The 72089-nt window shown below is 42.7% G+C and overlaps 2 protein-coding genes across 11 annotated transcripts in view; both read left to right on the top strand.

The window, feature by feature from the left end:
- Positions 1-3665, top strand: part of rims1a (regulating synaptic membrane exocytosis 1a) — a 117756-nt gene extending 114091 nt beyond the window's left edge. For all 9 annotated transcript variants that reach the window (XM_080288029.1, XM_026190751.2, XM_080288028.1 and 6 more), the window contains one exon: positions 1271-3665. In XM_080288029.1, coding sequence (XP_080144155.1) covers positions 1271-1489 — 219 coding nt within the window. In that variant the 3' untranslated portion in view covers positions 1490-3665. The remainder of the gene's footprint in view (positions 1-1270) is intronic.
- A 9799-nt stretch (positions 3666-13464) lies between these two features.
- On the top strand, positions 13465-69988 carry bcl11aa (BCL11 transcription factor A a). Of its 2 annotated transcripts, none has more exons than XM_080288032.1 (3): positions 13465-14447; positions 18502-18948; positions 64139-69988. In XM_080288032.1, exons 1-3 carry the CDS (start codon positions 14393-14395, stop codon positions 66379-66381), a joined length of 2745 nt encoding a protein of 914 aa, XP_080144158.1. In that variant the 5' UTR covers positions 13465-14392; the 3' UTR covers positions 66382-69988. The 2 variants fall into 2 exon arrangements, with proteins under 2 accessions (XP_080144158.1, XP_026045230.1); XM_026189445.2 differs by having other exon boundaries at positions 18499-18948.
- Positions 69989-72089: the final 2101 nt, after the last annotated feature.

Raw genomic sequence — 72089 nt, 5'->3', positions numbered from 1 at the left:
AAAATGTATTAATAGTGAAAGGTCAGAGTGTTATTGGGGACATTACAGTGAAACTGCCATAGACTGTATATCTTGGAACAATAGACTTATGGTACTTTCCAATAGTCCATAGCCTTTACAGAGTATCCAGAGAGCATTCACAGTGCTTAACGTGTTCCACATTTATGTTCTTGTACACGTCACATATATAACATTATTCTAAAATGGATTAAATTCATTTTTCACCTCAGATTCATGCCCATAATTACAAAGTAAAATAAGGTTTATTCCAGCTTTACTGAAAACAAAAAACAAAATATAACATGTACATTCACAAGCTTTTCCGAGACGCTTTCCTGTTTCCAGTGATCACCTGTCAGCAGTTTGATTGATTGCAGTCCATTACCGACGATATGTGACAAATCGTCTGTATGTTACGCGTTCGGAAACATGAGAACCGTTTGCAATGAATCTACACTTGTACATTTATTTTATTTTGTCATGAATCGCTTTGGAAAACACTGTCTCATACGATTATTACGTCATTCCATTGGAGTCCATTCACAATCCGGTGCGTATCATAGGGACGTGGAAGGTTACCTTTCACGTGGGAAGGCTTGGGACGTGGTAAATCGGAAATGTGGTAAATTGGGGTGGTAAATTCAGCCTCAGTTGACAGTGCATGTGAGTACAAACCAAGCCATGAAGTCCAAGAGATTGTCTGTAGGCTTCAGAGACACTGAGATTGTATCAAGGCACAGATCAGGGTACAGGCACGAGAAGAACGTTTGCATCATTGAATGGCGCAGTGAGCACAGTGGACAACCTTTTTTTCTGTAATTACAAGTTTTTGTTTAACCCCAAAAACGAGTGTGTTGAGAAAGTGCGTTGTTTTTACTGTTTATTTTATTGTTTTGACTTAATTAGTAGGATTAGAACGGAACACGTTAACACTATGATACGGGCCACAACTAAGGGTATAAGTCCCCTGTAATTAAAGGAATTTCAGTGTATTTTATTAGAAATTAGAATGTGATTTGATTTGCTTACAAATACTTAGTTGCAATCAGGTTTTTACAGGAAACAAAGAAATAATTAACTGTAAGTAAAATGAAATGGTAAGTAAGTCATTTGAAGTGATGCATAAAGCATTTTAAAATCTTTTATTATGAGCATTTTGTTTTCCTTTGCGCGTTGAACCTGGAAATCTGTAAGGTTATGTGTTGTGGTGATTGTACCTTTGTCTTTTCAGTCAATCCTAAATCAATTCATCTGCCGTTCTTTCCTCCAGGTGATAGTGTGGGGTGACTATGGACGATTGGACCACAAATGTTTCATGGGTGTAGCACAGATACTGTTGGAGGAGCTGGACCTCTCTAGTACGGTGATCGGCTGGTACAAACTTTTTCCACCATCCTCCCTGGTGGACCCTACATTAGCTCCGCTCACACGGCTGGCGTCTCAGACGTCACTGGACAGCTCAGGACCGCCGCCGGGCGTTCGGTCCTAGTGACCGGACGGTGACCGCCTACCCCTCAACACCCCTTAAGTGACAAAATAGAATAATGGACCACAGCTACTGGACCACTACTGAGCAGAGGGGTGACAACACGCCCCGAGGATGTCGACGAGAAGCCCTCTTTCAAATGATGAAAAGCCAGACGGAGAGACAGGGAATGCGAGTGAGAAAGAGAGGGAGAGATAGAACTAGCCAATCAAAGCTTAGCTGGAGTCTGACAATCACGTCTCACACCTTCCCTCTCCCTCCTCCTTACACCTTTTTGTGTTCAAAGTTTTGCTTTCTTTGTTTTCTCCTCTGACCTGCAGCAGTGGAGGCTTCTGTCCAACATTGTTTTCTTTTTTCCGTATTTCCTTGTGCAGCCACTATCAGAGCACCCAAACAAAGTGGGGTTCTCCGCCTAGTAACCCTCCAGCCAATCAGAGTAGAGCTTACAGCCAGGCCACAGGGAAAAGTGTGGAAGTAGCAAATAGTTGCGGCTTCACAGGTTTGGCTGTTGTCTCTTCAGGTTTTACCGTGGCGATAGTGATGAGCTCAAGGGGACAGAGGGTTGGTCCCGTTTAACCGTGATGGAAAGGGAGCCTGCACATGCACTCGCACATTCTTAGCCTTGACAGGAAAAGCTGGACTCGTTCATTCAAATCGAGGCCAAACCTTTTCCGTGTGGAAAGAAAACATAGACCAAATTGCGGATTAGAATTTCACTTTTGATTTTGGATCTTTTGTTTTTTCCTGCCTTTGTTTTTGCCCACTGTCCAGAATGGTGCCACATGGTGCAGACTCCCTCTGTGTATGTCTATGTTTGGTTTATGAGCGATGGCATGCCAAAGGCCAATGACAAAGGCCAGGCCACATTTCTTTGAATACCCTCCGCCCGACCGCCACCGCCCGTCTCCTCCCCTCCCCAAACCCCTCGAACTCCCCCTGTGGGAGGGAGCAGCATGACTCGGGGACGCCCCCTCCCCGGCCCCCAAGCTGCATGCACGTTTCTTTCTTTCGTTCCGTTTCGTTTTTTCGGTTCGTTTCTCTACTTTTTTGTAAAATCGAAAGACGAGACAAATTAAGGAACAATTCTCAAAAAAACAAAAACAGAAAAAAAGACTAGACTATGTGTGTTAGTTCCACATACTTTTAGGCCAGCTTGTATGTTGCATGTTCTTGTACAGTTTGCTCGTACTGAATATGAATACAAACCGAGAAAAGCCAAGCCATCCCCGCCCCCTAACAAGAGCGGATCTAATGGGGGGGAGGGTGACAATCCCACCCAGGCCTCGCCTACCACTCTGGGTCTAAATATCCGTATTAGGAAGTCTCCAAAAGAAAAAAAGAAATTGTCTGAATTATTTTTTTCTTTGAACCCTTTGAACAACAGTGCTGTTCTGTAGTACTGAGCATACTCGAACCCCTGGCGTATCCGAGGATGTAGGTGTCTAAACTGTAGTTTATGACGGTCGGGGCTAGAGACAGAGATAGAGAATGTGTGTATAACAGCTAAATGTATATGAAGTATCATTATGAGTTTGATATAAATTATAAAGATATAGATATATGAATATAAAAAAAGAGTGTATCTGACTGTACACCCGTCACCAATACACGCAGACATGCACACTTTGTACATACAAATTAGGCTTGAACTTAAGTTATGAACGAACAAACGCATCGCTGACACACAAACATTCCTGGTCTTGTTGAGGGGAATACGCGCCCAGTGCTTGAGCTGCTGAGTGGCTACGAGACACAAGTGGGCGCCAATAGGCCTTTATTTTGATTTTGTCCCAGTTGCAGAAAAACAAGCAGAACCAATTGGAGCAAAGTTTACTTTCTCTTCCTGAAAACCATGTTTTTCTCCCCCCGTTTATTGGTTTGGACTGGACTTCTAAAGCCAACAAGAAACCTGGTTTTGCAGACATATTTTGCAGATGTTTTTTTGTTGAAGCACTTGGCGGTACGGCCGACTGCCCCTTTCCTTTGTCAGTATTACTCCAGGAATACTGATTGTTTACAGCCCATGGCTCCCCACTCCCAAACCACGATACTAGACGAAAGATGAAGTATTCACTGCAACAGTTCTTGTTTGTATAACAGATGTGGCTCTACTGATGTGTATGTTTTATATTCAAGAGTTCATTTTTATTATTTACAAATAAAAGACTGTGTGGAAGAAGAGCGTGGCCTTTTTGAACCCAGTGCTCCCAGGTTATTGTGTACCTGATGACTAAAGGCACATGTCATATGCTGAATGTGATTTTTTTTTTTTTATATAGGTTTCTTCACAATTTCAGAAGCACAAACTTGGTGAATGGTGGTAATGAGCAACATGATGGTACACTTGTGTCTTAACTGTCTCACTTTTAGATCCAGCCCCAAGTGGCTATAAATATGCTTCAATAAGGAGGTCATTTGGAATTATTGAGCATAATTTTTCGAGTTGCAGAAATGAATTAAGCTTTTGGGAGATTAGTCTCTGATGACCCATCACTGCAGAATGCAATGCCAGTGGTAACTGGAATCAGGACAGGACCCCCTGGAGTCCAGTTATTGGTGGTGATGAAGATGAAGATGGAGGGTTGGATGGAGCTCTGAGTGACCAGGGCAAGGCGAAAACTGAGAAGGAGGTGAGTTGCACAAAATGACAGAGGAGCACTGAGATAGAAAGTATGCAGAGTGCAGGTTGATTGGCATCTAAGGCAGGCAAGAAGATGGCTGGACCTGACCAATGATGTCAGCATTAAGTTGACAGTGCGACAAAGTGGAAGTGATGCAAAGAACAGCGGCCTGGCCCTAATTGCCACCCCCATTGTTAAATGATGAATTAATTGTCATTAACCACATTTTTTTGAAAGCTGAGTTCACTTTCACTAGCCACACGCCAGAAAGAAAGCTGCCTGATAAAGTGAAGCCGTCTAGAAGATCTCAAAAGCAATGCACCATGTCACAATCTAAAGAAAAGTCATTGACAGCTCTCAGTCCGGAAGGGGTTTCAAAGGCATTTCTAAGGTTTTGAGACTCTAGTGAAACAGTGTGAGCCATTACCCACAAATGGAGAAAACCTGGAAGAGTGGTGAGTCTTTGCTGGAGTGGCCAACCGAGGAGGTCACAAAGGAACCCAGAACAACATCCAAAGAACTTCAGGCCTCACTTTTCTCAGCTATGGTCAGTGTCAGCGCAAAAATGGGAGAGTTCATGGCTCGTCACATTTTACAAAAAAACTTTTTTTTTGCGCCTTTGCGCAATTTAGAATCAGCAGTTAACCTAACCCCACTAGGTGCATGTCTTTGGACTGTGGTAGGAAGCTGGAGTACCTGGAGAGAACCCACGGAAACACAAGGAGAACATGCACGATCCACACAGAAAGAACCCGGTGTGAACAGTAACAGTGCCAAAAGTCTAGTTTATTTAACAAAAATTTATTTTGACTTCTAGTTTTTAGTTTAGTGTTAGTTAAGTATAAAAACCTTGTTACACACTAAACTGTGAGCTGATATGAAGGAGGTGCATGTACGAGATCAGAGGATGGAAAGTTCTCTGACGCATTTATGATTGATTGATAGCTAACAATACATCCAGCCTCCTGAGCAAATACCGTCTTTACACTCAGCCTGTGTCATGATTTCATTTTCATTTCTCATGGGTTTTGTTTTCACTGGCCACAAAACAAATAGTCTGGCTTTTTTTTTAATTTCACAATTGAACTCATAAAGTTACTAAACTACTTGACACACATACAGTCCGGTGTACGTTAGTGAAAGAAGCGCTTGAGCCCTAGGTGCAACATTCGTAGCTCTTTAGTGCCATCTAGTGGTGACTTGAAACGAATCAATTTGCAAATCTGGCAGAAACATTGGATCTCATCATTTTCCCTCTGTCAGGCGTGGTTTACACTAAGACAGGTGATGCACTGTGCTGACAAATATTTCAGAGACGAATATAAATGAAAACAGTTTGAAAATTATGCCATGCCTGTAAAGTACACACAGTATGCGTTCAGCTTGTATACATATACTGTACATTTTGATAGTTTCTTTTGCAAAGTATTTTTTTCTGTTCTTTTACATAAAAATGCTACTTTGTGAATCCCGATCCCAAAGCTCCCATAAAATTCATTCAAAAATACTAAATGCCTCATATAGTGACATACTCACACGAACAAGTGACAAATTAAAGGAAAAAACGCCTCAAGCTCTCATTAAGGTTTTTTTGTTTTGTTTTGTTTTTTTTTTGATCACCAAAACGTGTAAGTGGAACAGCTACAATGTGAAAACGGACTCACCAAGTTTGTGGAAGTCCACCGGAGGGACGGAACACCATTCATCAGAAGACAGATTTTCATCCTGGATGAGAGCACTCCCATCAGGACAGAAATGATGAAAGTGATGGCTCCAAACAAATTTGTACACATTTGCAGTGATGATTCACCTCTGGGGGGCAGGTGGAGCCAAAAAGCATTAAAAAGCAAAACATTTTTGCTTGTGAGTTTTATTTTTGCGCCACTGTTCTGAGCCTTTGATCGGAGGAATACAGACTTACTGAGTTTCAATCCCTGTTGTGCTGTTATATGACATATATGCTTAGCATGTGTCAAACTCAGTGCAATAAACAAACAAAAAGAGGCAAAAATAAAAACGGCAAGAGAAACAAGATTTCATTACATTTTATTCTGTTAAAATGACCGAGTGTTGCATCTGTGGTGTTATGGCACAAACTGGTCTCATATACAGATTGCAGATGAGAAAAGTCCATTTAGCTTCCTAAAACACAAGTCTACAGTTTGCACTGCAGTGAGACAAAAAACTAAAATTCTTCCATTCCTGGTGGGCTCCTGGTTCCACAAATAAAAACAAAAAAGTTTGTGGCTCTCAGTAATAAAATAAATAACAATGTAGACAAGAAGCCAAAGATAAGGAGTGAAATTTCATGTCTTTATCACAAGTCCCAGTCAGATCACCTGTCCGGCAATCTTTTAAATGACGCCGCCAATCAGCAGCCACGTGTAAATTTAACATATTAAGATTTGGTCGGTCTGATCCAATAGTGCCCCCCCTGTTTTTTCTTTATTATTAATAATATAATTGTGGTTTCTCTATGCTTTTATTGAACACGTCGTGACTTTATTTTGGAAAGTGCTCGGCCTTGATAAGCACGAGCCACACACCGTAATAACCAGGACACTGGGTTGCTTCCATCTGCTGCTCTAACCTGAGTGAGTGTGGTCACCTCCTCTTCTGCTGGACGCAGTTCCGCTGTGAGGAGGAGGAGGAGGAGGAGGGCCTGTGGAATGTTACAATATAACGTATAATTGAGCACTTTTGATAATGATATGTTGTCAGCCGTGGCGCGTCGTCCTCTGAGACGCAGTCTGCGAACACACAAGTTATTTTCTTTTTTTTGTGTTCGCAGTCAGCTGATTGGAGAAGTGTGACGGCCGCTGGTTAACAGGCACACTGAAACAGAAGGGTGTCATGTCACATTAGATTTGTCATGCAGCCTCACTCCACCAGCCCCAGCCTCACACACACACACACACACACACACACACACACACACACACACACACACACACACACACACACACTGCTCCCCTCGGTGGTAATGGTTTGAAACCCACCCACCCCTCGTGGAGGACTGTGTGTCAGCGCTCCAGAGCTCATTAGAAAGTCGGTGCCGTGAGATCAGTCCTTACGCACTGCTCCCCGCTCCTTCAGCCGGGCCGCACCGCCGCTGTGGGTACAGCTCTGGCCTCCTCTGCCTCACACCCCTTCTTTCTGTGCGGCTTTTGCAAAATATTGATATTCATTTAAAAAAAATAAAGAGGAAAAAAGCAGGATTTATCGTTGCAAGCTCTCCGATGAGCGGCCCAATTTATGGCGTATGCTATCATTTAGCCTCTGATCACGATTTCTTAGTAATGATAATAATAATAATAATAATAATAATAATAATAATAATAATAATAATAATAATAATAATATACAAGACTTAAAATGTATATAAAAGATTTGAAAATATTTTATTATAATAATAAAATATTTTTACAGATTTTTCAGAGCACAATTTGACAGCTCACTGCACAGATACCTTTACTTGAAATATTCATTTATAAAACCTTCAAAACAATTAAAATTAGGCGCTTTAAAAAATCTAATAAGAATAATATGATCATAAACGGCTCATTTAACCGTTAAGCTGTGTTTTCAGTGAAGATGAGCAGATAGCAGAAAGGTGAGCTTGTTTGTGGTTTTGTTTCCAGATTTCTGAGCTCTGAGGTTTTATTTGTTATTATTATTATTATTTTATTGTTATTATTTTTTTTCTTTAAAAAAATTCCTGAAAAACAAACTAAACAAAAACGACATTTGAGATTCTTTGTTCTTGCTTGAACAGCAGCTCTCACGCTGCTGCTTCTCTTCTTAAGTTTCTAATCTTTGAATGATTTCATTGATTTGAGGCATCAGTGAATTTATATTTATATTACGTTAAAAAAAACAAACCCAAAAAACATGAATAAAACTGTTTTTATCAGAAAGTAAAATCACCTAATTATTTGTCCAAAACGTATTTTCCTACTATTAATATGATAAAAAACAAAAACAAATAAAGCAAATACTATTTGTATTTATTTATTTTCATTTGAAATAAATCTCCATTATATTTCTATCCTGAGTCTCCGGGCCCTCTGCGCTTTGTAAAGCGGGGGTCCCTTATATATTCTCACTCGCTCTCATACTGATCGCAATTGGACACAAGGGGGCGCTCGAGTCCTTGTTTGGACACAATAAAGAAGGCGAGCGACCGCAACTGGAAGCTTGTTGATTTAAATGGCGGTCTTTATGCTGTTATGTCACAGCGATCATGGAGTTTGTGGTTTTATTCACCCCGACATAAAACACATCAGCCAGGCTTCGTTCACTTCAAGCGCATGCGCTGCCGGGCTCATTCTGATCAGGAAAAGGTGAGTGTCAGAGACTGACGAAGCTAGTCGCTGTTTGAACCCTAATCAGCACCGTCCACTCATACACCATCCAAACACACACCATGCACCCATACAGCTCTTCATTTAAAGCAGCTTTGAAGTTTGTTGGAGTTTAGTTTTGCATGTTTCCTCCAGTGTGAGTCAGTCAGTGAGCTGTTTCCAATAATACTTGGTCCTAAATTACTTTCCAAATGATTTTGGATTATTTGTCAGCTTTCTGCAGTCGAGTCTTAAAATGGTGCTAGTCTGACATTACTGACATCCCTCCCTGCATCTGCAGGCCCGGAGACAGACGAATACTCGGCTGTCCCGAGTGCCCAGTTCCCCTCCTGTCGTTCATCCCCAAAGGAACCAATTTAGGGAAAAATTAACAACAATTTAGGCTTAGCCACCATCAACGCCCCTGTGTATGCTAAGGATGGGTGAATGGAGGTGGATGGATGGTTTGTGGTCCTTTGAGGCGTTCCCAGTTGACCTTATCGGTCGGCAAAACTCACACTAAATGTCTACTTCCGGTGTGAGCCACACATTAATAACAGACTCCTAAACATTGACCGGAAGTTTAAAATCTCTCATCTCTCCTTAATTTGACTGAGAACCTTCACCGTCTCATCACACACACGAAAAGGAGATTGGGAGGACGAAAGCATCTAAAGTTGTGTGTGTGTGTGTGTGTGTGTGTGTGTGTGTGTGTGTGTGTGTGTGTGTGTGTGTGTGTGTGTGTGTGTGTGTGTGGGGTGATAATTTGCTCTATAGCCGTGTAATCCCGCCCGATTTCATCTAATACCAGCGCTCCGACGCAACGGCGTGCGCGCACATCTCCAGATGTGATAATGGGCGCGTTGTGGAAAGAAAAAAATCCAACCCGCTCGCGTTATTGTAAAGCTTTGTGGGATCAAAAAATAAGGTGTGTGTGTGTGCATGCTCTCTATACGTGGGGATGTGCGGGGACTGGAGCCTGAAATTCCTCCGCAAAGAAAGAAAGAAGGACAGGAAGAAAAAAAGAATTACAGGATCTGGAGCTTTTTATCTGTGTTTTTTTCTTATGGTTTGTTGTCGTGTTTGGTGTGTGGTTTCAGGAACGAACAGAACGAATAAGAGAAGCAGGTTTGCAGGTACTAACCGAGTTAACAATTAATGGAAATTAATGGAAAGGTTTGACTTCTCTAAATAATTCCGCACTTGTGTGTAAATTCAGGAAACAGCCGAGCGCGAATTGTTCGGGTGTGTGTGCTCGTGTTACTGGCAGGATGGAGATCGGATCCTTTCATTTACACAAGCGGGAGCGTTTTAGGCCGCATACGCGTGTGGAACGTGTCCGGTGGAACCTTGTAAGTGTGTGTGAGGCCGGTTTACATCGCACGTTCTTACGCACAGGATTCTGGATAATTAAGATTGTTTTTAAAAAAAGCATCAAAGCAGGAGAGAGGAGGAGAGAAACGGATAAAAAGGAGCGTGGAAAAGGACGGAGGGGGTGTGTGTGGAGCTGATTTATCTCCGGAGCCCCCCCACATTCACACTCACGCACCCCACCCCACCCCCGGTCATTTCCATATATTGAAATGCGCCCCCAGTACCTCAATTTTCCCGGAGCTGTCGTGCGTGCAAAGGAAGGCGCGCATGTGACCACCGCCGATCTGACGCCCTGTAACCCCTCCCCCCGTCAAAGTGCTCCAGTGTCCGGTCACCCGGTGTGTGTGAGAGAGTGCGTACTGAGGTGTGCTCGGAGAATAAAAGTGCTGAGCGCGAAACTGTGAAGTTAAAAAAGGCGGCGTGTGGCCTACATACGGAGCAGCTAACATCCTGCTGTCTGCTCTTTATCTGCGCGCACGCACCTGACACCCCCCCCCCCACACACACACACATACACTTCCTTTAAACACAGAGATGTAATAAAAGATTAAATATGGACCTCAGTGAGACACACACACACACACACACACACACACACACACACACACACACACACACACACACACACACACACACTCTTGCTGCAGCATTAAACGTGCAGCCTGACTGATTTATGACGGAATCAGGCGACGCGCCGAACATTTACATATCCCCCCTCCCCGGCTCACTCCCCGAGTCCGAGCACCGCTGCGGGCTTTGATCAATGTCCCACCGTGACTTAGAGTGTATGTACGGGAGCAGAGGAGGAGGAAGAGGAAGAGACATTCTTTGTTGCCGACAGATGGAGATGGGTGTAGACAGAGGTCAAGGTTGGCGTTCTCGGATCTGCGCGCGGGGGTAATGAACAACACAAAAACAAAACCTTCTTAAATAAGTGCGGGTGACAGAGGACGCTGATGGTCCGGGCCTGTTTACAACCACGTTTAACGTCACATTCGTGCCCCACTGTGCGCGCAAACCTGAAGCGAAGAGTTTATCACACGGAGCCAATTTTCACCCCCCCCCCTCCCGCCCCAAAACAAAAAAACAAAACAAAAAGACGCTGATCAGGAAGTTAGAACAACCTGTCCACAGTGATCAGTTACGTGACAGATTCCCAGCTTGCTCCTGGATGTTTTCTCTCTCTCCGCTCCTCTCTCTCACTCAGGTGCACCTCCGCGTGTCACCTTCTACAGTTACAGGATCAGGTTTGGTGGAAGCGGTGGCCGCCTGTCGCCAGCACGAGCAACAGGCCACCCAGGATACCAGATGCCCCGGACCGAGAGCGAAACAACCCCACTTCACCCCAACTCCACCCAGCCCGGTTTATCCCAGTTTGAAACGGACCAAGTCATTTATCAAATGAGAGGCACCTTTAACCCGTGTTTAACGCTTTCAGAGAGGAAACATTCAGCACGGAGTTTGTTTGTTTTTTAACGCAGCTTTTGAATGATCAATGCACACCTCAGGGGGGAAAAGAGTACATTTCTAACAACAAATCGCTACAAACGTCTCCCTAACTGCACAAACTAAACCCGGGAATCCACAATGAACGTCCACGTAACGCCTAAGAAAACAAAACAAAACGCGCTCCGTGAAGACAGAAGAATGAAAGGTTTATGCCTCTCTCCGTCGTCACTGAATTCCTTTGCTTTTCACTGCCTGCCTACAATAGATAAATAACTAAATGTCACTTACTGTGATATTTTAATCCACGCAAACGTACATACACACACGGGTTACAGTTAAAATCTGACACGCTGGATTAAATAATCCACAAATCTCTTATTTACACTCACACAGAATAGCTCGTAACACGGATTATTATTATGATTATTTTATAATTATTATTATTGTACTTTTAAACAATAACGCAGATGTTGTAGTTTACTGCTGCTCTCCTGTTTCGTATCAAACTCTGAGCAGTAAATCAAACCCGTCTGCTCCGCTCAGCTTTAAATCTGCCTCAACTTCACCACACGCTCGCAAACGGGATAATCACCCTATGTGGGATAATCGTCGTGCACGCGCCCCCGGCACACACACACACACACACACACACACACACACACACACACACACACACACACACACACACACACACACACTCTCTCTCGCCTCGCTACCGGTCGGTCTAATAAGCCACGCAGCGAGTTGCAACCTGCAGAAATTTTTCACTCACTGGTCACGCTGAACCTCCGCCTCCTCTTCTTCTTTTTCTCCCCCCCCCCCCCCCACCCCCCTCTTCCTCCTCCTCCTCCTCCTTTCTGCCTTGCCTCCCTCCACCTCCACCACCCCCTCGGTATTAAGTGCGCGTCCTCTGCGGTCAGTGCGCGTATCTCCGGGTCTCCAGAAGCAGCCGCCGGATCCTCCTCTCTCCTCCCGCTCAGCAGCCGCTGGTGCTTCGCGAGCTTCTTTTCCCCGGGAGATCCTCTCCGTCTGCCTCTCTTCCCCCTCCCGGTATACCGCAGCGATCTCCTTCTCCGGTTCCTCCGCCCGGCCCCGGCGGTACTCTCTCCTCTGTGCGTCCTCCGAACAAACCGGCGGAGTCGCGTCTTTGCTGCCGTTCTATCACCAAACCCCCTTTATTACCAGAGTATTTACAAGCTCTCCCCCCCTCCTCCTCCTCTTCTTTTTCTTCCTCCTCTTCCTCCTCCTTCTCCTCTTCTCCACCCTCCACCACCACCAGCAGCAGCAAAACACCCTCCCCTGCGCACCGTAAGCAGCTCGAACCTAAGGCTCATCTCAAAGTTGTTACAGCGGGCACTAACTGTCCCGCCGGTGGCGAGAGGCTTCAGTTTGGATAGGGAGAAAGAAAGCAATGGGTTGACCCTGTAGTGCTCATCGTGTGTGGGCATATACTCCCCACACCCCCACTCAAAATACACGCTCATGTCTCTGTTAAAGTTCTGCACAGTGTGCGTGACGCTCGCGTGAATAACCCCGGCATGATCTTCAGGACACGAAGCAGTTTCTTAAAACCAATCAGTACTAAAAATCAAACCCTGTTTGTAAGTTGGAGTGAAGGCTTTGATTTCCTCTGACCTTGTTAAGTCAGGCTGGTGTAAATGATCGCGCATCAGTGTGCTGTACAGTCTGCCTCACTCACTTAAACAGTCATAAAACAACGTTCGTGTAAATAATTTGTTCAACTTTTTAGGTTTTTGGAGTCTGACACTTTAACACTGTTCCAAAACACGAGTGTGTGTTTTATGATTATTGTGATTATTATTACTGCGGGAGGTCAGCAGTGATACAGCCCACTTTGCGCATGTGAAGCCACCCAGGTTATAGACGGTGCCTGTGCTTCTTTGGCTGCCCGACCAGTTTGTCCTGTTCACTGCAACCGGATAGCTGCTGTCTGTCATTTTAACACACGCATCTCTCTGTCTGATACCCCCCCCCCCCCAAAAACAAACAAACAAACAAACAAACAAAACCTTCCGAGCTTTAAGGACACATGCTTGTCCGTGCGCATGCCGTCCACGGTCCAGATGAGCTTGTGTCCGTTCTTCTTCTTTTTCTTATTTTTGCGCGCTTTTCTCGAACAGAAGCCGCTACATGCGACAGACTTTTGCACACACACGCGCGCGCGCTCTCTCTTCCTGTATATATGCAGCAGTATCATATCCGCCCCCTCCAGTGAGCTCCTGTCCGCGGTTTCCCTTGCCCTGTTTTGCGTCCACCTCTCTCTCTCTTTCTGCATATTGCTTTCATTAGACATCTCTGCCTCTCTTTCTCTTTCTCGCTCACACACACACACACACACACACACACACACACACACACACACACACACACACACACACACACACACACACACACACACACTCCTCCCTCCCTCCAAGTGCCTCTTGTCCGGCCCCCCTGATCTCTGTGTCCATTGGCTTCCACCGGGTCTATTTCTCATGTCCAGCCCCCTCCCTCCGAGCTCTCTGTCTCTCCCTCCCTCTCTCTCTCTCTAATGACCGTCCATTGGTGTTGTTACTGCGCGTCCCGTCCGTCCCTCCTCCCACTCCCACTCCCACTCGGGTGCCTCGGCCCTGCCCATGTTTTTGTATGTCGGGTGTCTGTCCATCGCCTGACGTTCAAGTTCGCCGGGAACGTCACGTCCGTGCACTTGAACTTGCACGGCTCAGAGGGGGGTGGGGGGTGGAGGGGGGGTTGAGGGGAGGGGTGGCGTGTGTGTGTGGGGGGGAGGGGGGGCTTTTGCCATTTTTTCCATCTCTCTCCCCTTCTCTCTCTCTCCATCCACCTCTATCTCACTCTCTCTCTTTTTTCTCTCTGCTCTCCTTTCTCAAAAAAGCCATGACGGCGATCCCGCGATCCATCTTCGCCTCCGCGCCATCTTTATATTATTTCTAATTTATTTTTATTTTTTTTCCTCCCCTTGCCCCTCCGCCTCCTCTTCTCGTGGATGTCAGAGGCGTTGGATGAAGATATTTTTTTTCCTGCCCCACCGGAGTCTCCTCTCTAACCCTGGCTCTCCCCGATGTGATCCGCGCTGAACGCCGCCGCCGCCAGCCACCATGTCTCGCCGCAAGCAAGGCAAACCCCAGCACTTAAGCAAACGGGATTTTTCGCGTAAGTAAAAGATGAGAAAAACAAAATGTCATTTCTGGGTCCCTTTTCACTTCATTCAGCTACGATTTTTCGGGGGGGAGGGGGCGGGAGCGAAGCTGGAACTCCTGGACACCGGACGCACCGCTCGGACCCGCGGTCATCTGGACTTAAACAGCGTGGCGAGAAAGTGCGACACCTCCGTGCGTAAAAGCTGCTCGGAGATCTCTTCCCCCCTCCTCCTCAAAGCCTGTCACAGAGAAAAAGTTTTGCGTGTGTGGGTATAAACCCGCCGCAGCTTCTCGCTTCTGTGGGCTGTTAAATGTACTCGCTGTGGCTCCGGTGCCCCCGCGGTCGCTCCGGTCAGTGGAAGCGCGCAGGGCTGCCGGTAGCAGAGCGCGTCCTCTCCGCGGAGCTTCGTGGAGAACTCACCCCGGAATATCGCTGCCTGCTAGTTCTGCATGCTGCTTGTTCATCTGCTCGCTCTCACATCTCTTCTTTTTTTGGGATTATTTTCAGAAAACCCCCCAAAACAAAAACAAAAAAACTTGGAGGTGGATTTTTGGATCGAGTGGAGGGGGACAAAAATCTCGTGTCTGACAGTCTCTGTATCAGCAACACGGACGACACAGATCGATATTTTTCTTATACTTAAAAAAAAATCCTTGTGCCTCTCGTGTAAAAGCTGTTTATTGATGTTTAGTTTAGATGAGAGGCTTTCTTCCTGAAAGTGCAGATCCTCCTGCAGTTCAGAGTTAAAGACAAGAAACAGCAACAGGACGACAGCATAGCCAGCTCGGTCTTTTTGTTCGTCTTTTTTTCTCTCCTTCCACAGAGATAAATGTGGACCAACTTTAAAAAAATAGATTCCCAAGCTATACAGAGCTAAGGTAAGATATGAATGCCAGCCCGTTGGGTTTTTGGAGCTGCAGCGTGTGTGAGGGGGAAAAAACTGACAAAATTGTTTGAACTCCGTGGACACAATCTACTTTTACGCACGGCGTTCTTTTATCGCCGGATCTTTTAATTAATTTCACTTTATCAGAGTTATTTCAGCGTGATATTTTGAGAGAGAGCAGATGAGTGTGCTGAGAAACTGCAGGGCAATTGGCAAAGTGGCGTTTATCACCGCGCCATGTGCCGCACGGTGCGCCGCCTCGCAGCGTTTTCAGCGACGGAAAGTGCCCGCAAACACGAAAACGAGGGAATTTGGGCATCTTTACGCTTCGGTGTTTCGGTATGTTGACTGGCTGTAGCCCGTGTTAGGCTGTTGGAGTGAGACAGAGTGTGTGTTTCTGTATGAGTCTGTGTGTGTGTGTGTCCAGTTGGGTGACAGTCACAATGACCGCGTGCCGTCGCTAGGAGGCAGAGTGCGATCAGAAAATCCGGCTCTCGACTTGGACCTGATGAGTTTCACTGCCGCCCCTATCTGCACGGGCTACTATTTGGCGATCTCTTTAGAATAAAGGGAGAGTGTACAAGACATGGGGAAGGAAAGAGGGAGGGGGGGAGAAAACAAGAAAAGCAGGGAGACCCCCCCCCCCCCCCACACACACACACACCACCTCCACCATACATCCCCATCCTGAATTCCTCTTCATCACCTCAAACCTACTTTCTTTTTTATTGTTCTTGTGCATCATTTATTTACACTCAGAATATACATCACCTCTGCAGACTTTTGACCCCTCCCCCCTACCCTTTAGCTCTCACTTGACACACACACACGCTTATTTTATTTTTGCATAAATTTTGTTACTAAAGCAATTCAGATTTTTTGGCCTCAGAAAAAAAACCCCAATCAACATCGTGTGGTCAGTTTTCAGTTTTAGCACCTGTGTTTTTAATATCGATTTTTTTCCCTTCTTCTTCTTTAATTTTTATTACATTTCAGTTTTTTATAGAACATCATTTTCATCGCAGCCCCAGTGCTTGCTTTTACACATACAGACCAGCCTGGATTTAAAACGTTAACAGTGGGGTTTTATTGTTTTGTTTATTTTTTCAGTGATGTTTCCTCCTCTAGAATAAACTACATTATCAGTCATTTTCATGTTTTGCCAAGATGGTATTTAAAAAAAAAAATTATTCTGGGAGGCAGTCAGCCAGCAGTTTAAACATCTACTTTTACAGATCGATGAGAGAGGTGGAACTTTAACGGTGGACTTAGCTGAAATGATTTTCTAATTGATGAAACATTTATAACTTTATTTTTTACAGTTATTCCACCCCCTCCTTTAGGAAATGTGATAGCTTTGTTGTGCATGTTCCGACATGTGGATTTAGACACATAATCCTCCTCTCTGCTCCTCTCTGCCTGTTTATTTCATCTACCTGCACTGCTCTAAAAATAGACACACGGCTCTCATTTAAACACGTTTTGTTGAATTTAGCGTTCATATGCTTTTTGAATCAAATCTTATTTAAGGTCTTTCGCCCTCCTCTCCTCATTCTCTGCTAAACACCCCAGACATCCCCTCTCAAGTTCAACTTTAGAGGTGAGGGGCTTATGCAGCTTCCATTAGATTTTGTTGTTATTGTTGTTTTATCCGGAGAATTTAATGCCCCCTTCTTCTTCTTCTTCTTCCTCCCTCCTCCTCCTGGGAGCTGTTGTGTAACTTGTGTGGCATTGTGTTGACCCAAGTTAAATCAAAGAGAAGTGTGACTGTGTGAGTGTGTGTGTGTGGGTGGGGTGGGGGGGGGGGGTGTTGATGGGGCAGCAGCAGCGGCTGCGGTCTTGGTGGAATTTACCATGTTATCTTCATGTCCCAGTTTGCGCACAGATGTCGCGCAGGGTTGCGGCATTCTGATGATATTTCCTTGAGGGGATGTAGTCCACGTTTAGACCCCCCCCCCCCCCACACACACACACACACGCAGGAGCTCTAACCTATCCCTGTTATCAGACAAAATCTGTACCAATCAGCCAGACAGTGAAAATTAAAATCTATTTTTTGATTCTCTGTGGTCTTAAGTTCATTAAAATGTGAAATTGGCGGCTGAGTAAAGAAGGTCAACACGCATCAGGCGGCTAGTGCAGAGTCACACTCTTCACCTTGGACTGGAAGATTTTCTTTAAAAGAGGGACGGTGAATTATGTTCTCCCGTTTCGCCTCCCTAATTCGGCCGACTGCGCCGCTCCTCTCCCTCCTGCTGCAGGACGAGTCTGGCCTCCACAAAAGGCTTCTTAAAAAAAAAAAGCAGCGAGGAGTTAATCCGGCCTCGGAGGGGTGAGGAATCGGGTTGAACGGCTCATTTTGGGGCGATTTTCCCGCTGTACAAGAGCCTGGTATCTAAGAACTATAAGTCAGCCACATGTAATCGAGGCCGAGGATTGAGGGAAGAGTTTTATTTCGCCCACACGCATACATGCACACACACGGGCACGCGTGCACACACACACACACACACACACACACACAGACGCACTCTCTTCGTGCAGCCTGCCCTCTCTTCCCTTTCCCCGGCACATATGTTGGACATGTTTGTGACAGTTTTCCCTTCTGCTGATTACAGGATCAAACCCTCTACAAACAAGGTTAGGCAAGTCAAACTCGTCCACATCTTTAGTTTTTTTTATTTTATTTTTCTTTCGGTGAATACTGTGTTTAAGCATCATTTTCTAAGCTCTCATTGGCTACCAAATTGTTATCTTGGAGCAATCTGATTGGAGCTTTGCAGCTTTTCAGGATAGAATTTCCCACCATTTATTGTTGTGATCCACACCGGCTCGCGTTGTAATCATTTTCCCTGTATTACATGCTTTTCTATCATTACAAGGCACATTTTCTCACCCCCCTTATTGTGCGTGCCGCATGCCGACCTTTTATTTAGCTTTGTGTCTCTCTAACTGTGATCCACACTGAGAGAGGTTTTGTGGATTCTTCCTTGTCATCAATTCTCACAAAAACAAAAAAACAACTGTATTAATAGGTTCGAATTACAGGAGAGAGAGAAAAGGAAAATATAAACATGTGGTTTTTGCTTTTCTGTTCTGAGTAAGCATCGCCTTCTAATTTCCCTCTTTCCTCCCACCCCTGTCTTCTTCTCTCCCTCTTCCCCTCTGACTCGCCAGCAGCTGAGCCCCTCTCCACGGCTGTTGTCTCGTCGGAGGAGCTGTCGGAGCGCTGCTCGGAGAACTCGGAGGAGAGTGGCAGCCTCAACGGGCACCACCCGGGCTCGAACGTGGGCCGGCTGGCCCGGCTGGGTCATGACGCTCACCCGTCTCTGGAGCAGGACCTGCTGACCTGCGGCCAGTGCCAGGCCACTTTCCCCCTGGCGGACATCTTGCTCTTCATTGAGCACAAGAGGAAGCGATGCCACGGTCCGCCCTGCCTCACTGTGGGCAGGGGGCTGGACAAGCCCCCCTCACCCTCCCCTGGCTTGGCCCTCACTCCTTCGCCTGCAATGGGCTCCCTGCGCAGCCGGAGGCTGGAAGTGGGTGTCCAGGCCACACTGGCAGACGAAGATGATGACCGGTTCTCATCACCCCGGGGCATTTGCCCCAAACAGGAGCCCCTCCCAGGTAACCAGAACTGCTTTCACACCAACCAACACACATCACCTCTTTCTGGATACAAGCACAGCCACCATGTGGCAAGATCATATCCCCAGAGGACCCCTCAGTATCAGCTTAAGTGTGAACAAACCATTCAGATCAGACAGAAGCCAGAAAGTGACCAAGACACAGTCAGAAATGTCACCCGTAGGTGTTCTAACGCGCTCACTGTCGAGATTATTTCCTCAGTGTTTTGGATGCGCTCACTGCTGCAGATGAGCGGATGTGTGTGCTTTCTGCAGCCTGAGCTCTTGCTTTCATTATTTCACATTTTATGTCCAAGGAAGCTTTTTTGTTTGTTTGGGTTTTTTTTTGAGACACACACACACACGTGACAGAAATCTGATTGGCTGTTAGTGGTTAGAAGGGGGTGGAGCGTGTGAGGTGTTTGTGTGTGTGTGTGTGTGTGGGGGGGGCTTTGTGAGACAAACAACACAGGTGTGGCGAGGGTTCACCAGTGTTGACGCCCTGTGGTTTGATTTAGGGCGTCTTTCTCTTCTTTCTTTTCTTTTAAATTTTTTTTTACATGTGTGTGTTTTTATCAACAAAAAGCGTGTGTGCACCCCTTCTACAGTTCCCCTAAAATTCCAGTGTGTGTCTGTGTGTTATGGAATGTGAGTGTTTTCCCAGTTTGCCCAGCTTGGCCACAGTGACTGAATCCCACAGGCCAGTTGCAAAGAGCTAAGGGTGACCTTGACTTTGTGGTGCCACTGGTCAGCATTAGTTGTGTGTTTGTGTGTGACTTTGAGTCTGGGGAGTAGCTGCGGCCTCTTTTTGAGTTTGGGTGCAGAGAATCTGTGTGCATGAAATGTGTGTGTGCGTGTGTGTGTTTTTCCCTCTCATGTGGCCCTAGCAGATGTGTCCTGCTCTTGGTGTGGTTTTCACCCCCCTCTTTCCCACCGCCACATCTTACCCGACTAAATGCAGCCCAGCTCTCCATCAGCTTTCATTCTTCTTCTTCTCTGAGTTTACCTCCGTGCCAGACTTCATAGGTAAAACTGGCTATTTTTCCTCCACTTTAGCCGCTCCGCCTCTCTTCCTTTTCCCAGGAATCAATGAGAGGCGAGCAGAGCGAGGGAGGGGGGGAGAAAAAAAAGTTTTGCTCATGGAGGGAAAGTCGTTTATTTAAAGCGTCTTAACGCCACTAATTATTTGTTGCGGCGCCATTTCTTTCTTTCTTTCTTTTCTCGTGCATTTTAATTAGCAGTAGTTTTTAGTGGCGGGCTGCCTGTACTAAATTAGCTGTTACAGAGAGAGAGAGAGATGACATGGAGCAGCGGAAACGCATCCGCGTTGAAACGCAGCACACTTTGTCGCTTGAACGTAACTCGGGAATCCTAAATGTTGCAGTTAGTTTTTTCCGCTTCAGCGTTTGAGGAAGCAAACGTGATCGAAACCACCAGCTCAAAATTTACAGTGGAGGCGAGGAAACGGGATGGGTTTGACCTTTGACCTTTGTCTCTACGGCTCTAGAAAGACTTTTTTTTCACTTTCTGTAGCGTCTGCATGTTTGATTGCACACTCCCCCCATACACACACTCCCACTCCCACACACACTCAGACGCTCACCAGTTAAACTGGGTTATTAGAGCGATTTACATCATAATACCGGCGTCTGGTGGCTTCAATAGCGTTGTGTGTGGGAACGTCTTGGTAGGAACAGCTGTACGCTCAGAAGGCAGCGTTATATATCTTGTCTGATGTCGATGTCGAGGTGGACGGGAGACCGGCCGAGCATTATTATTAAATGTTGGGAATTTTCGTCTGGAAAAGGAAAACCCCAGCCTTTAAACTGTCCGTCTGCTTTATTTACACCCTGTCCGCTCTCCTTTTCCCCCCTTCCCTTCTCTTCTTTTCTTTTCTCCCAGCCGCTGGATCCACACCAGCACAAACCTCACATGCTGAATTTGCGCAACACATTCAGTCTGATAGCCGATAATCAAAGCCAGCGTTTCCCTCCTCCTCCTCCTCCTCCTCCTCTTTCTCTTTCTCTTATCCCTCCCATCCCGACCAAACCCATAGCTTTCATCGTAATTGACCTCAAACTGTCACGGTGGAGTAAATATGTGAAAGAAAAAGTAATAATCTGCTGGAATTTCAGCCGAGATTATTGCCATCCAAAAACAATGACGCACACACACACAAGCAAAGCAAGGTGAGGGCTTCTGCTTCCTCCTTGCTGTGTATGAGGCCTCTGCTCCCACAGATAGGCCTTAAAACAGAAATGCAATTAATGCCATTAAAAAAATCTACACACTTGTAGACACATGCTTTGTCATTAATCTCAGTATTTTCAGTCTAACAGAATTTCTACTGGGGTTTAGTTTTTGCCTCATTATTACTCTGTTCATTTAAATCAGATAAAATAGGACCATACCATCTTCATTTTTCCTTCCCTTCCCCCCTTTTTTGTTGTTGTTGCTCCGTCTCCATCTGCTTTCTTTTAGAAACAACCAAATATTTTTCATCTCACATTGGAGGAATTATTTTACAGCACCCCCTCCTCCCTTTTTTTAATCGCTGCATACTTTTTCCTGCATGTATCTTCTCATGTATATAATGATGCTCCGACTGCTTGTTGTAAAATATGTCTGTGGTCAGAGAAGCACAGAGTGGCTGTGAGGCTCAGAGGAACACAAAGCGTCCGACTTGTGCCGGAACGCTGCTATTTACATATCAAACAGCCCCAACCGAGTAGAGCTGACACACACCTGTGTGTGTGTGTGTGTGTGTGTGTGTGAGAGAGAGTGAGGACTGTACAGGCAAAATGCCGATCGGTGATGCAAAAAAGCCAGCGTAAACGCTCACCCACCCACCCACACACACACACACACACACACACACACACACACACACACACACACACACACACACACACACACACATTTAGTGCTCTCTCTCTCTCTTTCTCTTGCCCATTTATTCTATTAATCCCTGACTGAGATGAAAATTCTGATTATAATCCCTGAGGCATCCCTCATTCAGAAACAGCATCGCTAATGTCTCAAAAGAGTGGGGCTTCCGCGTGTGTGCGTGTGTGCGTGTGTGCGTGTGTGTATTTGCGTGTGTGTATTTGCGTGTGAATGGCTGCGTCTTCATCTTTGCTCCTTTTACTCAAATTGAAAAAAAAAAAGAGGCTTGAAAATTGAAATTTTAGCATCAATTCTTCGTGGATTACTTCGACGGCTAATGCATTTTTTCCCCGCGCTGTCCTGATTTGTCAGTTGATTTCTCGTAATTAGCACAAAGGGCTGAAAACCAGTCCTAATATTTGTGTTAATGAGCTCAAATTGATACACGGCCAGTGCGGAGAATTGCTCGTCTTTACTGACCAGTGATTTCACTGAGAATTATTGGCTGATAAGCTGAATTAGCTTATCAATATTAGCTCATTAACCCAGATATTATCGCCGCTTGGACATGATGATAAATCGCTACATTTCTTGAGACAAATTTATCATTCCCATTTTTTTCCCTTCCTTCCTTCCTTCCTTCCTTCCTTCCTTCCTTCCAAAAAAAAAAAAAAAGGCAAATGCAGCTCTTCATGCTAGTCAACCCACTGAGGAGCCATCCTGGCTCAAAGCCTCGTAACATGTTAGTCTATGATCTACTGATTAGCAATTAGCTTATCATCACCGGCTAATGCTGCCCACCTCAATACACATTAGTGCATTTTTAACACCCATTCATTGCCTGGCTTGGTGTCAGATCGCTCGCTCTCCATCTCACGTCTGTCCTCGTCCTCTCTTTTTTTTCTGTTTTGGCTCTGGTGTCTCTCTATCTTTTTCTTTCGTTCTCTCTTGATCTCGCTGCAACATTAGCAGTCAATGCAAATCCAAGACAGCCAATTGATACTGAATCAATTACAGTACGTTCGGTGTATGTGTGTGCGTGTGCGGCCATGTGTGTTGTGCTGTGGCGCATCCCAGCGAGCCTACAAAGAGATTTCACACGCTGGCTGCCATCACTAATCTATTGTTGCTGCCCCCTCCCTCTGTTTATGTCCATCTTTCTTTCATTCTTTCCCTTCACTGCGTTTTGTTTAGCGGCCTCGAGTGCAGCGTTTGAACAGTGGGAATGTGGCTTTTGTCTTGAAGGAAGCCTGCCGAACGCAAACGCTGCCGGTGTGTGCGAGGAAACATCAGCAGCAGGGTAGAGCATGCTGCACACTGAGGGAAAAGTTCATAATCCTTCAGAGAGGCCTTAATGTTTTCTATTTGATGCTCACAAAAAAAATTCATGATTAAGTAACTGAAGCTCTGCATATGGACAACAGCAAAGGAAAAAAAAGCCTTTTGGTGCTGAGTGTTAAAGAGTAGCAATAAAACAAAGACAAGCCTGTTGATTCGCCCTTTATCCTGTTTTATAATGCTCATAGTTTTTTTACATAAGTCACAGCGCTGAACAAAAACGTAGCCTGCATTTTCATTTAGAGAGCCACTCTAGTTATCTTGAACTTCTGCAAAGCTGGATGGTGACACAGCAAAAGCACGATGTGTCCTGACGTTTGTAACCCTCGCTGCCTCTACGTCATGCACATTATATGTAGTGGAGAGTTCCAAGATGGTAGGAGAAGTAGAACTTTTTTAAAGGTTTATTTTGGGCAAACCTTCCAAGCAGTCTTTATCAGATCTGACTGCTGATTGTACACGTGCAGTTTGTGAGTCCTTCAGACGACTGAAATGACAGTAAATCTACGTAATCCTAGAAAAGAGGGGGGGCCCTTGCAGCGAGAGTTGCTTCTAGAAGAATTTCCCCTCATCCTTCAAACCCGGTTGCTGCGGTTTGTGAGGCTGACTCGTGAGGTAACCCTGATGACATCACAGAAACATCAGCCGGGTTACTTGTGACTCCCCTAGGGGACATTAAACAGCTGATTTCTTGACTGAAGTAGGACTAACAAAGGAAAGTAAAGTGACATTCCAGCAAAGACTCTTTGAAACACTGGACGCATATTAGGCTGACCTCGGCTGCTGTGACCTTTGATCTGTTGAGCTTCTTTGTCACCGTCAGATTCACTTTGTTATAGTGCTTCTTAGAAGATGGCAGCGTTTCAATGAAATGCAAAGCAGATGTATTATTGTTGCAAAGGCGTGCTGGCTTCTACTATTTATGCAAAACATTTTGCAAAAGTAGCTGGAGCCTTTTCCTCCAAATCATCGCCCGGTTGGGCAGGAAGCGTCCGTTTCAATTTGCACATGTTACACTGTTTACATTTACGGTGGTTTTGGAGTAAGTAGACGAGTAGAGAGCGTGTGCACATGTGCTGAGTATGCCTCTGCACACGGATCATGGCATAATCAATGTAGAATAAAAAGTGCTCATTATATTAATAACAAATAGATTAAAATCACACAATAGAATCCTTAATGTGGCGTTCTTTCTTTCATACTTTTGTCAGGTGCTTGCTCACAGGGATCATTGGGAATCTCGCTCTGATGTCGCCTAGTTTTTACTTTAATTAACCTCTTCACATCCGCCAGGTGAACCACTTGTTTAGGGTCAGGGATAAAATGCATCTCAGCTTCATGCAAAACAGGTATTTCATGCTACTTCTCTTGTACGATTTCCTTTTGAGTATGTCTGATATTATACAAAAGGCTAGACATGAACCTGAACCTAGGCCTGAACAGGTTGCTGGTGACCTCGTGAATGTTAGGGGGGTAGAAAGTGCCTGCTGTTGTGAATTGAATTGACTTGAATTAATCAGAAGAAGAGCATGAACTGTCTATGAAGTGGGAAATTACATAAGGTGCAATGGGAAGATCAAAACATGGAAGCCTCTTTTTTTTTGTTTATTTTTTACAGTGCAAATCAGCTTTGTCAGCTCTGTGGGAAATGATTTAAAATGGATACAAGAGCCGTTTTTTATTTACAGCATTGTCTGCTGAGTCTTCCTGGGACAAAAAACCCTGCTTCCACAGGAAGTGATGAGTTTTATATGTGCAGTGGGTTTGGACTAAATATAAAAAGAACAGGGCATGGACAGCAATCACCACCGCCACCAAGAGACAACAACAACATCAAAGGGTGAAAAAAAGAAGAAAAATCAGAGGGAAAGACGTCACGCTGCCCACACACTTTGACTGACAGCTGATCCCTGGGAAGTGCGGCGCAGACACTCTGCCGCAGCGACGTCGGCCAAACACAGCGACAGATCAGTTGAAACAAAAAGACCCCGTCCCCCACCACCTCCAGATGATCATGGCCGGCAAAACCCCGTTCCAAAACAATGACAGCGGCAGGCGTGATGAGAAAAGAAAAAGCAGTTTGCTGTATTTACAGCGGTGACAGCGTGTCCGCGACGTCCGTGACGTCAAAGCCCACTACTGTACGCGCTCTGTGATGGAGGATTGTTTATTGATCTGGCTCTTTGTGTTTATGCGAATGATTCGACATCCATGCTGCATTTACTTCTTCGTGGTGAGAGGGAAAGCTGCTGTTTTTGGCTCACTCGCTGCTCGCTCTGTGTGTGTGTGTGTGTGTTTATTCCACATGCACTCGGCTCGGTCTGCTCGGGGGGTGCACATGTAACGCAGCTCTCTTATTATGTTGAAGCCAGTTGAAGGGCTGTTCATAAAACTGTTTATACACTACAAAGCTTATTTATATAGGCCACTGGATTACAGCCTGGCTCTAAACACCACACACACAGATACACGTACACACGCATGCATATATTCACATGTACATGCAGATGTACCTGTCATTACAACAGGCCTGCATGACTGTGGCACAAGTGTGTGTGTGAACTGGCAGTGTGGATGCAGGACATCCCTTTGTGAAGTGTGCCAGAGCTGACAATGCATGTGTGTGTGTGTGTGCATATGTGTGGAGGAGCCTGGCTCCTCGCTCTGGTTTTATGTTCCCCGCTTGGCTGAACTGCTACTACAACTGCAGCAGAGGGCCGTGCACACACACCACACACCCTATGACTGTGTGTGTGTTTACTGTACACGCACAGCTCTGTATGAGTGGGTCTAATCTTTTATTTTGGCATTACGTGCATCAGTCTGTTTCTTTCTGTCATTCCCGCCACCTTTTCCCCTCCACTTTCTGTCCTTCGTCAGCAAATTGAAAGCATTTCGTAGTGCCAAATAAAGTCCTCTTCAAAGTAGGATAACGCATGTCGTTCCATTTTTTGTTTAACACGTTTGACTCTCGGCAACAGAGTAGACAACCTTAAACTGCCTGACTCCTGCAGTCTAAAATCACCAGAAATACAAGAAGCCCGAAACGCTCCCTCATCCACTTCCAGCAGGTATGAGCCTCGCTCTTCTAGTTTGCAAAGCCAGTATCATAGTAACCAGACATGCTGATCAGCATTTTCAGCCGCAAATGTGAATTCTTGTAGGCAAAAATAATGTGAGAGATGTGGGTTTTTTTTGCTAATTTCTAACATTTTACAAACCAAACAGCTATTTTATTGATCGGTATTGATGAACAATTAATAAAAGATAATAAAAACTTACTCCTAAAATGCTTTGTCACAAATTCTGAAACAGATTTGACTCTTTATCCACGAATGGCAAAATTCTGGAAAAATTATATTGTTATCAGGTTTGATGATGCCCCCTACTCTTCTCATGAGCGACAGTGCTAACAAGTAGCAGAACTGTGTATCATCTTTTCTTCTTCTTCTTTTTCCAGAACCACTGAGTTGTTAAAAACCAAATGGCATATTGTTACGCTCAACAGTTCCAGTAGTTGCTGTCCTCAACTAAATGGTATCGTGGCATATAGTCGAATTTTGGCTACGTTTCTGAATCCTTTACATTACGTAATAGTTCTGTATAAGACAGCATTGTTGGATCATAATCCAGGAAAACACCTGATCCCACGGTTTCTGGCAGTATTTGCTCTTTTAATATTGATTATTTGAAAGAAGAAAAACATGACTGTTGGTGTGGAATTACAAAAAAAGAATTGTAATACATTTCAGATGCATTTGGTATCGTTTAAAAACCTGTAATTGAATATTTCCATTCATGAGTTAAAAAAACCATCACATTGCCACAGAAAATTATTTTCATGTGATATGTCAGGTAACAAACAAACCTGTAATTTTTCTTGTTCCATCTTGAGATGCTGAGGAACACGCCGCTTAATAATACTTTAAAAAAAATCACACACATAAACGCACAAACAGCACATATGGGGAACTCCCCCATCGCTGTCACCAACACACCCAGGACCAGCAGCAGCAGCGGCGGCGGCGGCGGCACTGACTTTTCCTGATAATTTGCGGAGGCTCATTTGAATTTTAAGCACTACTTTAATCTTCAAAGCTCAAATGGCTTTATGAATATGCATGCAGTGGGCAGACTTTAGTTCATTACCTAGTTGTAAATTCTAATGACCATTAGGTCCTCACAGTAATTGCCAATTGTTTTGCATTTTTGATTGGCCTATTACCATGCACATTCGTGGCGCACATCAGCCACGCTTGTCAGAGCTGGCATGTCAACGGGTGTTTGTGTGTGCGTGTGTATGTTCTCATTCGTGCCTTGCTTTCGAGATATGTGGGTGTGTGTTTGTGTGAGCTGGGTGTGTTTGTTAGGCTGATATAAATGAAAGTAACATTTTTTTTTATTGTGTGAAGATTGAGAGGCGAGCCAGAGATTGGACATATTTAATTTACATGATGTCTCGTCTGTTCCCTCATTACACTGCTCGTCTCACACACACACACACACACACACACACACACACACACACACACACACACACACACACACACACACACACACAAATTTACAAAGCACACCCAATGCAAACCATCTGGCTCGCTCCTGTACGTGTCGGTCCTGACATGGTAAAATGATTTCTCAATGCTCATCTCTCTTTCGCTCTCTCGTTCTGTCAGCCTATTCATTTTTAGCGCCCTCCCCTTCTTACTGCTTTCTGTTTCTCCTTGAACAAACAGATGTCAGATACCTCTCTTTTCTCTCTCTCTCTCTCCTCGTCCCTCCCCAGCTCCATCTAAGGCTGCCATTTTGGAGACAGCGATTCGTCTTGCTAAGTGAGTTTCTCTGTAAACATCGGTGAAAACTCTTTAAAAAAAAAGAGACGGAAAGAAAATGAATTCCATTGTTCTGCACTCAGCAGAAAAACGTGCACACACAAAATGCAAGCACCTGTACGCACGCCTTCAAAAAGAAACTCATTCTGAAAAAGGCTCCTGTGAGAGGAAGACAAAAGGGGGGGAAAGTCGATGAAATAAAGCCATTTTTTAAAAATCAAATAACGAGGCTGGACAATTAAGAAAGTGAGAACAGCAACCAAGAAGAACTAACGCGAGGGCGCTAAGCTTCATGTTTTCTTCTCCGCTTCCCTTTGTTGCTTTTCCTCCTCTCATCTTTTTAGCCTCTCTCTCAGCCTCACACACAAACACACCTCGTTTTCCTCATGTCTTCCCAGTTTGTGTACAAGTGCTGTGAGGGAGATATGTGAACCTACATAGCGATGAAAAGGAATTCTTAATTGCCCAGAAATGAGCAATGTTACAAACGGTGGTGTAATGGACGCAGTCGAGTGGAAGGTGTGTGTTTGTGTGTGTGTTTCGAGGGGTTGTCTCTGGTAGGACTCACGAGGCCTGTTTCCTGAGGTCTCTTTTAGCCCGTTGCAAATACACACACACACACACACACACACACACACACACACACTATATATATATACCTCTGGCTGCTGTTACTCACTTCAAAGTTGTTAATATTCAGCTGGGAAACTGTATCCAGAACACAGCTAAATTATTAAGCGTATGAACTTTTTAGGCAGTAAGATGAACTGATGGGCCACATCTATGAGATCCTCCTCTTCTTCATGTGTGTGTGTGTGTGTATACATGCCCTCTCCTTCTGCCCGATGCTTGGTCTTTGGCCAAGGGCATGCATAATTGATCCTGTGCCCGCTATCATTTTCTTGATGTAATTGCCCCAGCAAGATATGATGAAATCTAATGGATAATTTATCCCCCCCAAAAAACAGATAAAGAACCATTAAAATCTAGTTCTTAGACTTTTTTTTTTGTCTCGGTGTGCGCGGGTGTTTAGCAGTACACTTGTTTGCTGTGTGTGTGTGTGTGTGTGGTCAGTGTGGAAACAGTCGCTGCTTTCCAAACACTTTTCAGTGCAGTGGCAGTCATTATTGTCCAGATGTTTAATAAAACTGTTTAAGAACACAAAGTTTTAAGGTGGACGTAAAGAAGAACAAAAAGTAACTCATTTCTTTTTTTCTCCTGTGAAGGTGGGAACGTTTTTTAAATCATAAAAATCTTCGAGAGTCCTTAAGATTTCCCAGCCTGCAGCAGAATCACACAATCATTTAACTTCCGCTATGATGACAAAATTGCCCTCCAAATTACGTCGGGCGTCACATCAGCTGCACTTAACACTTGCTAATGCTCACCTCCGCCAAATAAAAATAAAGTGGGCTTAAAAATGAAGACGTCTTTCTAAATGTAAAAAAAAAAATGAAGAGGTGTGTGAGTAGTTCCTTGAGCTCCTGCCCCTGCAAAAAATTCATGTGTTTTAAACGTTTTCACCTGCTTTTGATGAACTACTCTCCCTGCTTTTCACTTTCTTTGTCAGTCTTCACCCTTTTTTCTTCACTTTTTCTTCTCCCGTGCTGCAGTTTTCCACAGGAATACAGATGTGTTTCAACACGCTCAGGACTGTAGCTGACACTGCTGATCTCTCTCTCTCACTCACACACACACACACACACACACACACACACACACACACACACACACACACACACACACTCAGACACACAGGTACAGTCTGTCTCCTTTAAATTAATGGAAGCTAACTCGTCTTTTGGCCTTTGTGTAATTTCCGTCCTTATTTTTTTGGTTTCTAGCTTGTTGAAAACCGTCTGTTCAAAGGTACTCTCCACTGCATAGGTGTGTGTGCGTGCGTGTGTGTCTGTGTGTACATGCAACACACCCCGAGCGTCGTCTGCCGACAGACAGACAAGACAAAGGGACACACAAACACACACACACACTGTTTATCTTTGCTGTTCGAGGGAAACGCAGGCCCCAATCTGCAATGCTGGGAGAGGTGTTGAGAGAAATGAGGGGAGGGAATGGGTGTGAGGGGGCAGAAAGACAGAAACATGGGGGCTATGAGGAGGAGAGGGCATAGGGGTAGAACGCCCTAGGGGGACAGGGGATGTGAGGGGGAGAAAAAGAGAGAGAAAGACGCAGGGGAGCTAGGTAGAGAAGACTGGGTCCTGGTGGCGACTGTCCATTAACAGATGAACTTGGCCGACGTCCAACTGTTTGATGAGACTGGTGTCATAAGGCTGTGTGTGTGTGTGTGTGTGTGTGCTGGGGGGGGCTTCACATGCACACGCACACGTGATTACACACACCGTCTTTCCTTGCTCCTGCTCTGCATATTAACCCTCTCCTGGTGTTCAATGTAAGCTCTCATTCTCATTTTTATCTACCTGCACACACAGCCTTTGGTATCTCTCTCTCTCTCTGTCACACACACACACACACACACACACACACACACACACACACACACACACACACACACATGCGTGTGCGCTCATAATTCAGCAGGACTAGTTCAGACCGGTTTGCTGGCATGGAAACCGTGCCATGCAGGGTTAAAGAAGGAAAGCAGAAAAGTGAAAAATAAAAAAAATAAAACAATTAAAACAACAACAACAAAAAAGTTCAAACAGGCAGAGAAATTTACAGCAGAATTTCCACTAATGCCCCTGACCTGCCGAGCCCTTCACTTCAAGAGACAGAAAGACTGAAAACAAGGAAAACCGCGCATAGAGTTAGACAGATGGGACAGATGCAGGCAAGGCAAAGGGAAAGCAGGAGGAAGTAAAATATACAGTTTTAACCTCCGTGGAACTGTTGCTTGTGTAACTGAGCGCGAGTTGACAGTGCAGGAGCACGCAGATATTTACAGCAACAGCCGGGGTCAGGAGGATCAGCAGGAAGGAGGGAGGGTTACGCACTGTGTGTGAATCCACACTGCTGCTGCTGCTGCCCAGCAGGTTCAGTGGGTTTGATGCCTTGCTTAAGGGCACGTTCACGTCAGTTGGCTGTCTGGTTGCAATATAGGAAGTAAGAGGAGAGCTTTTAGCTGTAACTGTCATGGGGGTTGTTGTTTGTTTTAAGATGCATTTACTTTATCCTGTGCTTCTTTACTTCTTCTTACTGTATTGCTCTGGGAATATTTGCAGCACTCTTGTTTTTTTGGGATCAGGTGACAGGTGTTTGATACTGTCGATTTTTCTTCTAAAAATGGCTGCGTTAGGAATGTTGACTCTTCTAGACTCTGCCCTCTACTTGGATGTGCTTTGCTGTGTTTTTCTGCCAGTATAATAAAGTACGGCATGTTCACCTCAACCCATCACTAACAAGGATCAGAGGTGACGGGAGTAGCTGAGTTGCGTTACTGTAAAATGGTTGTTGACATAAAGAAAAGAAGCTTTTTATAGTCAGCAGGTCAAGCACGTGTAGAAGTTCCTCATAAAGCGTTATTAAAAAGAGAACTTAATATCTTATATCATTTGCTCCTCTTTCACACATCCACAGAATTCTGCAAGGCTGTTTGTATGTTTAAAGGCAATTTTCCTTTGCTGCATGTTCAGCTGGAGAAACATGGTTGATACACGACAGGTATGATATGTAGGAGCGTGCAGGAGCTCAACCTCACATAGTTGTGTAGAAAGATGCCGTGCTCTGGTGAAATGCTTGCTGTAAATATGTACGTCTGGAGAGACACAAATCATTGGTCCTCATGAGAGTTTTAAAAGCCATGACCAAGAAATCTTTATGATTTTTATTTTGTATAGATATGGAGTCATGTTTCTGACAGGGCTGTCACATGATTGTGTCATTTATCATTGGTTGGTGGAGCTATACTGTGTGTATGATTTCATGTCCGACATATGATAGGCCAGGTGGTATGTGGAATCTATGTGTGCTCTTACCTTCAGTGCAGCTGTAAACTGGACCCCATGACTTTACACATATACTGAAATACATGCTGAGAATGCTGCAGCGTCTTTTACAGCAAGCTGTCCTGCAGGCACACTATACATTATTTCTTGAATGAACAGTAACCGTTTCAGATAAGAGATTAGTGTTGCAGAAAATTGTTAACCTGGTGAATTGCGATGCAAAGTTTCCACATTCTGCTCCTGACCATGTGTTCACCTTTGATTTTGTCAGGTAAAAAGAGCGCCACTTTCATGACACAGAAACTCTGACTTTAAGGTTGACATAGTTCGCTAAGCCATTAATCTCATTTTGTAGTACACCCCTCAGGTGTCTCCACATCTTAGCTTGTACACATTAAACGCATTAGCATCCTCTGTTGGCAAACACTGCCAAGAGAGGAAGTGCCCAGCTATGAAAAGCCGCTTTGTTTCTTTGGTTCTCAAGAGTTGTTGCAGAAGTCTGTTCTTGTGAGCATTTAATTTGTTGCCTTTTTGAATTGGTGGCTGAGCTGCAGTCACAGTACCCCCACCTCTATACACCTCCCTGCCAATGATGCACATTGGAATTTTCAGCTTTAATCCATCACAAGTAAATTCTTTCTCACAAAAAAAGTACACCTCTTAAATCCTTCCAATTATACCCTTAAATGCTATTTTGACAAAAACACCTGAGTGGGGCTTTTCTCATGGGTTTTTAATATCGCCGTGTTGGAAGTGTGGCTAAGATCAGTGACCACTGCTGCAAATCCAGAATAAGCAGGCCATCGTGCCCACACACACACACACACACACACACACACACACACACACACACACACACACACACACACACACACACACACCCTCGGGCTTGGAAGTGGTGTTACTCACTGGTCCTACCTTTGGCTATATCACTCCTCAGCCCCCCTCCCTCCTGCAGGCTGTTTATGGCAGCTTTTGCTGCATTAGAAATGAGAGCTGTTTGGCTTGGAGCTACCATATCGGCCACCTTCTTTTCTCCCTGTGCTCTAATCTTATGTAAACACAGAAATCAGCTCCAAGCTCACTCTGGCAGATGCAGGCCAGCAGTGATGTCCCACTGTGATATATCCCTCTAAAGCCTGGATTAAAAGTTTGGAGGCAGGGAGCATTTAAGGGAGGAAAGTTTATATAGGAGCTATTTTTTTTCTGGGTGGGATGCTATCATCTCTTTATTTATGCATGACTAAACAAAAGGAAAGACGGAACTAAGGTCAGAAGTCAGTTGGATTGTATTCTGACTTCCAAAGAGAAGGAAGCAGTAATTGTTCAAGAGAAATAAAATCTTGCTCTTTACACGTTACAAAGCAAATTAGAAAGCCAAAACTACTATTTTACTAATAGGAGGGTGGTGGGACTACGCTTTTAAGTGTCTGGCCTGCCAGAAATCAACAAGGAGATATAGAAGTGAAGGAGGGGGACGAGCGCTCCCAAAAGAGGGACAAAGATAAAGCGGAAGGAGATGGAAAGAAAAAGATATCAACACCACGCTGCAAGAAACATGTTGTAGTGTGACCCGTGTCCAGCTCTGTGAATGCATAAAAGCATCTGTCTTCAAAGATGCATTTTAGGTACGTGCATGCGCACGGATGTGTGTTTGTGTGCGTCGGCGCCTGTCTGTGTGTATCTGTGTCCGTGAATGATCTATGGTTTGTGTTTACCATGCCATATTTCGGCCCGGCCTGCCATCAGTGGCGTATGAATGATAAATTGCAGATGTCCATCGGATTCACCCGAGCACCTGTGGTCCTTCTCTCCCCCGGCCGCATGGCAGGAAAGCAGAAATAATAAATAAATAAGTAAAGTGAGAGATAAATAAAAAGGCCTTTCAGGGATGCAGAGTTCTTTTTTTTGTCTCCAGGGCTTGTTCAGGATACAACCTTATTTTTTTTATGTATAAACAGAAAATGAAATAAGTTTCTTTTCTTTAACCACCTTTCTGTTGTCCACTTTTGACCCAAGTTGAGTCTCTGCTTTTGTGAGTCTGCACAGATAAGACAAACCCAGCAGTCAGGGAAGATTTTTGTTGGCAGCCTTGTTTTGAGAGGCCTTTCACCATTGACATGAAAGTCCAGCTAATTTCACGATGCAGTGAAGGAGAATTTACAGCGCTGGTTCATCCGATTGTTTTCTGTATTTATAATGTTCTCTCTGTCTTCCTTCTCTCTCCCCAACCGGTTGCAGCAGATGGCCCCGCCCCTCCCTGAGCCTGGTTCTGCCAGTTTCTTCCTGTTAAAATGGAGTTTTTCCTTCCCACTGTCACCAAAGTGCTTGCTCATAGGGGGTCATATGATTGTTGGGTTTTTCTCTGTATGTACTATTGCAGGGTCTACCGTACAATATAAAGTGCCTCGAGGTGACTGTTGTTGTGGTTTTTGCGCTGTATAAATCAAATTGAATTGAATTGACATATGAAGTTAAAATGAAATACTTAATGTTTCATCTGACTTTATACCAACCTAGAACGGTTTGAGAAGCTAGGCCCAACATGCTTTTTGGACATTTTCATTTGTTGCACGTTGCTTTTGTGCTCAAACATCCATCTATTACTTGACTAATAATTTTAGCTCAATGCTATAAAAGCAGATTTATTTCCAGTGGCCCTGAGAGATCAAACGAATTGCAACTTAAGAAAATACCAGCAAAAAGAAAAACGCTGCAAAAGCACGCAAAGAGCAACAGAAGTAGAACAAAATGTTTATATGAAGGCTCAGCAAAGATTAGAGGAGTGAATTAAGTGTAGCGGTAAGCAGACAGAGTTGTTAATGGAGGTTAAGAGAGCGTGGTTTCTTGATATATAAGAGCTGATTTGGATGGGAAAGCGGTGCACATGGTAGAGCGGTGAGGAGTGTGTGCAGGGTTTTTTTGTGTGCTGTTTTTGGGTCGCACTCTAATTAATTTGTGATAGAGTCTGCTTCATCATCCAGGACGTCCAACCCGGCTTTCCTCCCTAAAACTGCAGTGTGTCAGATCTTTGCTCACACTTTTTCCCACCTGCTTCTCCTGCACCACCACTGTGAGACATCTGCTGCTTGAGTGTGTTTTTTGGCGTTAACATGTGTACTTATTAAAGTGCAGTGTAGAGTAGTCTGATGTGCTTTGTTTCCACCCGTTTAAGTCTCTGATGTTGCACACGACTGCGCTGTTGTTTGAAAGGCTCGAGAAGCATCGCGAGCCGTCCTCTTCCCTCTCCACTTTCTCCTTTGCTTCTTCCTCCAGTCTTCCTCTAAGTCGCTCGCCCCACTCGCCCTCACTCTCTCCCCCTGCTGTGTTTGTGTTTTCTCGGCCTGCTTGTCTCAGTAACAGTAAATACCCTTGCTACCTGACACAGATCCACCTTTCTACTTGACCGCGCACACAGAGAAGGGCAGCTGTGTGCGCGTGTGTCAGTGAAAAAGTGTATTCTCCAGTGACCCTCTGCCCTCTAGTGAACGGGGACTGAGTTAACACACATAAGCACACACACACCTACACACATGCACGCACCCCCCCCCCCCCCCCCCCCCAGGCAGCCCCCTTCTCTGAGATAAAACACAGGTTTAATCTTTGACACTGTGTCCAAACTGGCCTCTTTGCAGGTGAGGGGAACCTCCTGGGGAACGTGTGTGTGTGTGTGTGTGTGTGTGTGAGAAGCTGTTAGTTTCGGTGTGACCTAAATGTGGAGGACAATAGCCTGGAGGCTATGTGTGTGTTTGAGTGAACATACCGTGCAGTATGTGTTGTCTTTTTTGTTGCCTCTGTGTGTTTCTGTGTTCCTGTTTCTTTTTTCTTTTTTCTGCTTTCTTCTCCATCTGCCTTCTCACTTTCTGAAGTCGATGATGCAACTATGTCAGATATTGGTTTTAATAAAATAGACAGTGTTGGCGAGTCAGTCAGTCAAGCCCGCTGTGCTCGAATCAGTACACAGTGGGCCTGTGAAAATAAACATGGTTTGTGGGGCTTCCTGTTAATTCCAGAATTTCATCTAAAATCCTTCTCCTCACATACAAGGTCTTGAACGATCAGGCCCCATCTTATCTTAAAGACACGTCCCAGACTGCTGGCTCACTTACATAAGGTATTTAAAAGTACAGTGGGAGACTTTCAGGCCCCTTATCTATGGAACCAGCTCCCAGTTTGGATTCAGAGACAGAGGCTCTACTTTCAAGATGAGACTTAGAACTTTCCTTTTTTAAAAGCTTGTAATTAGTGTTGGATCAGGTGACCCTGGAGCTCTCCATGATGCACTGAGTGTTTCTTCTTCTCTGAGCCTGGTTCTGCTGGAGGTTTCTTCCTTTTAACGGGGAGTTTTTCCTTCCCACTATTGCCAAACACTTGCTCATGGGGAGGAGGGTCATCTGATTGTTGGGGCTTCTTTCTAATACTGTTGGATTTAATCTTACAATATAAAGTGCCTTTTCACAAAACTAAAAATACTTTCTCATTTGTCTCTCATGGCGTAGCACCTGCAAACACTCTAGTTTTATGTTTTCTGGTATGAAATGCCCTTCGAGCATGTGGAAATTACACCAAATAATAGTGTGGGTACAAATTTTTAGCCAGCAGCTGCTTTAATATAGCCGTTTCTTAGCAGGCATCTTCAGGAAGCCTTGTTCACGCATTATTTTTGTCCTCAAATATGAATTTGCAGTTTATTAGTACAAGCCTGTCACAGTGTGTAACAATGGTCCCCCTGCCATCCAAACATGAGCCTCTGCTTCATATAGTAGCACAGGGCAGCTCGCTGCTGTTGGTCAGGACAGAATACTATCAAGCTGAGGCTATGCATTCAATTCCTGCTTGAGCGAGTGATTACTCTGCAGGGTCTCCTCAACATCACTTCACTCATCCCCCGCTTTCACATACTCTTATGTCATAGGGTGTTATATCTGGAAATTAGAAAAGGGCTGTGACACTTGTAATTGTCTACTAGATATGGTTATTCATTGGTTCATTGTTATCATTAATCTCATTCATATGCATGTGGAAAATTATGTAGCTATACAGTGAGTTCCCGAGTAGTTAAAAAAAGGAAAAGATTTTGCATACAGCCCCCAAACAGCGTCTTAATCCCTCGTCGTCATTGAAAATAGATCTGTGATACGCTCCACATGCACAGACTTACTTTACATAAACACCAAATTAAGTTAGTTTCACTCTCAGCTCCTCACACACGCTTGCTGTCTCGCGCTCGCCCACACTCCCGTCGTTTCTCTGTCTCCTTCACTCTCTCTCTTTCCCGTGCTCATTTTCAGTCCAAGATCACTTCAATTAAATCCCCCGAGTAAAAAGCGACCGGGCGCCACTGGCGATATTGGTTATAAAATTTTGAATTTCGGAGTATTAAAATCAAATTCAGATCCTCAACATGTTAAACAATCATCAGCTGGACTGCCACAAGCTGACGCTCACTCATTTTGAGGTGGAAAATCGGCCCTGCCGGCCAAATCTTTTCCATAATAGATGCCTAGAAGTGTAATTTTGTGGCCCGAGCTTCTGTAAAATCCCAGAATTCCTGTTTCGTTTGCAGCCCTCTGTGATGATGGTGATGTTTCAAATGGAGATATTGACCTTTTAGGAATATTTACCATGTAATGCAATTATACTACTAATGGATTTGGCCCACTGATCTTTTTATGCACTGTGTCAGCGGGCCAGTAAAACATTGCTGGCTTTATTACAACACACACACGTACACACACACACACGCCATGCAGACCAGTCAGGCCCTGTGCTCATTTGCGTGTGTATGTTCAACATCTATAATCCTCTCTCCCTTGTGCAATCGCACACGGGCTCAAGCGCACATGCATGCGTGCGCACACAGTCACAGACACACACATGCACACCAGACCCCGCGCGAGTGTGTGTCTGCCAAGTCGAACGGCAGGCTGCCAGCAGAAAAGGGGGCTGTGATTGGGGTGAAGGCTCATCTGGTGGGGTTAGCCAGCTATAGCCACACACACACAGACACACACAAACACACACTGACAGACATACTGACCCAATGCCCAATTAAATTAACAGACTTTATTAGCTCAACACGGCCCCCCAACCGCTGGCCGTCGGTCTCCGGCCACGGTTACAGGAGCGCTTGCTGTTAGCATGTGGAATGCTAATGTTTTCAACCGCTGCTGTCAGACTGGTGCTGAGCTCCACTCTGCTGGTGCTAATGAGCCAAATCTACACCTTCAGGTTCCGTAAGTGGAGCATAATGTAAGTACAGTTTGAGTTAGAGCCCATCCCGATCACAGATACCACATTCAGACTGATAAGTAACAAAAAACTGCACTAAGCAAAGGTCGGACAAATACAGAAAACCATTCAGGCTAATGTTTATGATGTCTTCAGTGAAATCTGCACTTTCCATATGCTTGTGTTTTTGAGCCTCAAACACTAAATGGACTGCAGTTGGGTAGTACGTCAAAACGTAGTTAGCTCCTGAAAAATCATTTTTCTTAAAAAAAAAACCTTCATAAACGTCCACTTACTTGTTTTCAAAAAGCTTCCTAGATGGAGTTGAAAATCTAAACAAACTGCTTCTAGTTAGTGTGGATTAGTAATGAGAAGAGTGGTACTGGGACCAGAACTGTATTTTAGTTCGGACCACTTTAGTTGGGTTGCAAAGCAGCTTGCAGATGTGCAGTTTTAATAGAAGCCGAATCTGAGCCAGTTGTGTCAGTGGTGAGCTGATGTGGGCTAACGCTGAGGTCAGTTGATCGGCTGTAACTAAAGCTGAATTTGACTTTGTGCCGTCCCTAAGAACACTAAGATCAATTATTTTACATTTTATAATAAATTGATTTTTACGTCTGCGTGTCTGGAGGAGCTTCATCAAATTGGAGAAAATAACTTTGTGATGATGTCATCAGTAATATTTTCTCTGATGCTAAATTTGAGCATTTAACAGCATAAATTTATAACACGGGGTGCTTTAGAGGGGAAATTATGATTTAAAATATGTAAAATGGTAACTGCGTCCATATATTGATCTGTAGCTCCAATTATGGTAAGCCAGTCTGAACTGTATCCCTGCACCATGCCTGAAAGGAAATAATGTAAAGTCCAAGCTGCTTTAGGAACCCGAATGTACCAGTGAGCTTCTAAACTTCAGCCGCACTTCACCTTCAGACCACTGCTGACACCTGCCCCACCAAGTATTATCACTCATACTGGTCATTTCCTCTTTTTCACCTGTGCGTGAACATCTGGCTGCAGGCCTGACGAAAACGGGTAGTGAGAAATGCGAAAGGCCGTTGAGGCGAAACGTGGCTGTCTGCGACGGGATTGATTTGAGCATGATTTGTGTATGAATGAGTGTATTTGTGTCTGTGCACATGTGTGTGTCTGTAATCTCTCCGCTGTGTGTGTGAGTCACGGTGGTTTGTGTTCCGTGCTCTGGTTGTCTAGTCTAAATATACCAGCAGACCATGAGAACAATTCTCCCAGTGTCTTTCTTTCTTCTTTTTGCAGCCACCAGCCCTCTGACACATATTGGCACTTAGTCGATGCCTTTCACTCCTGATATAACACCATTTCTGTCGGGAAAAGATTCAAATAGGAACCATTTTAAGGCCAGAGAGTGCATTAACAGAGCTATGATGGCCGTCAGTTTTTTTTTTTAATAGATATATTTGCTGCCTTGTTGAGACCTTGAGGCTCTTTTAATGGACAGAAGAGAAAGAAAGGAGGTGGTGGGAGGTTATAGCCAAGACTTGATCAGCCAGACAGAGAGCGTCAGTTTAGGAAGGAGCGACAGAGGAAAGGAGAACGACATACAGACGCTCAGTGAGACAAAGAGGGAGGGCAGATGGTAGAAAGAGTCGGCACGATGTGTGAAAAGCAACAGTTAGTCGGTGTCTTCGCTCTGTGCCAGTCTGGCCTAAATATGGCATGCTTTTGACACTTTCTCCCCTCGCTCACACACACACACACTCTATCTCTCGCACAGTTTCGGCAACGTATAAAGAATATAGCTACATTCACACTGTTTCTGCATAAAAATTGCTCAGCTCTGTCGTGCCAGAGTCGGGTTAAAACTGGTCTCTTTTTACCATATTTTAACACGAGAGCTGTAATCACAAGTTGACACCACATTAGTCTTTCTCAGAACACTACATTTACATTGTATTACAGTAACAGAAACACTGTGGCTCACGTCTTTGACACTGTTGACTGTATGACATTTAAAAAAAAAAGAAAAAAATGAAAAACTGACCAGTGGCAGTGTTATTGCGAGCTGTGAGGGATGCCACAGCAGCAATCGAAGCAGAACTCAGTCTCAGAAGTTCTCAAACATTTATACGTACACGGCACACTAGTCAGTCAGGCAGTGCAAGCTCAGTAAACACAAGCTGTGATATTTACAGTCTTCTAACAAAGGGAAAGACTGATTACTGAAAAGGACTACCAGGCACAAGGTGAAGAGCCAAATGCATTAAAGGGGCCTCCAAAACCGCACTGTAAACCCAAAGAATTTGGCAGAACTCAACTTGTCTGAGGCTATTGATGTCCTTGTTTTTTTCTTTTTAAGCTGATGATTTAAAATTCAAATGTCTTTTAGAATTCAAAGGTTTCTGATTACACTATTTTATTACAGTTCAGTTTCACTGATTATCAAGTCTGCTCCAATTTTGTTTTAGTCACGACTTTGTTCATAGTGGGGTTTATGCACCGTGTGTCCGTTGTTTTAGGCACTCAGAAGTAGCGTTTACCTCACAGTAAATGCTGCAGTAACTGTTCGTTGTGCTTATTGTTTATAAAACAAATACATTAATACCCGGCAAGAAAATTACGATCTGTTTATTTTTTTCTTTCTTACTCTGCTCACTCCTATCTATGCTACTTCAGTGATAATCAATAACTCAACCACCCACTTCACTCAAGGTGTTACTGCGTTGCTGTTCTATCATAAATGTAAAAACTATAACACAGTGGGGGGAAAAATGACAAAACAACTCAACAGAGTAGTATATATCCAACATTTACAAGTAGTCTGAAATTATACTTTTACATAGGTCATGAAATTTTTAAAAAATCTGTCTCAGCATTTAAACATTTTGGTTTACATACAGTGTTTTTTTAAGGGGGTGAAAAGTGAACTCAAAAGATAGCATATTTATTCATTTATTTGCTTGCTTGATACTTTTAAAAGCCCCCTTTTTGGTTATTATTTTGGTTTCCTGTGCGTTGCTCTGATGAGCCAACATTCAAAGAAGAAAAACTACACCATGGATGGGCGAGCCTATTGTCGCATAACAGGATGTGATTCTGAGAATTTTAATGTTTACTAAAAGAACCTGAACCAGCCTCCTCTTCCTTTACCTGAGCACTCTGACAAAGACAGAGTAGTCCTGAAATGTGTATTATCCATGTTTCAGGACTGTGGCACTTTCAAGCTAATGGCATATCTGTTTTCAAGAGCTGCTGCTACAGCACACTTCTCACTGGGTTATGTGGTATGACGGCAGAAAATGTGTCACGTGTCGTTGTTTTTATAAATTCTGGTGTGCAATTTACACCATCAGCAGTCTGTCTTTAAAAACTTAATTCCACTTATTTTGTGTTAGTCACTTTTACTGCTTTTTAATCCTGTACTCAGTCGATGCTGCAGTATGTTGTGTTGGCTTTTCAAATCAAACAGTTCTGCCCTGCAGACTGGAGAAAACAGACATGGCCTCATTCTTTAGCAAAACTGAAGCGGGCACGTTTTTGTGAAAATTGTGTTCAAGGCAGGATTTTAATGCTTTGACTAAGGGAATTTGGGCATTCTTGGAAATGAGTGTGGAAACTGCTTTATGGCCTTATTGGACTTGATTGATTAATATGAAATACCTTTATTGTTTAGGTATGTAATTTGCTGGATCTGGTTATTTTATCCATCACCAGTGCCTAACTTGCTGAAAGAGATTGATGTTACTTAGATTAATACTCAGATGGAATTTTACAGTTGCTCCTACGATGAAATAAAGTGGCTGTTTATTTTCAACTACTCTTTCTTTCTACATGAAGACCTGCAGACCGTGTGGTTACTTTGTCTCTCTGCACCACTCGAGATAAGCGTCCAGGATATGTTCCTTCAACCCGTGTGACCCTGACAGATAGCGCCAAACTTAATCCCACACACGCTCACACATACACGCACGCCTCCGTCCCCTCTGGCTCTTCCTCCTCCTATAGGCAGAGACATATAGGGAGGTGAGAAGGGGGCGGTTGGGACAAATTTTTTTGGCAGTGGTTAGTAGGCAGCATGCAGTATATGGACACACACACACACACACACACACACACACACACACACACACACACACACACACACACACACTCTCATATGCAGAGTTATGTTTCAACTTGATTTACAAGGCTCAGCTGCAGGGAATGAGAAAAAAGCAAAAGAGGGCGGGACTTAGATGGACAGAGAGAGAGAGAGAGAGAGAGAGAGAGAGAGAGAGAGAGAGGAGTGTGGCTTACAGGTAGCAGGTCTGAGAAAATATAGCAATTGTATAACTGATTTAAAGAGAAGTGGTGCATGATTTTACAAGGTCAGGGAGCTTCTGCCCTGTAGTAAAACTAAAGTTTGTCGTTAAGGAAATATTAATTTGTGTACCTGACACATTGCTATATGGCCTCCATATAGAAAAGAGGCATGTAGGTTAAATAAAGAGGGATCAATATGTACAGAATATTATGATATCTATATAAGATCTGAGGGTTTTTCCCCTCCAATCCAATCCACAGAAAACTCCCCCTCTGTGAGCAGTGTCTTTGTCACTCTACTCTAAACAACACACTTCAAGGAGGCTTCACGGCAACTTGTTCTTTAATGGAAAACAGTTCAAATGAAAAGTTTACTCTTCAAATGCTTCTTTCATTAAAGACATTTGTCACAGCGAGGAAATCAGGTGTCATTAATAGTGAGATGAAAAACCTGTTAAGATGAGCCAACACATGTACCGCTCCTGCTGTGACAAATAAAAAATGAAAGTTTAGAGATATTCTGAAGTGGAAATGTTAGTTTTTGTAGGAAAATCTAAATATTTAATCAGAAATAAAAATCAGTGCAGAGAATTTTTAAGGGTTTAAATATAATTTGTGTTGAATAAAAAGATATTCACACTTTTTACTTTAAAGTAATAGTAATATTTGTGCAGCTTAATAGTTGGTAACATGGTCCTGTTCAGACTCTCATGCACTGGTGTTGAGTGCTATAAAATTAGCAGTACTCTGGTAAAATGACAGTAAGTAGACATGGCCCAACCTGTATGGGAGTTTAATCTATGAGAAGGCCTCATGTTTTGTATGTTCTTCATATGCTTTGTGTGCACAAGTAAAGCACAAAGACTGTGACTGACTCTTCAGAGCAGTAATAGAGGTTAATGTCATTATGACACTCAGGGTAGCAACTGGTGGCTCTAATGAGGAGTTCTTTCTTCACGTGTGGCCACTCTGCTGGATTTATGATCAGAAAAACAGCAATAGGCTTTTCTAATAGGCTGACTGACCTTCTCATCAGGAAGCATTTTTCTAAAGATTGCCTAATAGCTGTTATGAATATGATGGCCTTGTGGGTTATTAAAAGCTAACAAGAAGGAGAAAGATATCCTACCCTTAATGTTGTGTGTTCTATGTGTGTATGTGTGTGTGTGTGTTGAGCCCAGAGGCTTCTTGAATGTTTCCTCTCTCTCTCACTTGTGTTCTTTCTTTTATCACGAGGCCGTGCAAATACTGCTGAAGTGCTGAATGACCTGCTGATAAAGCTGAATAAGCCAGGAGTGTGTATGTTTGTGTGTGAACATGTAGGTGTGTGTAGGTGTATTTTCCTGATGATGACCAGTGTTTTGTCTTCCTCTTTCGCCCCTCATCTGTTCTAAAGGAGATGGTTGAGAGAAAAAAACTGGTTAAAAAATCTTAAGGTGCAAAAAGAAAAGGAAGAGGAGGGATAGCAATAAACGGGTACACCAAGCTCGCCATTTCCTTCTAGGAAAAAGTTGTGTCGTGGAGAGTTCAGCCTTAAATCATGTCTGAGCATGAGCTGACGAGATTCCCAAAGCTATCCACTTGTGAGGAACAGAACCTGTTTAACCTGGAACCAGAATTCTTTCTCCCTGTCAGGAGCTGCTGTAGTTGCTGCGCCTTGGGTTTAGATGGACAGCTTACATGGTATTAAATGCTACAATTACACAATGCCTTTTATAGAGGATTTAAAATGCTATAATCCAAATTTGGTGAAACTTCATACAAAATAAAACAAATCATAATAAAGGAGGGGTGCATAACTCGGAAAAAACACAGATGTTCAAGGTCCTGTGTATAGAGTAAGTCCAAAGGAATCGACAAACAGACAGATGTTTCTAAAAACGCCACTAAAATGCTTTGAATCATTTGTTAAGTGCAGGTGTGTCTGTGCATGGGAAGCATTCTTCAGGGAACTTCACTTTTAAGTTTGTCATTGAGTTGAATGACAGACTCAGTTCTGTGACTGAGTTTCTTCACTTGAACAGTTAAAAGGTGAGGACAATTTCTATGCAGAATTATGCACCACTATCACTACAATCCATCCATGGAAATTATAAAATGTCAAATGCAAATTTTAAGTGTGTTGAGGTCCTTTATCACGTCTCCAACAAACACTGTGGTCATATGGTCATCTTGAGGACACAGCCAATCAGAAAGAAGTTAGCTTAAAGGGAAAGGGGGTGGAGCTAAAGGAGCTTGTTTCATGAAAGGGGTTGCACCAAACTAAATAAGGATTGTTTGCAACTGTGAATTATGCAAAGCCAATCCTAACCCCCCCCCCCCAAATATACAGCAGGGAATGAGCATAATGAGGCAACTTTAACAAATCTCATGAATTATGAGGCCATGGAGGGCAAGTATTTAAGGCCTCCCAGCAACAGTAAAGAAAAGCGAGCTTAAGAGTTAAAAAAAAAAGAAAAGAAATGCAAGTTCACAATTAATTGGTAAAAAGAATAAAAGGTCATAAAAAGTATGTTTAAAACTAGAGGAAACTACTGGCCAACTGCTCCTCACTAACAGAGAGCAACATGTGGACACTCCTTTACCTTTATCTCGGGGGGAAGTATGGTTTCTCAATTATCCTTGTTTGGCTATCCCCTTCCGACCTGTGGCTGTATTTACGCGAACGCCCATTTTATCCATGGCTTTTAATGGCATATAAAAAAATCACTTCCTCATCAAAATGCCCTCTCCTAATAGCTTTTTAGAGTTGTTTGGGAGCTGTTTGGGTTTGGTCATTAGTGGACCATGAATAAGTGTGTGTGTGTGTATGTGTGTGGTGTTTTGGACTGAGAGGCGCTACTAGGTTGTCCCACTAGGTGGGATAAGGGTTGGTGGAGAGTTGGGAGGAAGGGGGGCTGGGGTGGCTCCCATATCCAGGCTGTGTCCATGAGGGTGGGGTTGGTGAGGGTTTGGGAGGGTGTGTGGTGCAGCACTTAGGCCATACTGGGCCTGATGGGAATGCCAGGCCCCCACACCACTTTCCAAATCACTAATGGAGCATCTTTGGACCCAACACAGCACACACAGACACACCTAGACACACACACACAAAGCTGCAGACAACAAGATGTTTAGACACGAGAAACTAGCTTTGAACTGCACTTTTTTCGCTCAAAGTTGACGAGATCAGCAGAAAAAAAGCTCCACATGTACTGTAGCTCCGCCCATCGCCCTCTCCTTTCCCACTCTGCTTTGCTTTTCACACCTCTCAATTATTTACTGGCCTTTTTGTCCACCGCTGGTGGCTTGGCCCCAGGCATATGTCATTGTGTGTGTGTGTGAGCATGTTTGTGTATGCAGAAATGAATACTGTTTCACACACTAACAGAAGTCTTTTATCATTCAGAAATGTTGTCTGTACCATATGCTCACGCAGGTGCTGACCGGTCACCGGCATGCTGGAACCATTTTTCACAGCCCCAGTGGTGACACAATATGGGAGACGGTGTGGTGGCTTTCGGAGATGTATTCTTTTTTTGTGATATAACATCTGATTTTGCATTTCAATTCTTGCGTATAAAAATAAGTGTCTTATGCACATTTACATCCTACATGACAGAAGTTTCAGAGGGTTGCAACCTCACGTTCTCCTTTTGTAAAAATATGGTTTTACGTACACATTTACATTACACATGTAAATGAACAGGTGAGGCGTTGTATTATGGGGAAAGGTATTAAACTGTAACTATAATTATTTAACAAAAATACATGAATATCGAAATTCATCAACATATTAATATTTCCAAGGCTTTTTAACCCTTATTACATTATATGTTACAGCAGCCTTTCATAACCCTAACACTTCATAATAATCCTCAGTTATAAATTGAAAGCTCATAGCTAATTAAATGTATTTAAATTGTTACTTTGGTGTTAATAAACAGTGAAAAGCTAATTAATAATAATTATGCTTATTGTTGTGCTAATAGTCAATAGTCTTACTCATGCTTACCTTTGTTATTAGTTTTTGGACTAAAAATATAAAATATCAAAATAATAATGCAGTTTAGTATAAACTAAACCAAATATTATCTATTAATATTAATAGAACTCTCACTTTTGTGAGACAGAACTATTTTGAATTTGGGGATAAACCCCATAAGTTGCTAGCCAGACAACTAAAGAAACTAGAAAATGATAGAGCGATTCATAAAATCAGAACAAGTAACGGAAATCTGGTCACATCACACAAAGATATTAACGATAACTTTAGACAGTTTTATGAATCCCTCTATACTTCTCATCCCACTGCAGGGCCTAATGAAATGCAGGAATTTTTAGATAAATGTGATCTTCCTGTGTTAGACCAGACAAATGCCAATATTTTGAACGCTAAGATCACAATTGAAGAAATTACAAAATCTATCGGATTACTAAAAAACAACAAGAGTCCAGGCCCTGATGGGTTAGGGAATGAGTTTTATAAATACTTTAAGATCAAATTAAGAACCATATCTATTTAAATTATATAACCATGCATACAAAATGAGCACCCTACCTCCAACATTGAATGAAGCAGCTATTATAGTACTTCCAAAAAAAGGCAAAGCATTGGAGGAAGTGGGATCATATAGACCTATTTCTCTATTAAATTCTGATCAAAAAATTCTGGCTAAAATACTAGCGAGTAGACTTAATACAGTAATAGATAAATTGGTGCATTCAGACCAAACAGGTTTCATTCCAAACAGGAGTTCTTTTAATAATCTTCGACGTCTATTTAATATAATCTATTCCCCCAAGGTACAACAGGACCTACTTATACTTAGCTTGGATGCCGAAAAGGCATTCGATCATGTGGAGTGGTCCTACCTCTTTGCAGTCCTAGAAAAATTTCAACTGGGACAAGATTTCATCTCTTGGATAAAACTACTTTACAATAATCCCACAGCCAGAATTCTTACAAATCAGACATTATCAACTCAGTTTAAACTCAGCAGAGGTACAAGACAAGGATGCGCTCTTAGTCCATTATTATTTGCCCTGGCTTTGGAACCCTTAGCACAGACAATTCGAACCCATATGGATATACACGGTTATGATACAACATACACTTCTAATTCTATATCGCTTTATGCTGACGACATATTATTATACATAACAAAACCATTAATATCCCTCCCAGCAATTCTCTCCGTGATTGATAAATTCAGTACTTTCGCAGGCTACAAGATTAACTGGGGAAAAAGCGAAATACTGCCCATTAAATTAGAGAATAAACAATGGCTTACATCTCTCCCATTTAAAATAACCTATGAAAAAATCACTTACTTGGGCATTACAATACCAAAAAAACACAGCTCCCTAATGAAAGAGAATTTTCTTTCCTTACTGGAGAAACTTAAAAATAACATTCAGTACTGGAGGACACTTCCTATTTCTTTAATAGGGAGAGTGAATTCAATAAGAATGGTATTCCTCCCGCAGTATTTGTATCTGGTTCAAAACATCCCAATTTTCTTGCCCAAATCTTTTTTTAAAAAGATGGACGCCATCATTATGCCATTTATATGGAATTATAAAACACATAGAATAAAAAAAAGACCACCTATGCAAACATAGATCCCTTGGTGGACTTACACTACCTAACTTTATGTACTACTACTGGGCATCAAATTTAAGAATAATTTCCCTTCTATTGGATGACACAGCAATACTCCCTAACGGCTTACAGATGGAGCGGGAGGATTGCCTTCCTTACTGTGTTGGTGGAATACTACTCTCTCCTATTCTTTTGACAAACTCATATTACAATTCGAATCCAGTGATTTATAATACCGTACAAATTTGGAGACAAATAATTAAGCACTTCAAATTGAAAAAACTATCAATGTGTACATCCATTACAGCTAACCCCTCTTTCCTTCCATCATGTGTAGACGGAGCTTTCAATACATGGCAGGAATTGGGAATTTGTAAATTAAAAGATTTATACCTAAATGATACTTTTATGTCATTCCAACATTTAAAAGATAGATTTGGATTGCCTCACAGTCATTTTTTTAGATATCTTCAACTAAGAGACTATATCCGTACATACCTGCCACAATTTGAAAACATATCGTCCGATCCTTTGGACAGATGTCTTAGTGATGGAAGGGGGTTTGAACAGAGAATTTCATTATTTTATAATTCAATACAGGAGATGAGTATACCTTCAACTACTTCAATCAAAGAGGAGTGGGAAAAAGATTTTGGGACTCTCCTATCAGAAGATTTCTGGCAGGAGGCCTTACACAACATAAATACGCCTTTTATTAATTCCCGTCACTGTTTAATTCAGTACAAAATTATACACAGACTACACTATTCAAGGGAAAAACTTCACAAAATGTATCCAGAGTGTTCCCCCCTCTGTGAAAAATGCAAGATACACTATGGAAATCTGTTACATTGTTTTGCACTATGTCCAAGGCTTCAGGGTTTTTGGTATGATATTTTTACTTATATGTCTAATATTTTTAAAAGTAAGATTGAACCAAATCCGACAGTAATCATCTTTGGGATTTCCAACGAAACACAAAATTTACAACACTCTCAAAAAAGGTTTATGGCATATGCTTTGATTATTGCAAAGAAATTGATCCTGCAGCTTTGGAAAGGCAATGAGACTCCTGTATTAAAAATGTGGCTTACTGAACTTATAAACACTCTTCACCTTGAAAAAATAAGATATAGTATGAATGACAATGTAAAAGATTTTGAATTAATCTGGCACCCTTTACTTATATACCTTGGGAAAATATAAAACTTTGTTTACTTGTTTCTCTTCCCTTTTGCCGACAGCCGGGGTATTGGGACCCCTTATGGGTGACTGCGGGTTTTTTTTTTTTTTTTGTTGTTGGTGTTGTTTAATTATTTGCCTTGTTAGTTTAGAAAAAAAAGGAGCATAAGTTATGTTATGTCAATTTGTAAAAACTACAATCATGATACTTGCTCTCAATAAAAATATTTGAAACAAAATAATAATGCAGTTCTATAGGTTTATATTTAGGTGACAAACAGTTATATTCTTATAACATAACACTGTTTATATAGATATTTTGTATACATAAAGTAATGTTATATTGCATGTATAAAAACAATTCAAGATATTTCTGTGTGTCAAAGCCAATAAGAGATGATATAATTTGAAGTGTTTGTTAATTATTACTAAATGTTACTGTACAGATCTATGAGCCTGTCTGATACTCAGAGGGATCTTTTTCTGTTACTGGTTACTTTTGAACCCAAACTGTAACTTTTCCCAGAGTCCAACCAAGAAAGTGTGACGCTTACACCAAACAGTTAGAGAAGGTGAACAGGCCTCTGTGTCCTGTGAGTCACATGGTTGAACAAACTATTAATAACTAATAAGTAAGAATTATAAAAGATTATTTCACCATTGGTTAGTAGTGGGAAAAAGGTTTTTTAACTACAGTTTAATTAACTATCAATTTGTTATTAATTAACAAAGGTTAATGCTTTATGAAAATAGAAGAAGTGTATACCCCTGCTTACAACAACTTCATAGAGTCTTATATATTAAATGTCGCAAATATAATGTTTTAAAAGCTATGAAGCATTAAATGCAGCTTGCAAAGTCTAAAACAGGGTAAATGGTGGTAAACGTTGTAATGAATAATGCATATGTTGGTTGTTCTTGCCATAAATTACTCGACAGAAATCAGATTTTTTTTGTCACTCTGTCTTCACACTCACACTAAGTATGTGTGTGTGTGTGTGTGTGTGTGTGTGTGTGTGTGTGTGTGTGTGTGTGTGTGTGGGATGGGGGGGGGGGGGGTCAGTTTGTAAAACCCACCCTGTATGTGTGCATTAAAGGATTACCATAGCTCCTCTGATGATTGAAAGCTGACACTATGCTATATAAAAAAAAGTTTTTTGGGGGTGTGAACCAGGGTCAAACTTTCTCTCACTGAGGATGAGTCAACCCCCCCAAAATACTAACCCTCGCTGCGTTTCCAATGTATCTGACTGGTGGTTTCACACAAACCCCACAAAATCTCTCCATCCTCTGACTTCAGTTCCAGCTCATGCACACCTTGTTTCTCTTGGAGAGAGAAAGATTTCCTTTGGCGACGAGTGAGGGGCTTTTCTGTCCGGGAGCCGTCACAGTCGCCTCGCACACTAGAATGAATTTAAAGAGGCAGGTAAACTGCTGCTCGCTCCGTATTAACAGAGCCATATATTCAGCCTGTCTCTTTGGCTTTTTTTCCCTTCTTCTTCTGCCCTTCCTCGGTTTCTCCATCTTTCTCTGCTCGTCTTTTTTTCCCAACAGCCTGTAGAAAACGTCTGGGGGGGATCGATAGGGCTCTCGGGGTGTAGTGACTGCAGCGCTAATGAATCAAGCCTACAGTGTTTGTTAAGTAGACAGGGCTGTGAAGGAGTGCTGAAGGGGAGTTTGTCTTCGTGCTTTATCTCATTGCAACACTCCTTTTTGCTGTTTGTCTCTGAAAGTAACAGAACAGTGGGCAAACCTTGAAACTTTGATAGGCAATGTAATATTGAACTCTCCACAAACGCACGACTCGTCCTCTTTCACGAGTTCGCGAGGCAGCAATTTGTGGAAATAGCCAGAAATGGCCTTTTTAAAACGCAACTTATTCAACCCTGAGAATGTAAAGTATATCATGTTGCTATCTTAATGGCACACTCGGCTTCTGTTTTTGTAATTTCCCCCAGTGGAGGAGCAGTTTATCACACTCAAATCTGAAAATAACCAGTCGATATAATTATTTATTGTGCCTGCCAAAAATTGCTGCTGCGCCGGAGTCCATTCTGAAATCCTCTTGTGAACTGTGCACTAAAAATCAAATGCCTTTACAAAAAAAAAATCCCAAAAAACTCCCAAATACACCCGAGACCCTCTTGAAGTTAAAGCTTTTTCTGAAAAGGAAAAAGGAAGAAGAAGGAAAAAAAATCTTGAATTCTCATGTTTTTTCCTACAGCTTAAACCGTATCTCTCCAAGGTCGGACAGTGAGACTGTGGGAGGCTGTTTGTGTTAAAAGCAGGATGGCTTGTATTTCCTCTTCCTCCTCCTCCTCCTCCTCCTCCTCCTCCTCCCCCTTTCTCTCTTTCACCACAAGCAAGAGCTATCTTGGAAGGAGAAAAAAAAGGCTTTTTATCGCTGATGGCTGATAGTCATAAATTTGTATTAAATATGTCCTCTATCGATTGGCCTTGTCGGATGAATACAATTAAAGAGACGGCGCTGAGTGCTTCCCACCTGGGAGGGGAAGATGGAGGGATTAAAAGAGGGGAGGATGGAAGGATAGAGGGAGGAAATCGAGTAGGGAACGTGTAAGGGAGTGAAAGAATAGGTGAGCGAAAGGTTTTTGGCAGCTTCTTCGGTCGAGTCACAGCTCGTCCACATCTTGCGTAAATTTTTGTGTGTGTGTCTGTGTGTGTGGGCGCTTAGGGTGTGTGTGGGGCTCTTTGTGTTTTAGGCTCTCATCGTGCTCCTCTTGTGTCTGCTCACACACCACCTCCTTAATTTCCATGGTTTTGCCCTCCCCTCCCTTTCTAATTTTTATTTTGATGTTGTTGGGAAGAAGAGAGGCAGAGAACGGAATCAAGGTGTAGGAAAAATGAAAAAGTGGGATGGAGGGATCGAGTGATACGGGGTAGAAAGAGTGAGGACAGCCACCTGTATGCAGTGTTGATGGACAGATGGAGGGATGAAGCCAACTGGACATAGGAGGGATTAGATGAAGAGAGGAAGCAAAGTGCTGTGTTGTGTGTGTGATTGTGTGTGAGGGCCTCCGGCCAGCTGAGGTGTTTGCTCGGCTCAGAGTGATCTCCCACTGTGGTCACCGCAAGACACACACACACACACACACACACACACACACACACACACACACACACACACACACACTGATGACTGAATTGTCCTACTTGGCAGCTGTTGCAGGTCCCTCAGATCACTCAATACCAGACTGGCTTTGTGTATATACACGTGTGTGTGTGTGTGTGTGTGTGTGTGTGTGTGTGTGTGTGTGTGTGTGTGTGTGTGTGTGTGCGTGTGCCTTTAGTGACCACCAACCTCTTGCTTGTGGCACTAGAGAAAATCTGCTTCTTCTCAGCATGAGCTCTTATCTCATCAGAGATTTTACACATGAGTGTGTGTGTGTGTTTCTAGGGAAAACAAAGCATGTGTATTTTTTAGGAAAAAGTACATCAACCTATTCTGATCAATCATTTATGTTAACCTACTGTATCTGAATCACAGCTGCACATCACTGAATGACTGAGAATATTTGACAGAAGATCCTGTGAAAGAGAGACTTTAAATTGTCTTTACAGCTTCCCGCTGTCGTCAGACTCCCTGAACAGTGTTTTAAATGTTTAGTTCAGATCATTTAGTGACTTTATAAACAACCAGCTGACACCATATCCATTAGATTGCACTTCCCTACATTTTTTTGATGGATTTTATGTGAACCTCCTAATATTCACCAAATCCAGGGTTATGGTTGGAATTTGCTTTATCCACATGTTATCGATTTTCAGACACCAAAGGGGAGTATGGTGGCCCTGAGAGGTCAAATGCACTACAGCTGCAGACATGTTCAGAAAGCACAGAAAACACAGCAGAAGAACATGCTTGATACCTGACAGTGCATTTGGCCTGTCAGGGTCACCATACTATGTTGTTTCTCTTTGTTTGTTTGTTTCTTTTCTTTTCTTTTTTTTAAATTTTTTTTTTACCTGTTTGACATAGTCATGGAAATCTCAGAAAAACTGAAAAGTCAAACTGCATTAACAGTTCATTAAAAGGTGACTCTAGTGTCTGAAAGTATCCGTGTTTAGCATTCTGTTAAATGCAGTCTACCTCTAATTGGTTCACCTGGTGAATGTCATAAGTTAGCGTCACCATTCATAACACTGTTACATAATGTAAGCTTTTGAATGTGACCTATTTCCAAAAAAGTGATTGTTTCTGTGGCTTTTGGTGTTAGCCAGTAAAACCTTCTCCCCACAGCGAGCCCTTCGGTGGTGCTTACAGTTACTAGTGAGCTATACTGGTGATCAAGAGGTTTCCATTTAGGGGCTGAAATAACAACCATTTGGTTTATTGAACAGGACATCGATTATATTCATGAACACTTGGTGCCAGGGCAGTGGCTGGATAATTTTGCATTGAGTTGAAGCAAAGGTTTCATGCCCAAACTTGTTTTTACTTTTTGTGTGGACAGGACTCTAATTGTTGCAGTATTTTGCACATTTCAGTCTTGCTGCAGTCAAATCAGTGAGCAGCCTGTCAGCCTGGATATTGCCTAAGAAATGTAGCCTACAACTGTACGTGATGTATTTTATTTACTCCATCTATAGGAAGTGAGACAAAAAAATGCTACAGAACATTTTACATCATTTAATAAAGGGTCTGATCATAGACTTTATATGAAACACAGACATAGCCTGCAGTTGGTGTAGTTTTGAATACAGGGTATGATTCGAGTGTGTGACTACCTTATGACTGATAAGTTGCCATCGTATAAGTGGACAGTGCCCTTGGTTTATCAGTCAAAGGTAAACCTTTGCATTTTGGCAGTCATCCTCTTGTTTTTTTTGATACCATATCTGGCAAACAAACCTGACTCCACAAACCAATGGGAATGTCCATCATTTCTGTAAAGGATATGGCTTTAATAAAGGATGTAATCGATCAAATATCTGCACGATTCTCCCAAATCTGATTAAGGTCAGCAATCTGCAACAGATTAGAAGATGAAGGAAAGTTTCTACATCATGGGTTTTAAGTATAAGTCAACACACTGAGTCACTGAGTACTGTGTGTGTGTTTGTGTGTCAGGACCAAGTTTCCTCTTTCAAACCCCAGTCTCTCGCTCTCTTTCTCTGCTCACATAAGTGCTGTAATTTGGATGCTCTGTAATTTCACCATGGCGGTTTAGGGTTAAGTGGAGGCTGTCCCTGCCATCATGAGCACTGGTCTTCTAAATGGACACACACTCTCCCTCACACACACATACACACACACTGGATCATTGCTACAGTGTGCTTGGATGCTTCTACAAAGGCCGGTGCATTTAATTACATTTATAAACACAGTTTTAAGGGCCCAGGCTGTGTCATTAGAACAGGCTTTACGAGATACATTACTGTGTGTGTGTGTGTGTGTGTGTGTGTGTGTGCATGAGAGCCAGAGAGCAAGCGAGCGGTGGTGTGTGTTTGTGTATGCCATAAGGAGAAAGAAAAGGAAACTTTGTCACATTGCAGCTATAATGGGTGGCTGGATGGACACACACACAGACACACACGAGTAGAGTGGTGAGAGAGTTGCAGATCGCACAGTCTGTAGCCCAGCAGGGGTTCCAAACACAGAGACAGAAGGTATTGATATATCCTACACACACACACACACACACACACACACACACACACACACAGTGACAGACGGTATTGGTATTTTTGCTCATCAGCCTACAGTGTATGGCTGTTTAGCAGGACCACACTGACATGCACATTCTCGGGCACACACACACACACACACACACACACACACACACACACACACACACACACACACACACACACACACACACACACACACACACACACACACACAGCATGTAATCAGGCTGGCTCAATAATTCATTGTTGTTTTTGGTAATTCAAATGCATTCTACCTTCTTTCTCTCACAAAAATACCAGATCATTATTGTCAGGTCTGGAGGCTTCTTTTTGTTCGCAGCTATTTTAAGTTCAGATTGTGGGTCTTTGCCATTGGCAGGTGTTTTTATGTATTATTTTATTTGGATGTTCACTTTGATTGAGCATCTATAAATCCGGCAACTTCATTGCTGATTGATCTGCCTTCTTTTGAAGATAAAAATATATATTTTTTATTTTGCAGAGTTTCTGTCTTTACTTTGGAAAACTTTATTCTGTTGCAAAGAAAGCTGATAGTCCACGGGATATATATTGATTTTATCAAGACATTCTCAGATTAACTGGGGTATAGTATGACGATTGGCATCATGTGTATGAACATACTCAAGCATGAATGCAGTTATGGCATTGAGTGCCATGGGTGGTACTAAAAGCATTTGCCTTAGTTTTACACAACAGTTTTGTGAACAGTCAGATAGGGTCAAAGCAATGCTGTGATGAACATTCCTTACCTGTGTGTTTGCACAGCTGTTTCTTTTTTGTAAGGAAAAGAATCTAGATGAGGTCAAAGGCCTCCTGGACCAGCAGATGCAAACGCCAATGAAAATGTATGGATGTAGAAATAAAGTCATTACATTTGTCAAAGAAGTCGAGTCCTTGAGTCCATCTTGAGGGAACAAACACTTCAGGGTGCGGTGTAACAGCAAGAAGGAGGAACACTGAACCTTTTTCCTATCTTGCAAGGTAATTGGTGTTGTACGTTCCCCCCGGCCTACACAACTTTGCAATAGGATTGACATACTTGCCTTGTAAGTGCAGTGTTTGAGGAAGTTCCTTTGAGCTAGCTGGTGACTCATAGTTGCTAATGGTGGCTGATTTCCTTCCAAGCATAGTGCCGTTTTTTTGAGCAGTTTCTGTCATGTTATTATTTGACTGCGGCGTTCCCCTCAGTGAGCGGACAGGACACCAGCTGCCACTGTTTGCATTCCAATTGTTTGCCATCCAGTTAGTAAGAAGGCCCGAGCATAAAGGGGAAAATAATTGGAGGACAGGAGGATTGTACAGATCGCTTTTCTATGGACTGCACAGAAAGGAGCTGCAGGATTTAACTCGCTACAAGGGCAAGACAGCAAATGATGGCAAAATAACAATTAGAGGAATTTAGTGACACTATAATAGGATGACACTCAAGTATGCAGTGCAGCCAAACTCTTATTTTTGTTCTTACCATGGTTTTGGTAATTGCCTTGTTTTTGCCTCATCTTTCTGAATTAAACCCACTTGGTCTCAAGATGGTTTCGTTTAGAGGGCACTGATCTTCAGCTCGAACAAACATGCTGCTCCGAGATGACAAACTTGAAACGCGACTATAATTAGGGTAGCAAGATTTTCACACGACAACAATGATATGGCTAAGTGCTTGTGAGACGTATAGTAGGCTGGAAGAAGCAGCAAACCACAGCTGCTACACTTTAGTGCTGTATGATGGGGGAAAGATGAAGGGAGGTGAAGACGATGGATGGCTTATGATAGGGGAGTCAATAACTTCAATGTCCTGTTGAAGCCATTTAAAAATCATTTTCTTTGGTATGGTTTGCTCCCCGTGCCACAACCGACTTTTTATATAGTAAAGTAAGTAAGTCAGTGTATCAAGTATGAGACCGAAGTATCTGAGTCACTGAGGATGTGTAGAGAGAGTGAGGCCAAGGGTGAGCAGAACTCGTTATAATAAAATATGCTAGATGTTCCATAGATGTATGTATGCATCACTGCAATACAGATTTATTGCCTATATTTATGAGCCCTTTTTAAAGTTACAGTCTGACCAGCCCTGAAATTGACTGTTTGATGGGGAACATTTAACCCAAGCCATGATGTTTCTGCAAACTTTTATTGCCCCAACCAAACGAATCATTGAAAATATTAAAGCTATTAATTGTTAGGTTTATTAGTTATTCATATTTATCACTGAACTCAATCATAGGCATTAGCTGTTGCAGTTTTTTTTGCAGATTCTTCTAATAGCATTCTGTTAAATTCCTTGAAAATCAGATTGACCCGCACTGACTGGCTTACCTTTTACCAACATGTAACAGCTCAATTATTTCTATTTTTATTTGCTTTGGCACATTCCTCATTCTTTTTTGTTCTTTAAAAAAAAGAGGAAAAGACAATTAATCTGACAATAAATGAACATAACCCCAGCTTTGCAAGACATGCTTGGTGAAGCATAAGGAAAGAACTGAAGTTCTAGTGAAATGTTGAGGTATCCCTTTAAGGTAAAGCAGGGGTTCATCAGGGGTGAGCGGCGATGCCCAGATGTAAATACAAGCAGCAGATCCTGAAAGCCTGAGGCTCCGATGGAAATCCCAAATTGTATTAAGGGACATTGTCCCTCACTCTCAGTATGCGTACCTAATCCTGTTTTAGCGATGTTCCATTACCTCAATTACTATCATCTCGCCCAGAGGTGGACCCAGCCAAGGACACCACCAGAGAACTACCGATGGGTGGAGGAGAGAGAGAGCAAGGGAGGGGAGGGCTATAAAGAGGAGAGTCCTAGCTTGTACCAAAAAAAAGAGAAAAGAAAGGAAATAAGGAGGATAGATTTATGGAGAAATCATCATAAATGATAGAGAATTAAAAGAATTCATGTAAAGCTACAAGGATAGTTGTAGGTCTGTCTTAGAAGGTAGCCAAGACCTGGCATCCATTTTTGTTTCCCAGCTGGTTGTGGAGGGATGTAATGGTGGCAGTCCAGCTAATTTACAGGCCAGAATTCTGGCTGAAGGACAGACCACTATGCTGGCTGACGTTCTGAGGTGGATTCAATAAAAATCATTTTATACTGTAAATGTGCTGCCATCTTAAAGATACACTGACGCTTTTAATTTAGTGCCACCAACATGTCTTGTTCTGGTTACACAGACATGCAAGAAACATTTGGAGGTAACAGGTCATGTGTCACTGCAGCAACTTGTGGAAAACAGTTTCAAATGCTGTAAGCATCTATCGTTCAGTACGTTTTTATTTTTTGAATATTTAAAGAAAAGAAGATTTTTTTTTGCCATTTTAACCTTCAAAATGTGACTACATGCATCGACATTATGTCTTCACTGTGGCCGACAACATTATAAGACTACCAAAAAAATGCAGTCTATACTACTATGTGAATTCCATAAATTTAGGGTTTTCCTACTTGATATTTAGTTTTTGTTGTTTCTGTTGAAATCTTCAATTTGTTTCAAGGAGGAGAGAACATCTACCCCAATATAAAAAGACTAATATTCTGATGTCGGAGTTTTCATGAACGCAGCTCTGCACTGAAAACTGTTTCTCTGACTGAGGCCTAAATAAACTAAACAGGCATGTTCTGACTTGTGAGATCATTCAATCAAGTAGAAATGACTTCTGCATCTTTTTAAGTTACAGTTATAAATTCAAAGACTGCAGGTGTATTAGCTACAGTAACACACTCTGTGTTACTGTCACATGCGGGTTGCTGCTTGTCTGCAGAAGGCTCTTATTTCAAAAGCTGACGATATGCAAATGAAGAACAGCAGCTGAACAACAAACACTAAAATGAGAAAAGCAAAAATTCCTCATTTGAACTTTGTAATAAAGTTTATACAAAATACAAAGAAGATGATTGTTCTGTAAATGCTTTCTATCAGTGATTCCTGGAATACCATTTGCATGTGTTCACAGCGACAGGATAGAGATGATGCTCAGGGGCATCACTACTCATGGTTGCGCTGTCCACGTCACACGCGGGGAGTATCATTACGAGCATCTATCAGTTGGCAGTTGGTCAGGATTCCATCCTGGTCCTGTCAGGGACGAGGTGACCATTTTAAGTGGCTGTATCTGTATGACTGGGGAAAAAGAAAAAAAGTATTACAGCACAGTTGACATAAAAACTATAAAGCAAAGGAAAAAAATAGCTGATAACAGCAGAAGAAAAGCTGAAAATTAAAGTGAAGTAAAACAAATTAGCTTCAGAGAGAGACTATCAAAGTGCAGCACCCTGACCCTAACCCTGACCACCAAGCAATGCGTTCAATTTTTTTTTGATGTGTCTGTTAGAATAATTATTTTTCACCTTCTGAATGCCAAGACTTGGGAGAACAATTTCAATAATCCTGAACCACATATGATGCTCTGGTGTATTTTGGTCTCAATCTATCCGTTTTGTCGCTGTACGCTTTGGTGCGCTGGCTTTATTTCAGCCCCTTGCACAGCCATTGGCTCAGAGTGTTACACTTTGTTGTTGAGAGGGATGGGTAGAGCCAGGGGAACTTGCTGCACTCTGTCCTTCTCTCTCTCTCACACACAAAGGAGTTGTGAAACATGAGCCAAGCTGTCTTACTGCCTCCCTCTCCCATCTAGCACCACATAAGTGTCCAGGCAATGCCCTTGGCTTAATAAGGCTTAATGCCTGCGCTTGTCACTGTAGCATGGCTGGTATTGAGTGCTAGGACATTTCTGAAACTGTGTGTGTGTCCTCTGGAGTCTCACTAGCAGGCACACGGCTCTGACATTTACCCTCGGTAAAGAAGCGGATGTTATTATTTCCCCCATCTGCCCACCCGTCTCCTTCCATATACCTGGTGCACACGTGCAGCCAAACTTTAAAGTTGTGCGAGGTATTTGTCACCTCTATCTAAACTTAAACCACAGAGATTACTTCTATTGCATCTTCTTTCTTTCTCTTTCTCTGGCTCGATCTGTCTTCATTCCACCGTCTCCATTCCACTTTCTCACTTCATTTTTCTACCTTGGAGTGGTGGAGAGTTTGCCTAATGAAGTGGCTGATGGGAGTATATTACAGGGAGACAGAGTGGAGCGGTCGCCTACTCTAAAATCCATTAACCTTACAGTTTCAATCAGCATGCAGACAAGTCTGAGCTACGAGTCAAAAAGGCGCGTATTAGCTTAAGAGTTACACTATTGTGCCTTTTACTTGTTTTACTTAATACTTTACACACATCTTTATACACAGAGAGAAACATTTTTTTTCTTTTGTTTTCAGACAGTTTGTAATGTCAACATTTTATACAAGTCTTTTTTTTAATCAAATGACAGTACTTTCCCGGGGACACAGAATGAATCAAAAATTATGAATATGCAGATACTCATGATTTAATGACATAGTTGAAGATTTACACTAAGTGCACATTCACCACATTCCTCAGAAAAAGATTTCTGTATAGTGTTGTAGGAGTATCAGTTTGAGCAGAACCACACATATAGAGAGAAACTTTTCTCAAAGAAGGTGATAAACCAGTGATTCCCAAGCATTTTGCCACAAGATGTCTTAAAACAAAGCTTATTGTGAGTGTCTGCACAAATGAAATGATCTGCACATGTGACCGCTTTAGCCAAAGAGGCATTTTTGTCAGAAGCAAAGGCATGAAGGTTATTCCTTATGAGAAACATATTTCCTATTTTGTCAGATTTGATTTGCATCTATTTGTAGGGTTCCCAGTCCCACTGGACTAAATCATATGCACATTTTGGAACTCATGAGAAGCTCCATTTAAGTTTTATATAACAAGCGTTTCTGTTTTTTACACAGCAAGTAAGACAAATATTAGACTTCCTTCCTACTAATAGTCGTATTTTGACTGCTGCAAAACATGCCTCAGATACTATTCTGCCTGAAAAGTCTGTAATAGAGTGACATTTTTCAGGGAGATACAGGGCAGCTTTTGTTCTTATACTTGCTCACACTGTGCTAACTCAGTACACATTGTACCTTTTTTCTGTTCTGTTGGACTCATTCATTTTGTGTGTATGAAAATAGAGATGTCAGACCGGCACCTTGATGATTGTATTCAGAATTACTGCTTGAAACTGTAACTGCTTGAAGGGGACCTATTATTCTCCATATTCTTATGCTTGGATTCTTCGAGTAGCTTTGTACTGAGCCTCGGTACATCCTCTGTTCAACCACTGAAAGAAACAAGCAGTTTTAGGCACCTTCCCCATCTCTTTAAGTCAGCTTTTGTCGGAAACCAAGTGTTTAGAGGATTCTATTACAGATTCTATTAAATTGAAATTAACAGTCGCCACAAGGAGATTTATATTGTAAAGTAAAGACCCTACAATAATAGAGAAAAAACCCAGCGATCTAACAACAACAGTGGGAAGGAAAAACTCCTTTTTAACAGGAAGAACCCTGTAGCAGAACCAGGCTGAGGGAGGGGTAACCAACTGGGGACGATGACAGATGATGTCAGATGCCTTTAAACCTATTGGCTCTAAGCTAATAGGACCTCAACTCTCACCCTAGTTCTGGGCTATTAGAGTATTATTTTAAATTGTTTTCCAAAGTTGTGGCAGGCAGGGGAAAAAAACAAAACAAAAAATAGATTCACCTTTAATTGAAATTACTGTCTAGTCAATAAGGGGAAGGCCAAATAATGTCCAGGTAGAAAAAGTGCAGTTTTATTGTCAGTGTCCAAGACCAGAGCAGATCAACCAAAGGGAAAAAACATGAATAAATAAATGAATCCTCCCTGGTCCTGATAATGCAAATGATATTCACAGGTTAGATCCTTTGCAGGTGCCTACAATTAGTGGTAATTTGTGCCGATTTTAATGATCCATAATTTGGCTGCTTTTGCAAATGGTTGGTCATATGGGATAAGTGTGTGTGTGTGTGTACAGAAAGAGAAGCCGGGAGAGGAAAAGGGAAGGGAAATGAAGGCGAATCTTTCGACCAGATGCTGAAATGCACAGACAGACAGACCCCCGCGCACACGCACTTTAACTCAATCATGTCTTCCTTATGACGACAAGCTATTCTGTCGCAATTCATTGTCGTTTATGTGAATAAAAACATTTCTTTTGTCAATTTAAATCGCTGTCTGTAAGCTCTGTACTGTCAGTAAAATTAGATCTCATTTAAACACACACTCGTACACAGAGATTTTCTCTTTGCATGTATTTGTTGAAGTATTTTTTCCATCCCTAAAACCTCTTTGACTTTCTCTTTCTGGCTATTAGAGGTAAATTGCAGTGTGCCGACGTCTAAAAGCTTCCGCTAAACCATGACATCCTTTTAGTATCACTGTTAATTTGCCGTATTTGTTCTGCCAGTAATTAGCAGGTGATACGTCCCAATTTAGTGTGTATTTTTACAACCCACCTAACCTGTTTACATATTAATGGGGTGTTTTGTAATTTATTGTCCACGACACGATTCAACAAAATAGCTTTTAACCAAAAAATCATCTGAGATAATTAGCATCAATATTACGACCCCGAGAATGACACCCATTTGCTTTTGAAATAATATTGCCTGTTTCAGCTTATTATGTGTTACAACTTTTTGACTTTTTTTTTCATTGCAGTTGTTGTTATTCCATAAATAACTCTATTTCTACCCACACACTGAAGACAGCTCAAGCATTTTATGCATTAAATGAGATATTTTACGATTGTTGGTAGTGAAAGGGACAAAGCTATGGTGTTAGTCATTCAGTACAGTCACATATAGAGCTATTATGCTATAGCTACTTTCTGTTTTAGTGTAAATTAAAATTCCAGACTGACCTCATACTAGCTGTCTATCTGAATTTTTTCTCTTTTGCTTTGGGCTTTTGATCATGCATAAACTCGTTAATGTATAAAATGTGCATATCTGCATGTTCACTTTGTTTAATGTACCCTTGCTGCACAGTGCTTAATAGTGGAAGGCACTCTGAATGGCAGTGATGGCGGGGTTTGTTTATCATCTAATCTTGTAAACGAGCTGATGGCCGTCCATCAGTGCCCTAATGAGATTACACATGCATTGCGGGTCCTGCCACAGGTCATCGTCACCAGGGCCATTCAAAGGCAATTATTGTTTTAGATGTTCCTCTTGTTGCTGTCTCAAAGTGACTCTACATGCTTCACTGACAGAAGATGCTTTGAAGCAGACTGAAGGGGTTATTTTTCCTCTCCAGTTGGAGCCTAAATGTTTTCGCACTCCTACTGTTATACCATCCTTGGGCGATTGAGCTGCTCTGTTGTGTTTGTGTGAATAAGGGTGTGCATGCACATTTAAGTGTGGGCAGTACATATGACTCTAAAATACAGTTTATGTCAATGAACTTGCATACATTTGAGATAAAAATAGAAAAGCATTTCTGACTACTCATGGCTTCAGCCTCCAGGTTGCCAGAGCCTGCCATGAGTGACGGTTGAATTTTGCTTTAACCGTATGTGTGATAGGCAAATTTTCAGAAGGGAGAACATGTTACATTTTGAATGAAGTCACATATTTTGTCATTGCAGTACACCGCCTGGCAGGTAAAAGAAATCTATGAAACAGGATGGATCTACTCTTAATTGTAACCCCAGACAGGTTTCCAATGACCTAGTGAATCAGGTGGTTAATGTATTTAGGTTGTTGCTGGAGAAATAAGGAAGTAGTAAATTACAAGTTTGGAGGATTCTTCTGTGTTGTCTCTCCTGTGTGTTTGGGAGTGTGTGTGTTTGTCAGTGAGCCTCTGTTTTGGTAGATCAGTGGGAAGTGGTCGTCCGCTGGGATAGCCCCGTTTCTTTGTTCTCCTGCTGACAATGGAGGACTCACAGTCAGTCTAAAGGGAGAAATTATGTCCCAAAGCAGTCTGGGAGAAAAAGAGAGAGACACACACACTTCTCACATGCTACTCATGTGGGGCATGACCTCAATAAAAGCTACTGTTGTATTTGCAAAGCCCTCAACACCATGTGCCGACCACTTTTAAAAGCTGTAACAGTTAGGCCTTAGGTTTAAAGACTGGTTCAGCTGAGAACAAAGTTGCTCTTCATGTGTTTCGTTCCGTATATAGCACTGTTCATGTACAGCTGTTTCAATGAAAATGAGTCAAATGACACTAAATGAGCAGCATTTGAAATGCATTAAATGTTTAAAAGAATTCAGCTTCTGTACAATAACATTAACTGTTTCAGATGTAACAAAGTCTGCATCATGTTGAAGGTCACTGATCATTTCTTCTAACCCCCATTCTTTTTTCTTTGTCACAACAGGTAAGGAGGAGCCTACCACTTATACCTGCACTACATGTAAGCAGTCTTATGGCAGCGCCTGGTTCTTGCTGCAGCATGCTCAGAACACCCACGGCTTCCGTATCTACCTGGAAAGTGAACATGGCAGTCCTCTGACCCCACGCATGGGTGGCCCTTCCTCCCTTGGCGGAGGCGCAGACTGCCCTTCTCAGCCTCCACTTCATGGCCTTCATCTGCCTCCTGATGCAAGCCCCTTCAACCTCCTGCGCATCCCTGGCTCGGGCTCAGGTGGAAGGGACAGTGTTGGAGCAGGAGGTGGCATTGGCACTGGCGCTGTTGGTGGTGGCCATCATCAGCGTTTCCCCCCAACACCACCCCTCTTCAGCCCCCCTCCAAGGAACCACCTGGACCCCCACCACCTGAGCCCAGAGGAGCTGGCGCTGGCAGCCCACCACCCGAGTGCCTTTGACAGGGTGCTGCGCCTCAATCCTCCTCTGCCTCTAGATCCCCCTCCAACAATGGACTTCTCAAGGCGGCTTCGGGAACTGGCGGGCAACACCTCAGGGTCCACTCCCCCGCTGTCCCCAAGCCGGCCAAGCCCCATGCAACGCTTACTCCAGCCATTCCAGACAGGAGGAGGAAGTGGAGGCACAGGAGGTGCAGGGGGCAGCAAACCTCCATATCTTGCTACTCCACCGCCTCTTCCAGGTTCCATGCAGTCACCTGTGGGCTCTCAGACCACGCCCACTACCCCTCTCCCCTCAGCAGGGGCTACACCCTCCTCTACCACCCAGTTGAAATCAAAGTGTTGTGAATTTTGTGGCAAGGCCTTCAAGTTTCAGAGTAATCTCATCGTGCACCGGCGTAGCCACACAGGAGAGAAGCCGTACAAATGCCACTTATGTGATCATGCGTGCACACAGGCTAGCAAACTGAAACGCCACATGAAGACACACATGCATAAATCGTCCTCACCAAATACAGGCAAGTCAGAAGACGGGCTTTCTACAGCCTCATCCCCGGAGCCTGGAACTAGTGAGCATGTGGGCAGCGCAAGCAATGCCCTCAAGTCAGTGGTGGCCAAGCTGAAAAGTGAGAATGACCGTATGCTACGTGAAAATGGAGAGGAGGAGGAGGAGGAAGAGGAGGAGGAGGAAGAAGAGGAGGAGGAGGAAGAAGAAGAGGAGGAGGAAGAGGAGGGGGAGGAGGAGGAAGAGCAGAATGGAGAGAGGGTAGCAAGACGAAACAATAACAGCTATCACTTTGGCTTGAACCTTGAAACGGCACGTCAGCATGAAAACAACGGCAGCATCGGAAGTCGACTGGGAGGAGTGGCCGATGAGGGCTCGATCCCTCGTTCGCTGCCTGAGGTGATGCAGGGAATGGGTCTTGCTGCGAGCATGCAGCACTTCAGTGAAGCCCTAAATGCACACAAACGAAATGCCATGGCCCAAGAGAACCACCTGCACCACCACCTCAACCGAGACCATCACCACAATCGTGAGATATGCGATGGAGACTCAGTGCTGGAAACCGATCGTGGGGAGGAGGGCTCAGTCTCAACGGTCAACGGTCGAGGAGCATCACCTAATGAATCCGCCTCCGTCGGCCTCTCCAAGAAACTGCTTCTAGGTAGTCCCAGTCCACTCAGTCCTTTCTCTAAACGTATCAAGCTGGAAAAGGAGTTTGACCTGCCCACTTCTACAATCCCTAACACTGAGAATGTCTACTCTCAGTGGCTGGCTGGCTATGCTGCCTCCCGACAACTCAAGGACCCTTTTCTGAACTTTGGGGATTCCAGACAATCGCCCTTTGCATCCTCATCGGAGCATTCTTCAGAGAACGGCAGCCTGCGTTTCTCAACCCCTCCGGGGGAATTGGATGGTGGGATGTCAGGCCGTAGTGGTACAGGCAGTGGGGGCAGCACACCACACCTCGGTGGTCCTGGGCGCCCCAGCTCCAAGGACGGCCGCAGGAGTGATACTTGTGAGTTTTGTGGCAAAGTGTTCAAGAACTGCAGTAACCTGACAGTGCACAGGCGCAGCCACACAGGGGAAAGACCGTACAAGTGTGAGCTGTGCAATTATGCATGTGCCCAGAGCTCCAAACTTACTCGCCACATGAAGACCCATGGTCAGGTGGGCAAAGACGTGTACAAGTGTGAAATTTGTCAGATGCCCTTCAGTGTCTACAGCACCTTGGAGAAACACATGAAAAAATGGCACAGTGACCGTCCTTTGAGTACCGAAATTAAGTCAGAGTAGAAGGCCGAACAATGGGACCTTTTCCCCGCAGTTATGTCCACCATCAGTCCCCGGTTTATTCCCTGCCCCTTGTAGATTTGCCCCAATCCCAACACACCACTTTTGCCAATCTGGCAGAAGTTTAAGACCATGTGCTTTGCACCAGCACACCCTGTTTCCATTACTCATTGAATGCATGATCTGTATCGGGGCAATACTCTTGCATTGACGCAAAACTTCGAGCCTTTCTCTTGTGCAATAATTTACATGTTGTGTACTATTTTCTTTTATGAGTTTTCCTTTTCCATTTTTAAGAATTAGTCAGCATGCATAGTATGTTTTTGCTAATCAAAGAAAAAAAAAAAAGAAAAGAACTTGTCCCTGGTTGGTTAGTTGTTGAGTAAATGTGTTGCTGTTTTTCTCTTGTTCAGTTTTTTTCTTTTTATTCTTCAAAAAGAGAAAAGACAAGAAAGATACATCCATGCTGCATACATTCTGTAACACATATCATGTACAGTTCTGTTTTGTAACATGGAAAGTGAACATTCTTTGACTTGATCCATTTCTTACAACCCTGGAAATGCACTTATCCTGATCTTTCTAAAAGATACCATGTTCAGACAGGGTTTAAAAAAACCAACATGCATTGGCTTGAGGACTAAACTGTAAGTGGGCCTTGAAATTTCTTTAAAAAAGACAAGGGTGTGCTAGAATTCAATTTGTACTATCATTCGGTAGAATAAGAAAGAGTGCCTTTGATATCTTTAGACTGCATCGGCCATAACCTTATCTGGCATAAGTTTGGGGTCACATAAGCCACCCAGCGAAGGTCCTTGCATCAAGCACCTGACTGCTCAAATGGACTGTGATGATTCATGATGAAAGATCAGCGAGTTCTCTTTAATCATCATTTAGCTACCTATTACATGTTCAATAGGCTATCTTTAATATGTGGATTTCATGGCAAGCATGGTACAAGCAGTATTGTGTATATCTGAATTATTTGTAGTTTTGTTTTTTGGTGAGGAGGTACTTTTAAAACAAAGGTAACCTGTAGTGTACAATCCTGAATTTGAGGGATACAACGCATGGCTGAGAAGTGTCATGTATCTGCGTTAGCACAAACCTACAACGCTGCTTCAATACGTCAGTGTGTGGAACAATGCATAAAGTAATATATGAGCTCCAAATGAGGCTAACTTTATTTGAGAGCATTGAAATAACTACAAGCTAGACAGACAGAAAGCTACACAGAACTGGAAGCTACATATTACGGGGATTAGAGGCAATGTCTTTCACTTTACATTTCCAGTATCAAAACAGGGTCATAAGTATTATTGCAGAGAAAAAAATAGAGAATTGCAAAAAAATCTATCTGTACTCTAGGGCTCTTTCAAAAAAATCAGAATGAGATCATTTTAATCAGTGTGTATAGGCTAATGCAGAGCATTTTTGTTTGTTTGCTGTTGCTTTTTAACCCAAAGGCAGATTTTTTTTTTTTTGTTGTTGTTTCATTCAAGCCGTTCACAGTTTTCACTTGTCACTCCACCTGGGGTACGTACTGACGTCTCTCGTGCATTGTGCCACACCAATGCAGGTTGAGTCTAAAAGCTAGATTGTCATTTATAGGACATAAAGTGCACTGTTTCCTTTTTTTCCTGTTTACAAGTTTACGTCAAAGGGGACGAAAACCTCACTGAAATGCTGTCAGACAATGAGGGTCCCATTGTTCTGAACAGTAAAAGATAAGACACATAATATGTTGTAACTCCACCCTCGTGACCTCTGTACCCTTGCCATTTCACCTTTGACCATTTGTCAAATTGTTACCCCTGGAATCCCCAACATTTAGCCTGGGCTGATATTTCATTGTTGTCAGCAAGATCTGTAAATTCAAAGGTTCACAGCGAGTAACCGATGCTCCTACACGGCCGTCAAATGGACACAGTTTTCATTCCTGCTGGCCACTGTAACATCCACTTTTTTTCTTTCTTCTTTATTTTAAAGGAGCTGTTGTTGTTGTCGTCTGTACCTGAATAATCTATAGACCTTACTGGCTTGTCAACTGACACTCCAAGTTGTGTTGCCCACACTGCAAGAATCTGTTTTTTGTATAAATCTTCCTTTAATTATAGATATGAAAATAAACTTTTGTTTTCAAATAACACTTCACGCTCTCTTAGGGGAAGATGTATTTAAGTTTAATTGTCGTTTCTCTTTTCCTCAGCGTCTTGGTGGTGTTCAAGACTCCGATCACAGTATATATGAAATGATACAAAAAAAAGATGAAAAACAAACAAACAAAAAACAAAACAAAAAAAAAACAAACTCTGTGATTTTTTTTTTTTCCGTATTTTGTTTTGCCTTGGCTCTTCACAGCTCTTCAGGTTGAAATACATTGGGGAAAGGATTAAAATTATATATGAATATATAATAAAGAACTTAAAATATAGGAAAATGCACACTCATGTCAATTCCTATGCTTAAACACATTTATGGTCTACTTTTTCTGTATTTCTAGAATTGTATTTGAATTCAATGTTCACTTAGAGTAGGCACTATAGTATTTATATTGAGGCTCGTATTTTTAACTGTTGCTTGTTCTCTCTAAAGGTATTTACCATACCTTCTTTTGGTAGTGGAAAAAAAATCCCAAGCTGCCACGGTATATTTTTTTAATTTGGCAGGATAATATAGTGCGAATTATTTGTATGTTTAAAGAAATAAAAGAAAAAAAACATAAAAAGCAGCTAAAATATGTGGCATTGGGAGGCGTCGTGGGGCCATCAGATGGCCGCTGCTGTTTCCTGTCCACAGAGGTGGTTGTACATATGTTTGCTTTTTGGTTCAGACCTCCTTCCCTTGTCCCCCCCCCCCCCGCTGCCATTCTTGTATGCAGTAATGCAAGCTGACGTCGGCCTGTTCTGTTGTGTGCTTCTGTCTCTCTCACCCCTCCCACCTGACAACATTCCAACATCAAGAAGCTAGGGGGGAAAAAAACAAAAGAAAAAAAAACTTCATATGCAGTACATGGATTACGAAAAAGCGTCAAAATAAATACGTTGAAAAACAAATTTAATGTTTTGCAGTTTTTTTCATTGCCAAATACTAAATGGTGCTTTATATTTAGATTGGGTATACTTTCATATGCAAAGCATATTTAAAAATGACCCGGGGGACGTGGAGAAGCCTGCTTGAGTTGAGACTTTTTTGTAAATGGCAATGCGGAATATTTTGTTATCAGCCTTTTCTATTCCTGTTCTGAGAGCTGTTTGTTGTAACTTGAACTTGAACTTTATCTTTTACTATGGGAGTTACTATTTATTATTACCTATATGCTCTGTTTAAAACAGAGACATGGAATGGATTCTTTTTGGTTTTTTTGGTTTCTTACTTTTTTTGGTTATGTTATAATTTTAATTTTTTAAATTTTAATTTGTTTTTTTTTGTAATGGTGGCCGATGGTCATTGGAGCTCTTTAATTTCTGTTGTACTTGTTTGGGGTCTCTGTTCAGTTGTATTGGGAAAACCACTGTCTGTGTTTTCTGGCAGATGTCTGCATAATCCTGTTCACACACCCATTTTGTCCCTTTATCAAAAAACAATTAATAAAAAAATGAAAGTATAATGGCACTTGTTGCTTATCTCCACTGTGTGTGTGTGTGTGTGTGTGTGTGTGTGTGTGTGTGTGTCAAGTTATCTCAAGTATGCATGCATGTATGTGTATGTAATTACCCCCACCCCACCCTACAGCTATGTTTTAGTTGCAAACTCGTCATCAAGCAATTACTGTTGTATCTTTTTGAATCTCCTATTTAAAAAATGGTCAAAACTCTTCCATTAAAAGCCATTTGTAACAAGTCCATACGCTCAGTTCCCCCAACAGAGTGAGCGAGTGTCTGATCTGATTTTCTTAACATACAAGGCTTACACCATTGATGCCAAACTCATTTACATCGTGGGCCACATATAACCCACTTTGATCTGGGCCAGTGGGCCAGACCAGTGAAAATCCTCTTTCTGTCAGTAACAAGTTTAACAACACATTGAATATAAGAAAAATAAGTAGATTTCAACTGTTTGTCTGCATAATGAAGAAATGGTCATGGAAGAAATCTGTCAGCATATGGACTCTTTGGGACTACATTTTAAGTAGGTTTATATATATATATATATATATATATATATATATATATATATATATATATATATATATAAGTGAAGGAACATGAACCTTTCTGTAATTTTTTTCTGTCAGTTTTAATTGTTCATTTCTTGCTTAGTTACTTTGGTGTAGCTATCAGTGTGCTGTCTCTATCAGTAGGAGAAGCTCAAAAACTTATGAAGCTACAGTTAAAAGTCCAAAATCTTTGCTCATCTTCACATCTTCCAAAGACATCCAGTGGGTTGAATTAGAGTGATTTGGCAGGTCAGTTCTAGCCCGTGATGGACTGATGTTTGACATACTTGCTTCACACTGTTCCTTGAACCTAATGAACTCAGCTCTCCACCCCAGAAGTCACCCTAGCCTTTGCTCAAGTACTTTATGGCCACTATATTACTTGCTCTGTGTATGTGTGTGCGTGTGTGTGTGTTTGTGTGTGTGTGGGGGGGTGTATGTGCCATCCTATCTGCTGGTCAACACAGTCCAGCTGTTTAGCTGTTTTAGTGCACGTGGGTACTATTTCCACTTAGTTTGCACACTATCTTAAAGCACATGTGTGCGCTATGCTGTCACTCCTCAGACTACAGTGAGTGTCTGTTGCTGATAATAGATGTCCCTTATGGGACCTCAGTCTCACATACACACACATGTGTATATACATACAGCGTATGAATGCATATACTTTCACAGAATGTACTTAAGTAAATATCATTATCTACCATTACCCCTCTGTTTGTTCAGTAGTCACAAAGGCTCATAAAACTGTCAGGATCAATCAGCACTGTGTCCTTCACACACCACACCCCTCTATCCAGCTCTCACACACACTTGAGCATCCTTATAAAACACCCGCATACCTGCTATTACATGTAAGATTTAGTCATTGTGAATTTCATTTAGTGTGGGAATCATTCAAATCAGGAAACGTAATAAAGGATTTCCCCGATCACCTAACGCAGCATAAGAAAAAATCAACACATCTTTAAACAGTCCAGAAATGTGTACACTCTCTGTTGTTTGGTATTTTTTTCAAAGCTATTATTATAATATTGATCAACACTGCACACACTCTTTAGCATATGCATGCAGTGGATACCGATCACAAAATCAACATTTTCTTCATGTGAGCCATCTAGAGTTAGGATTAGTATCTGGTTAATGTTGAGTCCTTTATATAGATTTTTTTTTACCTGTCTGGAGTTAAAAAGCTTTTAAACACTCCTGTTTAAAGACTAGTGCTATGATGTGTGAAACTTTAATTAACTCTAATGTGCTTGACACAAAACATAACTCTTGCTGTAGACAGGTCACTGGTAAACTAGTGAATGCTAAGACATTAAATGAAACCTGTGTCATGGTCTTTTAATCTGTTATTTAATCTATGCGGCATCCTGAATTTTATTACATTTGGGTTTGTATTGAGTTTCAATTCTGTACCTTTTGTGTTCATCTTTGTCCAGAGCTTATTGTTTCTTTCCCAGCTGCCATAGGGCAAGGGGAAGGGTATGACCAGGACAGGTCACCAGTTTGTTGCAGGACCAACACAGAAAGACAGACAACCATT

This window comes from Astatotilapia calliptera, chromosome 13, assembly GCF_964374335.1.
Source record: "Astatotilapia calliptera chromosome 13, fAstCal68.1, whole genome shotgun sequence".
In the NCBI taxonomy this organism is placed as follows: Eukaryota; Metazoa; Chordata; class Actinopteri; order Cichliformes; family Cichlidae; genus Astatotilapia; species Astatotilapia calliptera.
The sequence above is the reverse complement of the archived record's forward strand: the minus strand, read 5'-3'. Positions and strand labels throughout refer to the sequence as shown.

Coding starts and splice junctions, on each gene's coding strand:
- bcl11aa (XM_026189445.2), top strand. CDS start 14,393: ATGTCTCGCCGCAAGCAAGGCAAACCCCAGCACTTAAGCAAACGGGAT. Junction 14,448..18,498: donor AAGCAAACGGGATTTTTCGC/GTAAGTAAAAGA, acceptor CTGACTCGCCAG/CAGCTGAGCCCCTCTCCACG. Junction 18,949..64,138: donor CAAACAGGAGCCCCTCCCAG/GTAACCAGAACT, acceptor TTGTCACAACAG/GTAAGGAGGAGCCTACCACT.